Source organism: Equus asinus, chromosome 11 (genome assembly GCF_041296235.1).
Source record: "Equus asinus isolate D_3611 breed Donkey chromosome 11, EquAss-T2T_v2, whole genome shotgun sequence".
NCBI classification, from domain to species: domain Eukaryota; kingdom Metazoa; phylum Chordata; class Mammalia; order Perissodactyla; family Equidae; genus Equus; species Equus asinus.
The window spans coordinates 31,673,742-31,745,830 of record NC_091800.1 but is presented as its reverse complement, the minus strand read 5'-3'; the positions used below and the strand labels follow the sequence as shown (position 1 = coordinate 31,745,830).

The following is a 72,089-nucleotide window of genomic DNA, read 5'->3' as shown; positions in this document are numbered from 1 at the left end:
TACCTCTGTAAAGACCCTATCTCCATAGTCCTACTCTGAGGCACCAGGGTTAGGACTTCAAAAAATATGAATTTTGGGGGGGGTACACAATTCAACCCATAACAAAGCCCATTCATTTCTGACTATGGTAAACTCTGGCATAGAAGTATTCTCCAATCTTTAGTGTCTGTAGATCTGGGGTCCTCAACTTTTTACACCCGTGAGAGCGGGGTAGAGAAAATCAACCAGGACATTGCATCCAAGACTCCACTCTTACAGCGGGTGTGGAACAAACCACCTACTCAATCCCAGCCTAGATTGGATGTACTCTTCTTCTAAATGTAGCAGTTGCAGAAAAAGCAAAGTTTTATGGTGAATCCAAAATAGTCTGAAACTATGAAGCTGGGCAGTTTGGCTGTGTGGTAGAGCCCATTAATTATAGTGTTTCCTGATCATGTTTATTTGTCTAAACTCTTCTGGGTATTACAGAACTGCCCCCTTGGACATTAAATAACAAAAAAGTGAGAGCCCATGCAGCAGTAGTCATCTACCCTGTGGCTCAGGTGTATGGTGGGGACGTGCAGGGAGACACACTGCGTCTCCCTGGGATGGGGCCCTGCATGATGTGGGTTCACCGGCTCCCACGGAGAGAGACCTTCCTGAGCACAATTGTGGGACAACTGGATTAGTCCCCAGGACCAGCTGCCATCTCACTTGTCATCAGCCAAATGCTTCGCAAATTAAACTGATGGGTTTGGAGTGAGGGGGATGGGTGATGAGGTGAGAGAAACACTAGCAAGTCCTTTCCTAAGTGTCATTTGTCCCTGCCTCAGACTGTGGTAAAATAGAGCAGGGACCAGCTGGCCAGCCTTGTTTGTTTAAGATGTTGACTAATCTCTGAGTTCATGTGCTGAGCTGGTTCAAGAAGTTCTTGAGCTTTTATTATCCTTGGACTTTTGGCACAGTGGAAATGAAATAAGAAACTGGTACTATCTTTAAAAGAAACCTATGGGATTGAGTGAATTAAATGTTTGACTTCAGATTAAGAGATTCAAGGAATCCCAAGAAATTTGCATAATATTTGTTGACAGTTACTCTGTGCCAGGCACTGGGCTAGTCTCTGGGACTGGAGTGATATTGAATTTTCTTCACAGCTCTATCAAGAATTTTACTCACTCGGGCTGCCTCTAGTGTCATTGGGCCATGCCAATCCTCGGTTTCCGTGAAACATAATGTTCTAAATGCAAAACACTAATAAGCAGATATAAATCAGAGATAGAGAAGAGTGAATACAGATCTATACTTTCCAATATGGTAACCACTAGCCTCAGTGACTGGTGAGGAACTGAATTCCAACAGAATGTTCTATTGGACAGCACTGATGTAGATAATGAACAAATAAATTCAGGTTCATATGGAATATTTTTCATTTCAAAATATTTTGCCAACTGCAGCCTATGACACCTGGAAGGGCCAGTTATGACTTTTAATTTGTATCTCAGGACTGGAAGCAACCAGATTTACTACCAGCCTGATGATTCATCCACTCTACATCATCCCCACCAAACCTCTTTGATGTGCTTGAAAATTCCAACAATAAACTTTTGCCTTTAAGACAGTGAATTTTATCAGTGAAACCCCCCAGTCCAAAATGGTTGGTATAATTTAGTACAAGGCTCTTAGAAATGCTAATTTTTCTTTGAAAATATTAAGGAATTCCATATTCTTACCAATGTCTTTACAGATGAGTCATATAATTTCCATTATGATTGTGTATAAAAAGAGTAAATGTCAAATGTAAAAGCAAATGTCAAAAATAAAAGGAGGTTACGCAGTCGCCTGCCCACTTGTCTTGCAGTATGCTACTAATACTAAAAAAAGTCAAGGTTGGACGTATTAACACACCCAAATAGGTGACTTATTACTAATAGTGACCTTACACGTTTCTTAATGATTTTCTTTCTCAAACGTATTTCAGCATTGAAAAACAAGCAAATTTTACAGATCAAAAATTAAGCTTACCTTTTATAATACCCACATCTTGAGAATTATAATCAATCATAATAGAAATATTTCCATAGAATATCTCTGCTTGAGTGAGCAGAGCAAACTGATGTACTCCAACTGTTTCCCAAAGTCTTGCCGTTGTCAGAATTATGGGACTGAGCCGGGCCATCCCACCACTGGGGCACCGCTGTGTGACCCTGTAGCCACCCAACTGTGTTCCTTACTTGTTTGGTAATTGTTTTGACGCCTGCACTGCTCTCACTGATCATTTCCAACTGTGGTTGGCTATCTATCATTAGAGGGGAGTTTTTATTGCTTTAATAAAATACTTCTGTCTCTTTTCATGCACACTAAATTTATGTTTAAAGATAAGGAACTGAAATGACTGTTCGTCTAAGATTCCTAATTATTGATGCTAAGTGAAGTGCATAGACTTGGGGACAGCTCTTTTCCTCAGAGTCCTTCACTTACTTCCAGTATGGACTGATGTTGACAGAAATCTGACTGGCTGACAAATGATGGTGTGTAGTTGTCACAGTAACAACAACAACAACAATAATACTAAGAAGAGGAAGAATGATAAGAACAGTAACATGCATCTAGTAAGCACCGTCCAAAGGGTTTTGAGTACATTGACTCATTTTGTATTCACAACACCACCATAAAGTAAATACCGCTCCCTCTCTTTTTCAAATGAGTTAACTAAGGCCTAGAAACATAGGTTACTCAGCCAGAAAGTCAGCCAGAAAGTGGCAGAGCCTGGATTTAATCACAGGACTTATGGCCCGAGATTTTTTAACTTTTAACCATTATAACTATTTTTTACCATTTTGTTTTAGGATGGATTTCTCAAGTTTTCACTCCGTAGTAGAGCATGGATATATGCATAGTAAGCAATTGTTTCTTTCTATCCTCCATTTTGCTTGGGAACTGTTGGTCAAACCCATGTGCTGTTTTACGAGAGGCAGTTTGGTATAACAGAAAGAACATAAGATCTACAGTCAGACGGAACCGATGTGACATTTGTTCAGGCATTCAATACATATTAGTTTGAACAAAGAACCATTTGAGTATCTTCAGTCTTTAGACTTTTCCCTCCATCTTTCCTAGAAGGCTAAAGTGCCTTGTTTGCATATGACTATGTGATATACATTTGTTGTGCTGGTGGTGATGAGGATGTCTGCCATACTGGTTATTTCTGAAATGTATTTGCTCAGAAATATCTTATGATGCATAATTTTGCATCTCTACTGCTGCTTCAATATTTCAAGATTCAGGAGGACCCAATTTATTCAACAACACAAAGTAAGTGCCCACTGCATGCCAGGCATTTTGCTAGGTGATAAGGTTACAATAATGAATGATATGGATTCCATGTGCTCAAGGCTCTTATAGTCCACTGTGTAAGATACTCATATAAATAGAAAAAGTCATTGTAATGAAGAAAGTGATAGCATACAGGTGAGTGAGGGATAAGAGAGGAAGGGCTCTTAGAAAAATCTAGGGATTTGGGAAACCCAGAAGGCGATATCACACGGGTTGAGACTTGAAGGTTGAAGAAGAGTCAACCAAGTAAACAGAAGTGGCAGAGAAGACTTCAGAGGTGCAGCTCAGACCTACAAGTGTGAAGTGGAGCTTGTCCAACGTGCTCTTCCTTCAGGGTTTCTCATTCCAGTGAATGGCACCCTTCAGTTGCAGAAGACAGAAACCTGTGGGATATCTTCAACTCCTTCTTCTTCCTCACCCTCCACAGCCAGTCAGTCACCAAACCCAATGCATTACACTTCCTAAATGGCTCTGAGTCCCATAGCTTCTGCCACCATCATGGTCGTTTCTTGCCTGTGTTTGGCAATGGACAAGTAACCAGCTCTCAACCTCCAGGCTTGATCTGCCCATCTCTTTCCACCCTCCTCCAAACTCATTCTCCACCTATAGCCAAGGCATATTCTAAATTGCAACCAGAACATGCATTTCCCTGAGGAAAAAAACCTTCCAATGACTTTCCATTGCTCTTAGAATCAAATTCAAATTTTTATCATGATTGACAAAGGCTTGGTGATTTAATCCCTGCTTATTTTTCTAGTCTCAACCTTTGCTAATTCCTTCCTCACACTCGGATCAAGCTATACTGAATTTCTTTTAGTTCCTTGAATACATCCTGTTTTGCTTGTAGGCCTTTTATGTGGTTTTCCCAATAGTTTTGGATAACTATTACTCATTCCTCAAGTCTCATTTTAAATATGGCTTCCTCTGAAAAGTCTTTTCCGAACTCCCAAATCTAAGTTAAGAACTTCTCTTATGTGCTCCCAGAACACATTTTACTAATTTCCCTATATGGTAAGTGGCCATTTCCTTGTGTAAGAAAATGTTAAAGTGGGAACAAGATATTAGGTGGCAAAAACTCTCATATTTCAAAGAAGGATACTTGTAGAGAAGGAATCTGGGAACCAGATTAAGGATATAAATGACTGAAAATGGAGTAAACAAGGAATAGTTTGTTTAGAGAATCTATGAGAGGGGTTTTGAGAGGACCAGTTGGGGAGCTTGACATTTGTTCTGAAGTTTGAGATGACAAAGAGACTGGGATTTGTCTCATGTCTAAGAAGACTAAAAGTAAATGATTGTGGCTGAAGCTGTCTGTCTGGTGGCGGAGCTAAGATGAAGCTATCCTGGGAGCAAAATGTTTTCACTGACAACAGGGCAGAAGTGTGTACCAGGGACAAAATGTGGGCAACCAGGGAGGAGACAGTCTGAGGATAATATTTAAAGGGACTCTATCCAAGTGGGCTTCCAGCCAGCAACAGTCTGTGGCCAGAAGAAAGAGAATAAGATGGATTATTAGTTACAGAAATGGAAGAGGAAATTATAAGTAGTTAGCCAGAGGAGAGGGGAATTCACTCAGATGTTTTTGGTGGGAGAATCTTCAAGGAAACGTGAAAGTGCCCCAAGAAATAATTAGCTCTGAAAATTCATTCACCAAGATCAAAGAGCACCAATCCAGGTTATAACTATACCAGTCAAATAAGACCTTTGCTATCCTTTGCCGCTCCTTACCCCACCCCACCCACAGCACCCCCTTTTGCCCATGGTAAATTTTCCAGACTTATAGTTCTAAACTGGGAGAGAAGAAGATTTAACTTTAAATGGAATCAAAGTTTTTATTATTAAACAGATCCCTTCTTTTAATTACCAAACTGAGTGTATTCTCAGGACTAAAAATGACCAGAGAACTTTTTATTATATAAGTGTGGACAAAGAAATTACCAAGCTTGCCTGAGATTTCCACCTAAAAGGAAAAGAGAAACATGGATTACTGAGTGGTTTTAAAGTTTGTTCTTTATCTTTAGTTTTCAGCAGCTTGATTATGGTATGCTTAGGTGTGGATTTCTTTATATACATCCTGTTTGGAATTTTATGACTTTTGAAACCATCGGTTGATGTCTTTATTCAGTTTGAAAAATTCTCCCCATAGTCTCCTCATACATTTCTTCTTCCTCATTCTTCCCCTTCCTTCTGGAACTCCAATTACACATATGTTAGACCATTTGATTATGTTCCACATATTTCTAATGATATATTGTTTTATTTTATAATTATTTTTCATCTATGTGCCTCAGTTTGGAAATCTTCTCTTGAGAACTGTCTATGAATTCGTTCCTTTTTTGTATTCAGTCTGCTATTAAGCTATTCCAATGAATTCTTGATTTCAGATATCTTATTTTTATTTTATTTTCTAGAATATACACTTGGTTACTTTTAAACTATTCCATTTCTCTTGTGAAATTCTCTTTTAATTTATTTTCTTTATCTTTTCCTCTATTTCCTTTATTGTGCTAGTAATAGTTATTTTAAAATTCTTGCCTACCATCTCCAATATTTGGGTCATCTGTTGGTCTGCTTCTATTGGATGTTTCTTCCTCTTGATTATGAACCACACATTTTGGCTTCCTATCATGTCATGTAATTTTTTAAATTGCATGCCCAATGTTGTACATGAAAGAATTTACATAGATGTTATTTTGCAGTTAATGTAAGGAGGACTTCAATCCAATCAGGAATCAAGCTAGGTTGTACCTTTAATCAGCTTTAGTGCAACTTTTGTTTCAAGTATCTTGAAGGCTATACTTGCTTAGCGCTTATTCTAAATCTTTCTCTTCAGCAATATTCTCTGACATACACTGTGAGACTTTTGGGACCTCTCCCTCTGCCTTCCCAACCCAGTCCCCCAGGCTCGAGGGCTGCCCAGTACTCAGGAAAAGTCATGTGGAGGAGGAAACAAGTAGTTTGAGAAAAGTAGCTGGGCATTTGGAGCTCCTCCAGATTTCAATGTGTCATGTCTTTTCTCACAATATCTCTCTGCCTGTAGCAAGCTTGATCTTATTCCTGCCTGGGTTTGCTTGGCAAAAGCTCCCAGGGAAGAAAGTGGCTATTGATACTTCCTCACCTAGGAAAGATTTTTTCATATAGAATTTAGTCCCTTTGGATTTCTTTGCATCATTTTCATCTTTGCAGCTTGTTGATGTCTTTAAAAAGCTATAATTTTTTTTCAGTTTGTCTGGCTTTGCCTAGTTGTTATGGTTATGGTGCTAGCAATGGTCTGTTGAGATCTACTAGCTAGTAAATAAATAAAAGCAGAGTTTACTGAATGGTTTTAAGGTCTCATTTCAGGGGGAAAATAATATACATCCTTTTCTTTTATTAAGTTTTGTTCTTTTAATGTAAGTGCAACATTTATCTTAGAATGTAAGCTTTGTAGGGACAACAATTATGTATCTTATTCAGCATTGTACCTTCTATGCCTACCACAGTGCCAGACTCATAGCTGGTGTTCAGTAAATGTATGTTGAATGAATAAATTATCAGTATGAACTTTGAAATAAATAAGAGTTTGAAATAAATAGCATACTGTATAGGGAAATTATGATATTCTTTGTGTTCTAAAACTAGAACTTTAAATACAAAGCAGAGAATAACAGAAGATGAGGTTAAAGATACAGATGGGGAAAAATTAAGGAAGGGTCTGTAAAGAGCTTGAACTTTATCTGAAGTAATCATGGCCACTGACCAGTTTCAAATGGGGAAATTGTGCAGCTAGTTGCACATGAAAATTAGGTCATTCTGGAAATGGGTTTAAGTGGAAGAAGGTTGGTGGAAAGGAGGACGATAGGGAAGACACTTTAATTTTAGTACTATAGGCAGGAAATGATGAAAGGCTGACTTAGATAGAGACAGAGAGGAGGGAACAAGCATTCCGGGAAGATGGCAGCACAAGCAAATACTTCTGACATCCTCCTACTCCCACGTCAAACAATAAAGCAGAAGTATGTGGGGAGAGAAAGCTTACCCGAGCTGAAATAAAATTTAACTCTGAATTTCAAAATCCAACAGATGACTTGAATAATAGAATAGAAAGTGCCGAAAAATGAAATAAAGATCTAGAAGATCAAATAAAGAAAGATATTCATGAAGAAAAGCAAAAATATAATGAATGGAAATTACAAGTTAAACAATAGAGATTATGAGAGACACAGACCTAATCTGGTGAAAATAAGAGTTTCAATGAGAAAGAAAGAAGAGAAAAGAAAAAAGAAACAATGATTTCCTGAACAAAAGTGAAGAGGACAAAGATTCAGGAAACATTTAGAAGATAAATACAATAAGACTCTTTGATATCATTAACACCATTTGAGTATGTTTTCAGAAACAACTATAATCTCTCTGATTAACTTCTGTATTTCCCAAAAGTTTATTTAAAAGGTCTAATACATTTTAAGAACAAGTTTGAGATAATGCTAATTAATTAAAAACCTATCAAACACAGTTGTTTCCCAGAAAGCTAGAGGTAAAATTACTTTAAATATTTCCAACATTTGCACAGGAGAGATATGGGGTTGTGGACAGGCACCCTTCCTTCATCCATGATCAAGATAGGTTGTCCACCTCCATTCAAATTCCCCAGTGTCTCAGTATTTACCATTAGAAATGCACACTCACCACAAACAAAGCTTTAATCAACAGTCCATTGACACAAGTCAATGTTAATTTGTTGTAGTTATTAGTTAATTTGTTAGCCCAAGAGAATATGATGAGAGCAGGTTGCTTGTAAAGGGTAATGGAAATGCTGGGTTAGATTTTTAGGGAGGCAAGACCTGGGTGAGAGATTTCATTCGTCTCCAAGGAGCAGAAACAGACTGGACCTGAGATCAGAAGAGCAGGGACACTCAGGGCATGAAGAAGAGCGCTAAAAGGACAAAAGACAAACTACACCAGCTTCATATATTTGCTTGGGCTGATCCCGTTTCCAGAGTAAGATATTCTCATGTATTTTTTGGGTTCTGAAAGGCAATTTCAAATTCGGGGGAGGCATCCCCCAGACCACCGATTCTCAAGCAATTCTCAGACAGCAGCTGGGTGTCCTACATTTCAATTCAATTCTGACACTATCTACCTGGAGACAGCATCAGATTCCACAAATTAAGGGTTCAGTCTTACAAAACTGTCCTCTCCATCACCACTTCAGACACCAGTTGCAAGTTGAGGTTGTTACCTGTACTTCTGACTGACTAGCTATAAATCAGAGGATCCCATGGTCCTCACCTTCCTTGGGTTCGATTAATTTGCTAGAGTGGCTCACAGAACTCGTGAAACATTTTACTTACTAGATTACCAGTTTGTCATAAAAGAATATAACTCAGTAACAGCCAGATGGAAGAGATGCACAGGGCAAGGTATGGGGAAAAGGCACGGAGCTTCCATGCCCTCTCCAGACACTCCACTATCCCTGAATCTCCATGTGTTCACCAACACCAAAGTTCTCCAAAGTCTGTCCTTTTGGGTTTTATGGAGCCTTCATTACGTAGGCATGATTGATTAGATCATTGACCATTGGCAATTGATTCAACCTCCAGCCCCTCTTCCCTCCCTGGAGGTCAGGAGGTAGAAATGAAAGTTTCAACTCTCTAATCTCTTAGTTGGTTCTCCTGCCAACCAGCCCTCATCCTTAGGTGGTTTCCAAAAGTCATCTCATTAACATAACAAAAGACACCTTCCTGGCTCCCATTACTTAGGATATTCCAAGGTTTTTAGGAGCTCAATGCCAGGAGCTGGGACAAAGACTAAACACGTATTTCTTATTGTAAACCACAATATCACAATCTACTTATTACTTATCACAGTAACACACATTTTAAAAATGTTATTAACATGAAGGGATACATATATATTTTATAATTTCCATGCTTACAAGTTAGTTGTAATTCTTTTCAGACTTAGAAAGTATATCACGCAGGGTCTTGACAGGAAATAGGTGGCAAACTCAAGGGATTTAACTGGAGAGACTTAAATTTGAAGAGGTGTGGTCAGTGTTAAGCAAATTACCAAGAGATGGTGAGAAACCCAGGGACTAGCAAAAGTAGGCTGCCTTTCCCATACTGTAGGAGGCTGAATAATGGTTCCCCAAAGATGTCCACATCCTAATCCCTGAAATATTTGAATATATTACCTTAAATGGCAAAGGGGATTTTGAAGGTGTGATTAAATTAAGGATCTTGAGATAGGGAGATTATCCTGGATTACGCAGGTGGGCCCAATGTAATCACAAGGGTCCTCGTAAGAGGGAGGCAATAGAGTTAGAGCCAGAGAGGAGACATAAGGGCAGAAACAGAGGTCAGAGATTGGGATGATGGGCTTTAAAGACGGAGGAAGGGGCTGCAACCCAAGGAATTCAGGCAACCTCTAGAAGCTGGAAAACACACAGAAACTGATTCTCCCTAGAGACTCCAAAAGAATGCAGCCTTGCAGACACACTCTAGACTTCTGACCTCCAGAACTATAAGATAATAAATGTGTGATGTTTTAAGCCACTAAGTTCGTGGCAGCTTGTTACAGCAGCAATAGGAAGCTAATACACACCTGTTGGCTTGAGGGGACAAGGAGAGAGAAGGTATTACCAGAGCTTAGAGAGAGCTGTGACTGTGCAGGAGGGGAGGCCACATGGGAGCAACGGCCAGAGAGGCATGCAGTGAGGCTGGGGTGGGGGTGGGGAAGAGAATCAAGACTCTGCTTTCTCTCTCCTCTGCCAGTGCCTCCCATTGGTTGAACTGAAAGTCAACCATGGGCCAAAAGATCCCAGGTGAAGTAGGCCATGGAGGTCGGAGGTCGGCCTCCTGGCTACAGAACAGGACAGAGAATGAGTCTTGTGAAGAGAGGGGAGTTGGGCAAACGAAGAATACTGAAAAGAGCAAGATTATTATAATTATGCCATCCTTGTAATTGTAATAATCTGCATTTAAACACTATTTTATACAGAAAAGAGTTGTATCATGATATATCTTAGCCTATTTACTAGAGATTGGAAAATTGCTTTTTCCCCTCTCCTTTTTTCAACCAGAAATTACTGTTGTAGCCTTGACAAACTAAATAAATAAACAGATAAATAAATAAACATAGAGCTCATTATTGTGTAATTTTAACCGTGTGGTCACATTATTGGAGGCAGAATACCAAACACATCCCACAGTCTCTGAGAGTGGGGGACTTCTAACAGGCTTTTAGTTTTCACAGAATTCTAAGGCCTGGGCATCACACTTTCAAGAATGTTGTAACTGCCCAAAAAGTTGGATGTGGTGATTAAAATTCCATGTTGAACATGTTAAACATGGAGATAATAGATCCTCACTGGAAGTCTCTTTCAGAAACCTTCTTCATGGAGACATGAACCATAAGGGCAAATGTATAATGGAAATACTGACAAGCGATGTGAATTCTCATCCTCAGAAGCTGGAAGAGAGGGAGGTCTGGGAATATTGTCATTTCAGTGAAGATTAGATCTAAAATATCTGAGTTTTTCCTGTATATGCTCAGAAGAAAATAAAGTGCCAAGACGTGGGAAGCTACTTTTAGGATTTCTAGTAAAATGTGATTGACAGAATAATCCTAGTAGTCCAGCCCAAATACTTAATCTCTGAAGGATAAAAGAGTGCTTGTGAAATCAACTGCATTTGGCAGCAGCAAGCACTTCAAATTCAGCATGTCCAGGATAAAACTCATTGTTCTTTGCACCAATCTACCTACACCTGATTTTTCTCCAGTGCTCTCTCTCTTTAAGACAGTGTCGTGGGGCCGCCCTGTGGCATAGTGGTTAGGTTTGTGTGCTCTGCTTCAGAGGCCTGGGTTCAGGGGTTTGGATCCCTGGTGCAGACCTATGCACAGCTCATCAGGCCATGCTGTGGTGGCATCCCATATACAAAATAGAGTAAGATGGGCACAGATGTTGGCTCAGGGCTAATCTTCCTCAGGAAGAAGAGGAACATTGGCAACTGATGTTAGCTCAGGGCCAATCTTCTTCACACACACACACACACACACACACACACAAAAGATGTGTATTGTAAGACAGTATCACTATTCAATCATCCAGGAAGAAACCTTAGTCACCCTTGACTCTTCTTCCTTTCTCATCTCCAGTGAAGTTGCCTCTTCCTTCTAAATATCCCTGTGATCAGTTATCCCTTCTCCATTTGACCCTTTCTGCCTTAAGTCATGCATCCATCATTTCAGCTTGGACAATGGCAGCTGCCACCTAACTGGCCTTCCTGTTTCTCCTTTCTTCCTCCTATAGTCCACCATCCTCAATCACGTCAAGATAAACTTTCTAAAGACAGTGTCATCTGGTTATGTTGCTCTGGTGCTTAAATATTGTCAATGGACACCTGATGTTCACAAGATAAAATCCAGCTCTCTCGATGTGGTTCAGAAGGCTGTCCATGATTTGGCCCCAACCTACCGTCTCAGTTTACTCAGCTCGTGGGGGCTCCTTGTGCTTTAGCTGCGTTCAGTGCACTGTCTTCCCCAAATATACCACACTCCCCGGGCCTCCACACCTTTGTCCACACTCCCAGAAATGCCCACTTCGCTTTGTTGACCATGCACACTCCCAAGCTCTCTGAAGACCCAGACCAAATGCTACTTCTGTGAAAACCTACTGGACCAGCCCGCCCCTGCAGAGTTGGTTGGACCTTCTCTGATTACTTGCAGCGTTTGGTTCAGACTTCTAAGACAGCACATAGAGAACCATATTTTAATTTGGCTTAAATATCTCTCTTATCTACTAAATTATGAGTCTAAAGGGTAGGAACTGGGTCTTTCTCAGGTTATTAAAAAATGCTTATTTAATGAACGAATGAGAGAGATTCAATATCTTTGGCAGTGGGTTTCAATGCAATTTTATAGAAAGGGAAAATTTATAAATTCAATGACCAAGTAGTTAGGCAGTGGATTGTTTTAAATTGTCTAGTCGGAGGATAACAAGGGTGATAGACTTTTTTTATATCACTAAATCAAGACTACAAAACATTTGTCTACTCTTCACTACTAAGGGTGTGTGTGTATATATATATAATATAAAGTATTTGTTTACTCTTTACTGCAAAGATAGCAGATATATATATATTATATACTCAAGTAATGCAATAGAAAGAAAGAAGATCAAAAACTTTGTAAAATGAGGAAACTCAAGGAGGTAGTGAGACAAATGGATTAAATAAAATAGTACAAGTAAGATGACATTTGAAAAGGCAAGTTAACTGTGATCTTTGATTCACAACGACTTCACCCTCTATAGCGTCACCAAAACCATCCATGTTCTTTATCTGGACTCATGGCATCACCATCCGTGCAGTCACCCAAGCCAAAGGTCAGAGAATTAATCCTCCCACCAGCTACCTCTTACATCCAGTCCTCGAGTTCTGTCTACTTTCTCTCTTAAATATTTAAAAAATAATACCCACTAATATAGTGCCCACTCTCTGTTGGGCACTTTATCCAGATTAACTTATTTAGTCCTACCCATAACCTTATGGTGCGGGTACTCCTATTACCATCCTTATTTTATAATGAGGGCTCAGGGAGTTTAAGTAAATTGCCCGTGGCTGCATAGATGGGAAGTAGTGGAGCTACACTGTGGACCCAGACACACTGCCTCTAGTTTGCTTACCTCTGCACTTGACTGCCTCTCCTCAGGTCTCCTGCCCCGAGTCAGTCAAGATTTGACCTTCCCTCCCTGCCCCCACTAAGACTCACCATCTCTTACCTGGATTCCTACACCTCTTTGTAACTGCTTTGAGCGAGTCACAGATCAAATCCAATCTCATCTGAACTCCCAGAGTCACATATTTAAAATGCCCATCCAATACCACTTCCATCCTTAACATCCAACAGTGGCTTCCTATTTTAAACTTGTTTTTACTTTTGTCTTTGCTGGAAATAGTATGCTTGTTTAAGGGCTTGTTGATTTTGGACCCAGAACTTCTTCTTCAATTCAAAGTTTAACAGAAAACTTGATAAATAAAGGATTTAACTTGAGTAGCTCAGGGTGAAGCTCTATCCTTGTGATGGTCCCATGGTTCAAAAAGGGGTTCTAAGGAATCCTTAAGGGGAGATGTGAAAGCAGCATGAGAGATACTTGAGAAAGCCAGGCCACTAGTCCCTGTATCAGCTGGCCAGGTGAGAAGCAATCCTGGGGGCCTAAAGAGGAGAACAGACATAACTGGTTGCTAATGAATGCGGAGTAGGCATAGAGAAGAAGCCCCAGCAGTGGCCCAACGTCCAGTGTTTTTCCACTCCAGGATCCCTCCTTTCCTCTTGGCCTGTTTCTTTTCTCTGGACCATGGGACTTTCTTCTTGGTTCATGATCCCCAGATCTTAATGTCCCCAAGACCTTCTTTTGAATGAATATTTGGCAAATCTAATAGAACTAGGTAGCACTGGGTAGAGCCTCACCAGGAGATGCCTCCATCCAATAGAAGAATTGTTCTCAAAATGTGATCCTCAGACCCTAGGGTCCCTGAGACCCGTTCAGAGGATCCTTAAGATCAAAGCTATCTTTATAGTAATACTAAGATCATTTTTCTTTTTTACAGTGTAGACATTTGCACTAATGGGTAAAATTCTGGAGCCATAGCTCTAATCAAATACAGTTGACATGAAAACTGTGTTAGTAGTCACTGTATTCTTCACTGCCACACACCTCATAATCAAAAAAAACAAGCCAGTTTCACTTAAGAATGTCCTTGATGAAACAGCAAAAATTATTATTTTTATTAAATCTTAACACTTGAAAATACATCTTTTTAATGTTATATGGGACAAAATGGGAAGTCTGCACTTCTGCCACATAACTAAGCATGATGGTCACAAGGAAAAGCACTTGCGTGATTATTTGAGTTTCAAGATGAAGGACTAACAGGCAGACTATGCTTTTCAGACTTGGGTACTTGGCAGATATTGTCTGGAAAATGAACCAAGAGCACCTGTCAATTTAAGAAAACGATTGGTAGTATTTTTGCCTATGATACAATGCAAGCTTTCAAAAACAAATTAGAATTTTGAAAAATTCCTATCTGCCACTGTGAACTTAATAGCTTCCCAATATTAAAGACTTTCCTGATGAAATCAGTGGTGATATTAGTGAATGCAGGTTTTTGATATCATATAATGAAAGACATCAACCTTTGGAAGATCTGTGGAACTCAGTAAACGGATACTTTCCAAACAACCAATGCCTGAAGTTACAAAATCGTGGCTGGGTTAGAGATGTATTCAAAGAGAAGGACAGACCAATGGATATTTTTGTAATAGAGGAGGAAAACTTCACTGAAGGTTTTAGATTCCTCAGTGCAAATAATGGCTAAGAGATGACCACTTGTCAAGCGTTGGTGTAGTAGAAAAGAAGTCCGTAATTATCAGGAAAGGCAATTAAAATATCCCTCCATTTTCCAACTATATGTTTGTCTGAGGCTGTATTTTCTTCATACACTTCAAGAAAAAACAATATATCACATCAGACTACAGAAGCAGATAGGAGAACACAGTTGTCTTCTAGGAAAGAGATTTGCAAACATAAAGGATGCAACTCTATTCACTAATGTTTTTATTTTTAAAGTGGTAGTTAGTTTTCATAAAATATGTTGTGTTACTGAAAATGTGTAAAAAATTTCTCTGTTGAATTTCTAATACGGTAAATATTGATAGATATAACCCACATTAAAAAAGTTTTGGGGGTCTCTGATTTTTAAGAGTTAAAAGATCCTGAAATTAAAAAGTTTGAGAACTGCTACTATATACATAATTACATAAAATCTGAAAGTCAGTCAAGCTCAAGTTTTAAGTTCTATAAGCTTGAAATTAAAATTCTACAAAATTAGCATTAAAAAATGCATGCATTTAGGGGCTGGCCTGGTGGTGTAGTAGTTAAGTATGGCATGCTCCACTTTGGCAGGACCATGGGTTCAGATCCTACACACTGCTTGTCAAGTCATTCTGTGGCAGCATCCCACATACAAAATAAAGGAAGATTGGTGCAGATGTTAGTTCGGCGCCAATCTTCCTCACCAAAAAAACCCATGTATTTATTCCTCCTTGTTGTCCAGACTTTAAGTTTGCTGCATGTTTTCCTAGTCAAATTAGGCGATCAGTATTTTTAGAAAGTGACATGATTTGGGGCACTTTCCTCGTTAACACTTAGTCTTCCCCAGAGTCTAGCCCTCTGCTACCAAGATGCCAGGAACATTTGTACGTCTTTTCTTTTACTGGTTCATTCATTTTACAAACATTCATTAAGCACTGTGTAAGGCAGGAGGGGTACAAAGATAATGACTTCTCTCAGGGAACTTACAGTTTAGTAGGTGAGACATGGAAGCAAACTAAAGATTATGAAAAGATGTTTCACAGCTACAATAAACGTATGCACATTGACCAATGAAGAATCATAGAGAAGGGGTACCCAACTAGGGAAGGGTATCAAGAAAAGCTTCAAAAGGACAAGGGGCCTTAACTGAATGTTTGAAGATAAGCCAGTAATCAGGTGAGAAAGTCAGGGGAGATCAATCCTGGCAGGAGAGACCGAATGACCAATGGTAGGAAATGGGAGGGTACCAGTAGTTCTGTGTTGCTGGGGTGTAAAGTGTGAGGCTGGAGGGGAAAAAAATGAGGCCGCAAATGAAGTAGACGCCAGAAGATGATATAAGCCATGGTAAGGAGCTTGAGAGTGATCTGATGGGCAATGGTGTTTAAGGGGCTCCACAAAGCTCTAGCAAGGACTGACAACTCCAAGTGTGTGGATATGTTTTGTGTGGCCAGCACGATGCTTTAAAGTGGATTGGAATGTTTTTCTCCAATTTTCCATTGTCTTGAAAATTCCCAATGTCTTGTCTCTTGTCTCTCCTCTTCCTGTTCCTTCAGTCTCTGTATGTTCCCCTGGCTACTGACCGTCTTACTGACACTTAGGCCATTTGTGGTATACTGTCCATTCATGTCCTACAGGGGTCTCTCATTTAGTTTTTACAAAATCCTGTTCCTTAAATCCTTGATATGTGAAGTCCCCTCCAACCCCCAAAAGATTTAAAATGTTTGGAAATCAGTGAATACCGAATTCCTTTTCCGGAGATTTACAATATACTTATGTACGTTAATGCCACTGTCAAGATGTGCATTAAACAAAAAACAACTGACTTTGTTTAGCACAGTATTTTCCAAGTTAATCTGATGTAGGACAACCTCTTTTATTATCACCTAAAACAGCCATTTTCAAAGTGTGTTCTGAGAACGCCTGAGTCTCTGAGATCCTCTCAGGGGTTCTGTGAAATCAAAAGTATTTCATACTAATACTAAGCATTATTTTTCTTTTCCACCCTTATTTTCTCAAGAGTGTTTGGTGCAGTTTTCTAGAGGCTGCATGATATATAATACTGTAACAGATTACACACAGAAGAGGATAAGAGGATCTATTAAGCCAGATAGTAAAGAGACTTGAAAAAATGTAAAACAGTGTCACTTTTCTCCATATCTTTTTTAAAAAAAATCTGGTTATTTTCCATAAAACTATATTATGTTAAAATGCTAATACATTAAAAAAATCTCCATTTGGATTTCTAATATGCCAAATATTTACAGATACAACTCATATAAACATAAGCCATTGGGGGTCTTTTTTAACTTTTAAGAATGTAAAGTCCTGAGACAAGAGTTGAAAATTATTAGCAGAATTGCTGGTGGTGGATAACTATTATTTTTGCCCATCCAGCAGCACAGCATCAATTCTTTATCTTTTTGATATCTGTGCCTTAATTTTCATTGGGAATTATCTCTCTCCTCCTCTCAGCCCGTGAAGATCAGATTGGGTTAAGTCAATGCCCCGGCCCAAGGGAAAGGCATTTGATTCAGGCCTGTATCCAGCCATACCTGACTCTAGACCTAACACTACATTTTTAAACTACATGAACCAATAAATTGTCACGTGGGTGCAAAAGAATCCAGCTTTATACACCAGGGTACAGTACCAGGAAACACAGTGTGAGAAATGTTGATTTAATCATTGTGTTGTTTGTAGCTGAGTGTTGACATAAACTTGAATCTTTAATTGCGGTGTTGGTCTTGGCATCTCTTAATACATATTAGCTTACTAGGGCTTTGACTTTATTATTTTGTGATTTTGTTAATGAATTAACTGGTTAACTGAAGATTTAGATAATAATAAATATATTAATGAATTCACAGTAAATAAGACAGACATCCCCAATCAGGAAGATATACTAAACAAATAATTACAACATAATCGTCCTCTACTTAAGATAGCCCCCTGGTCACTTTCTCCCTGGTTAGCTATTACTTGGGTTAGTTTTAATCATATCTTTGCCCAAGAAGCCTTCTCTGACTCCCTAGAATGGGAAGAGAATAGGGCCTGACTATTATTTTAATGATCTTATTGTGCATGCACTTTGCCTTCATCACGATTCACATAGCACGCATCACAGTTTTAATTAATTATCTGTGTGATTATTTTGTCAATGTTTTGTTCCCACTAGAGTGTAAGCCCCAAGTTTATCTTGATCACCACTCCATCGCTAGGATCCAGCTCAGTGCTTGGTTGATAGTGGGTGCCACTAGTATATCTGTAGGGTGAATGAATGGATGCAAGAGTGTCACCATAGGAGAAGACAAGGGTGCTATCAGAGCATAAAACAAAGGGAGCCACCTTGGGTTTGGGGAACAGAGAAGGACTTCTGGAGAAGCGACATTTGAGCTGAGAGGGGAAGGAGGAGTAAGGAAGGCATCCAGGTGTGTGGAGATGGGAGAGAAGCATACGACAGCTAGGGGTAGTATTTGAAGCTGATATAGAAAAGGAGTCTTGAGCCAGATTGTGAAGGACCATTTGAAGTTTTTGTCTTAAGAGTTTGGACTTTATACCAACAATACGTAGAAGCCATTGAAAGCTTGGAAGTGATATGTCTTTTTGCTTTAAAAGGAAATCCTGATCCGTGTACAGAACTGTTCAGGGGCAAGCAAGACTGGAAGTAGTGGGGCCAGTTGGGGGCGTGACTAATTCAGACCAGAAACAGTGTAGCGTGGACTGTGATAGAGGCAGGGCCTCTGTGGATTCCTTCAATCATTTTTTTTGTTTTAAAGATTTTATTTTTTTCCTTTTTCTCCCCAAAGCCCCCTGGTACATAGTTGTATATTCATCGTTATGGGTCCTTCTAGTTGTGGCATGTGGGACGCTGCCTCAGCGTGGTTTGATGAGCAGTGCCATGTCCGCGCCCAGGATTCGAACCAACGAAACACTGGGCAGCCTGCAGTGGAGAGCGTGAACTTAACCACTTAGCCATGGGGCCAGTACCCTTCAAACATTTTTTATTCAACACATATTTACCATGCACTTGCTGGGAAATGGGGATATAGAGGTGAATAGTACAATAAAGTCCTTGAACATATGGGGTTTATGCGTTAGCAGTGGAATGTAGACAGATGAATAAGGAAATAAATAGGCCAGAAAGGTGACCTTGGAAGGGCCAACAAGCAGACAGACAGTGGAGTTTCCACTCTAGCCTATGGTTGCCGGAATACAATGGGATGACATCTTTAGGGCTCTAAAGGAAAGTAACTGCCAAGCAGTAGGAATGTCAGATGAGGAACTCTGTAGGAATGTCATATACAGTCCTATATATGAAGCTACTGGGTCAAACATACCTTAACATGATCCAGAGATTTAAGTAACCTTCTTGTAATCTGAAGATCGAGAAGTCAAGGCATAAAAAACATATATAAAATATTGAAAAAGAATGGAAAGAACTACAAGAAGGTCATTGTGGGTTCTCTTGCTATAATACATTCTAAAAATCTTTCATCCTAATAAAGATTTATAAAAAGGATGCAATATAGAATTGTTTCCCAAAAGAAGAAGGAGGAAGAAAAGGAAGAAGAGGAAAATAACATCTACTTCCCAAAGTTAACAAACAAAAAGCAGGAAGAGACCCAGGACTGCATGAAGCAGATTAACCTTAATTGTTTCCACCTTGGAGTTTGAAATTGCTTTTTTCCCTATCAAACTTGATATACATACGCATAGACATGCTAAAAGCCTTTTTGAATTTGAACAAGTCATTCATTTGTTCAGGTGCTTTAAAATCCAACCTGGTTGATCCTTTTCAACATGTGCTGATTTCTAAGTTTTCATTTGGAACACAAGCTTTAACAATTCTAAGATGTGTCATTTGTGAGAAATCTTGCGTGTGGAAGTGCCTATTACAGAACTATGCAGAAAGAGGATGCAAAATTAAAAAGTATTAATAAAGAGTGGAACTATCTTAAGTTTTTATAGGTGTTTAAATTGGCCAGCACCTGCCTTTCTTCCAGCTGAAAATGTATCAGAATCTGTGAGCAAAGTCCACATTTTCCTCTTCTCACTAAGGGGCACAATTCTGAGCAGAGGCTTCCTAAAAGCCATGGAAAGTTTTCCTTAGTAACGAAACTAGCATTTACCTACACCTCAACTTCGTTTAACATCCCTCTTACCTGATCGACAGTTGGATGAGGTCTCCTGGGTCGCCTGCATCTGGGCGTACACCCCTCTCACGTTTGGGGTACTGAAGGAAAACCGCCCAGCAGTAGGAATGTCCTATGGCGAACTCTGTAGGAATGTAATATACGGTCCTCTATGTGAAGCTGCTGGGTCCTACCCTTCTCTCTGTACCGTTTTTTTAGAAAGCCAGAAGTGGTGCCTATTGGCCCTCCGCTGCCACATTCAAAACCTGCCTCACTCAAAGCGACTTTGAGGGTGTAGAACCAGGGATTTGGGAAAGCGGTTCTGGAATTTTCTAAGACTGCCCAAATACTTAATTCGGAACCTAAAATTGGAACCGTGATAGAGGCTGCACCTTCAGGATCCCGGAGGATGCTGAATTTTTTGGAGGGGAGGGTGTATGGGGGAAGAGGCAGATAGGAAGGGCCTTCAGAGATCACCAAGTCCAACTTTCTAAACCCTATAAGGGAAACTGAGGCTCAGGGATGCGAGCTGCCCGCCCGAGGGATGTATGTGAGGTCACCTTTCTCCTTTACCAAGGCACTCATCTGCAGCTCCCCCAGCCCATCTCTTTGACCTCCACAAAGGCAGCTGAGGATGGCCCAGCGGCGTCTGGAACCACTGGAACAACCCACAGCCTCCTCCTCTGAGGGCCCCGATGGGGAGGAGACCGTTGAGCGAGACAGTAAGAAAGAGAGGGAGGGCGAAAGGAAGGAAGGGGAGCCAGAGGTGGGAGTGGAAGAGGCAGCCTCGCCCCGGGCTGATTGGCTCCGGAGGCCAGCCCTCTCGAAGAGGTTTATAAGAGTTGGGGCGGCCGGGCGCCCTGCCCGCTCGCCCGCGCCCGGGAGCCCTGCCCGCTCGGAGCGCCCCACGTCGAGGCCCTCCTGGCCCCGCGCCGCTCCTGCCTTTGGAGTTGGCGGCGGGCAGACGAGCAAGGGACGGAGCGAGGGACGGAGGCGAGCGGCCGAGCCAGCGGGCCGAGCGCCATGCGCCGCGCCAGCCGCGACTACAGCAAGTACCTGCGCGGCACCGAGGAGATGGGCGGCGGGGGCGCCCCGCACGAGGGTCCCCTGCCCCCGCCGCCGCCCGCGCCGCCCTCGGCCCCCCAGCCCGCCGCCGCCTCGCGCTCCATGTTCGTGGCCCTCCTGGGGCTGGGGCTGGGCCAGGTCGTCTGCAGCGTCGCCCTGTTCCTCTACTTCAGAGCGCAGGTGAGTGCCCGCCTCCCCGGGGCGCGCGGGCGCGGCGCCCCCACCGCCGGCCTCCCGCGCTCGTGGGAAACTGAGGCTGGCCGCTCGGATTCGCTCCCCAGACCTTGCATCTTCAGGAAGGGAAAGTGACCCTAAAGAGGGAGCGTCCGGCTCGGGGACAGCCCGGCCCGGGTCCGCGCGCTCGCCTCTGGGCTCCGCGCACGCCCCCTTCCCGCAGCGCGCTGAGCCGGGCTCGCCCCGCCTGGTGCGTTTGAATTTCCCCCGGTGAGACAGCATTGGCCGCTCACCTCTTCTGGAACTGATTGCCCACTTTCCCTCCCCTTCCAGTTCTCACTTGAAGCTAAGAATTAACTGACGTCCAGTTAGGAAAAAGATTCAAGCGCCTTCATTTAGGCATCCACCCTTTCCCTCCCGTCCACCCCTTGGAGGATTTTGGTGTCTGGGGCTGGCTGTTTGCAGGGATGCTCCGGGCCACAGGGTTTGAGGGGCGCGCCTAGGGGAAGGTGCCTGCGCTGTCGGAGCACCAGTGGTGATGCTCAAGTTGCCAGATGGCCAAAGGACAGAGCGCGACCAGAGAAGCCTGGTCTTAGGACAGGGGCTCCGCTTGCGTGGGGTGAAAGAAGGAAGAAGGGCCCACGTGCCTTCTCACAGAGGTGGGCGGAGGAAGGAAGCAAGGTGTGTGTGTGCCGGGGCTGAAGTTCTCTCCCGGCACAGCCTCGCTACAAACTAGCGAGTAAGGAAGGCGGCTCAGAACTGCAGAGAGATAGTAGAAAGGAAGGGGTAAATTTGTAATATTATGCTTTCTGGTGGTTTATGCTCTTGTGTTTTCTTGGAAATTGCAGTGCAGTTGGTTGGATTCATTCAAATATTCTTGTCTGGTGCCTTGAACTCTTTCTCAGAGGAAGTGGGGGGCTGACTGTGCATTTTTTTTTTTTATGGGAAAAGAGAGTTGGGTTTGGACTTCATTGGTTTTCAGATTCAAAGGTGATTACTAAACCAAACTGGATGCATCAAAACGTGGCATTGCTTGGGTTGTATGGGTTTTCGGCATGCACCACTCTTGAACTTCATTACTTGTAATCATAGACTCGTTGTTAAATATTCATTATCCACTAATTTGCTTTTTATAGAACTAGTTCGATTATCTACTAAAACAAAGCTAGAAATACAATGAACAATACTTTGGAAAATTTGTATTTGTATATTAATATACATAATCTTTACCTATTGAGAGATTTTTTTTTCTAAAAAGACAATTTTTGAGTGGTTTACTTGCAACATAGATCACACAAATCTATATGAAAGGGAGGAAGGTTTTTCTCTCACTGGAGTCTGGTGCAGTCAAGAACGAGTGGTTTATCCATTTTCCCATCCAGCATGTTGTTTTTCCCTCCATTTAATGCTTGTGCATTCAGTGCCTGCATTGCTCATGACCCTATTAAATGCTGTGGAATGTGAGTTAAAAATGATTTATTCAACATACAATGTCCACCTACTGTGTGCATGGCATGGTACCAGGTAACAGAGGGGCCTACAACAAGAGAATTAAAATTCCTAGTCAAAGAAGAGAGCAGCATTCAGAAAAGAGACAGAAGATGTAGTACTTCTCTACTATCTTTTCTACCACCTTCGGGATATGGCATTTTCATAGCAGTAATGGTGAAGTGAATGTTCAGTATTAAAAGAATAGTAAGGAATCAATGAGTTCTAGGGGCCTGGAGCAGCTTGCTTGGCAGGAACAATGGAAATCCGTGTGGCCTTGGAGGAAAGAGTGACCTGCTGAGCTCTTATTACAGTTGTTCAGCTTCTCCTTAGGAGTTCTTGATATCAATGGTCTGGCTGGCTGAGAGGTCTAGCCTTCGGATGGTCACTTAGCATAACTTAGTGGTTGATGTCACATGGATGATCATGAAACTCTCAAAATCTTTTTCTGAAGTAAACATGCAAGTTAGTAAGCCTAGCTAGAAAATTTTCATTTGGAGAATTTAATGTCATCGGATTTCTGGATACAACTTTCCCAAATGCATGAAAATTGGGTTTCTCTAAGACTTATGCAAAATATACTAGCCATTACTCTGAACCCAGTTTTGCACTGCACTTTTAAAAGGTCATCTCCTTCAGTAAGGAAATAGTATTAGGAGCAATGTGTTCATAGGAACACACCACTAGATCTGGTTGCATTTTACTGAGTAGGGTGTCTATATTTGATGCCTGAAGGAGTCCTAATCATTTAGTTACATTCTGAAGTAGTTACAAATGAAATGCTGTGATGTCTGGAATTTGTTTCAAAATAATAGGTGGGGAGGGTTGGGGGTAGGGAGGCGGTTGCCTATACATGAAACAAGATTGGCCCTGTGTGGTAATTGTTGAAGCTCCATGATGGATACTTAGGGGTTTGCTCTACAGTTCTTTCCACTTTTACATATGTGGAGGCCTTCTTTCACAGTTCTAGCTAAGAGAATAGACTCAATTTGACCTGTCACTGATTTGATATTTTCATATCAGCTCCTTTGGCTTAGAACTTGGTACCAAATAAGAGAGAACTTTTTGATTTCCACTAAAGTTGTGGATCAACTACTTGGGGTTTCTGAATGCATTTGAATTAGAATGAAATTGTCTAGTATCAGGTAACATATTTGCAGTTTACTGTAAAAAAATGAGAAAAGGAGACAGTTTTATTGTTTTTGTTTAAAGGGGGTGGGGGGAAGACGGGGGAAGCTATGCAAATCCTCAAGAAAAAGCAGTTTAATTTAGTTTTAAGTGCATTTAAAAGAATGCCCAGAATAGTGTAAAAATTACAGTGACTTTTAAGAAATTTTTTTCCTCCTTAACTCATGTCTGAATAGTTAAAAATGAATCAGCCTCCTGAATGTTTGCAGATGGCCTGTGCCTAGGTTTAAAAAAGAAAAATAGTAGATCCAGTGCAGATCCCCCCCAACCTTGCCGAAGAAAAAACAGCGTGTGGCTTGTGCTATATATTTACCACATAGTATGCATACTTCGGTTTACAGAGGAAAAAAAAAAACCTTCCAAAAAGTTCTTGTAAAATTTATGTGCATGTTTTTTTTTTTTTTAACATCCACATAACCATATTCAAAGTTTAGAGCTTAGCTACAAGATAAGCTTTTCAGAAAACTCGAGCTCTATTTCCCTTTTAACTCCTGCCCCTCCAGCTCCCCAATATGCACCCCAACCTCCCTGGCTGTTTGTTACCCAAACAGGAGAGCAGTCACTACTGAAAATCTGATGTAGGTGTGTGCAGGTTGCCTGTTTGAAAAAACAGATAACAAAGTAGACAAATGTCAAGCATCCTGCCTCATTTAACCCTGCAAATGATAGTTTCAAGGAAGTTTCAAAAAAAAATGTCCGAGTTCATTTCATACGAACTACGTCATCTGACAAATGCATTTTAAAAGTCAGTTTTAAACCAGATATTCAAGATTTATTTAATGTTTTCAGATATTTCTAGATACAATGAATTCATTTGTAACTCAGCTTGTGATTTTTTGATGCGTTTCTGTGTTCCTCTGTCGAGTGTAAGTTCCGTGAAGCTAAGAACTGCCTGTTTTGCTCACTATCTTATTCGCAGCATCTAGCCCAGTGCCTGGCATGTTTAATTTACTGCAAAAGCTTTTCAGGTAATTTGCAATGCTAGAAATATATCTATTTCTAGTTAACACGTAAATTATTATTAACATGTAGGTTATCTAATCAGCAGGGAAAATAGACTAGGGAGTATAATTTTCCAGTCATGCAAATTCTGTCTCCAGACTGTGTGTCAGGAGATAGGTTTTGGGGTAGGAGATACATTCAATCAGTCACTCGATGAGCATTTGTGGAGTGTGCAGCACCAATCCCAGTCCCTGCCCTGCAGCTCCTCCAGTGCAGAGACCACAGGAGCACTGGCTCTGTGTGTGTGGTTGGTGGGGGGGGGGGGGGGGGGGGTTGGCCCCACATCGCCACACCTCTGCTCCTCCCTTTTCTCCTGGTGTCCCTTTTTCAGGAAAGGAGAGCTACAAGAGCATTGGAACCAGAAAGACGTTTGGTTGTAGATTAAAAAGAAATTTCTAACATATGATCCTTAAGGAAACAAAATAAATGAGTATATCAAAATTAATTATGCCGGGCATTCATGATTTCTTTTGGGAAGACAATTGGTGACATTTTATGGATGTTTTAGCTCGAATATTACCTTCTGAAACAGTGATTCTTAGCTGCACATTCGAGGCACTCGGGAGATTTCAGTTGGCCCCCACCCTTAGGGGTGTTTATTAAATTGGCCAGAGGTGGGATCTGGGCATGGACATCTTTTCCAAGAGAGCGGGCGAAATCTTTGCATTATATTTCTTTGCATCAGATCATTAACCGTTATTAACTGTTGCAGTATTTTTCTACTAATTGGTGTTTCTTGTGAACACATTTTTAAAATTGGCCTCGAAGGAAATTTGGAGTCCTTTTAAGAGCAGAAAATCTATATTTGTATACTGGATAGTTGAAAGCATTACTTCTCAAACTTTGATGTGCCTCAGAATCACCTGGGTCTAGTTAGAATGCAGATTCCCAGGCACTGTGCCTGGGCGGGACCGGAGATGCTGCATTTCTAACAAGCTCCTGGTGAGCCCCTGAGGCTGCAGGCGTTTGGACTACACATTCACGAGTGAGAGTATTCAGGACTGCTGTTGCTGTTAGATGATGCTTAGCTTGTCAGCAGAACGTGAGCTTAACCAAGTTTAGGGTCCCCAGGCATTTCCCCACTGACACCACATTGTTCCTTCAGCTCAGCAGTTTTCGGGTGGTGAGCCAGCGGAGGAGGCCTGTGCTTGATTCTTCTTTCTTGAGGTCTGAACCCAAGGACCCTTCATATCAGTTGCCCAGGCTTCTCTGGTTTTGTGGGAAACCTTGGCATAAGTTTGCTTATTTTTTAAAGTATGTGATTGAAAGCTTTCCTTATGTAAAAACTCACAAATTCTGATTTGTACTAATTATTTTAAAGAAAATATGAAAAATAAATATGGATTGCAAATAGTTTTGCTTCATGAGTGATCTCTCTCCCAGGATTATAGATCATCCTTACGTTTGCAAGACTAGAATAATAAAATTCATATTTGTGGGTGCACATTTGTTGAAGGGCTATCATTTGTTTTTGAGAATTTCAGATATGGACAGAGTACTTTCCAGTTTATTTCTGGGGGTTGGTTAATAAACCTGCACATCTTTCTGATTTCTTTTAAAAAGATAATTAAACCAGGGAATGAAAGACTTGGTATTAAATGACTGAGCTTTGGCTGTTGTAAACTTATGTATTTTTTTCCTTTTTCACCTAGCTTTTACCTACTAATAAGTAAATGCCCATGAAGTACCTTGAATTTTTGAAAGAAAAGGACAATAAATTAAACTGTTATTATTAAAACCAGTGATGGCTAATTATCTCTACCCTTTTCTTGGCAGTTGAAAGCACTCCAAAGGCTTAACAGAGCCCCAGGAGAAGCAGGCAATTTAAAGAAAAGAGTGGTATTTAAGGAAATGCTTATGCTGGCACCTGTTTCAACCAGATGATCAGCTAATAACTTGATGGGGATATTTTGGGTGGGAGAATTCATATATTACAAGAATTTTAGCATTCCCCCCTCCAGCACTTATCCATACAGCCTGCTCACCCCATGTGACATCGAATATCCCCCAATTCTCAGGCCCCCCAACAGTCGTCCCACTCCAGGTTGAGAACCACTGATGAAAGATTCAATAAAAAGGAAAATTATGCTTCCGGCTTCAGGATTTTTTGGGGACTAGGAAATGGATTTCTCTCTCCCTTCTCTGGCTGATTAAAATATACATTGATTAAGGAAAATGGGCAGGCAAACATGGTGGCTAAAGATGATGTTAATTTCACCTGACTTATGAAGGCTTCTTGCTTTGAATATCCAAGTGGGCTTCATCTCCCATCTAGCATGCTGCATTCAACTTAAAGACAAAAAGTTTCCTCTCCCTGCGCTGACCACACGTGATTTCCTTGAAGCCCCTCCCCTCTATGAGGACTTTCACGTTGTCAGATAACTTCAATCATTTCCCCGTGAATCACGTGTGTGCACTTGTGCTGTGGATGATAGTTACAACTCATGAAAATAAATTAGAAGTCAATGTTTTCACCAACTTGAGGGTAATTTTATTAACTGTTAACTGTTGGGAACATAAGGACTCTTGCAGGAATGAGTTCTTTTGTCCTTAGGTCACACTTTCTGAAAGAGCAGAATGATCCATGATAACCATTCTGACGTACTTACAACTTTTTTTCTCAGATGGATCCTAATAGAATATCAGAAGATGACACTCACTGCATTAATAGAATTTTCAAGCTCCATGAAAACGCAGATTTGCAAGACACAACTCTGGAGAGTCAAGACACAAAATTAATACCCGACTCGTGTAAGAGAATTAAACAGGCCTTTCAAGCAGCTGTGCAAAAGGTGCGTCCACGTTGAAGTTATAAGTCAAGGGCCCTTGTGACTCTAGTAATACTGAAAATTAAAACTGGCTAAGTGCTGTTGACTTTGTTCTTTTCTATTGTAATAATTTATAAAAGAGCTAAAGAGAATTTTAAAAGGGATTAGCAGAATCCTATTGAAGTTGGTAGTGGTTGATTATGGTGACTGGAGAGTTTCATACAAATATTCTTTTCTTTCCTTTCTTTCTTTTTTTTTTCTTTTAAGAGGAGGGATTTAAATTTACTCTTGGAAGGAGGACAAAGATGGTTTGTGGTAGTCAGTGGGTCAGTTTGCTGGTTTGAATTCCCTGCCCTAGAAACCATTCCCTCAGTTCACAGGACTCTCTGGTAGCTGTTTTCTTTATATTTAGCTTTGTAATGGCAGGAGCCCCTATTTCACATCTGTTGATCCAGGGCTCTGTTGAGAATAATTGTAACTGGTCCGATTGTCATCTGTGGTGAGGAGGTAAGCGAGCAGAGCAGGAAATGATGCGGTGGGTGAGATGGAAATCCTACATCTATTTTCTCATTTTTGGGGGAGCTGGGTGAGAAGGGAGGAGATGGGGACAGAAGAACAATGACTGCTCTTACATCTCCAGTTGAGAAACACTGTAATAACTGTTTTACTTTCCTGGATGTAGTCACTTGAGAATTCTGCAGCCTTTGAATTATTTTACTTACTAACTCCACCAACAACTGGGTAGAACCCAGAGACTCTAGTGCATGCACACCTTCATGCATGCACATGTGCGTGGGATTCTTGCATCCACTCATACATACATCCCAGCCTCTATTTTGCAACTCCCTGGCCTACCTCTGATCACCTTAGAGTAGATTCTAAAGCTCTCAAAGTCCTTAAATCTAAATTGAATTTAATTTAGATTATTTTTTGAAGATCCACATACAGTAATAACATTTTTTATAAAGAGGATGTGTATTGGAAGTAGAGATAAGGAGGTGAAGCTGTTTTGTAAAATCAGCTAATAAAGGTTAATATCTGTGACACCCATAAAGTTAATATTTGCTATGTTTTATGAAATCTAAGATACCACCAATTTTCAACTTACGCGTTATTTCATGCATCACTAAGAAAGAAAAAAAAGTGGACTAAAAAATTAAACATGACCATCATAGATTCTGGTTGCATTTTCATTTCAGCCATATTAAAATGTAAAACAAAATGTACATCATAGAATCAATGTACATATTGTTCTAATATCTATAAGAAAGCATATTGCTTATTAAAATCCCAATTTCATTATAATTACTGTCGAGGTGCTTAGTTTATGTGGTAGATGTATATTTTAAAATGTGGGTTTAAATCTGGTGGTCTTTTTATTTACATTGTAACTTTTGAGGTATAGTAACAGCAATTCTGCTAGTCTATTCATATTTGTTGTTTTGTTTTATATTTCATTTTCATTAGTCTGCTTTTTATCTCATTTGAGAGGCTTATCTCTCGAATTTTGAGTAATCTATCTCTAAACAACTATTTACATGTAGTAGAGGTATTCTATTAGTTCAAAACTGACTCCCTTATTAAGGTAATTCTGGTTAGGTAAATAATTGTCTCCTCATTTTCTGTTTAGATCCACTCATATTGGACGGATATCCTTAAAATGAAGAGATAAACTTTTAATTTTATCAGCGTCCAGTCTTAGAAACTGTCCCTTGGGTTTCTTTTGGAAGCATAAGTATGCAAAATCAGCCAAGATAATTTTCAAAATAAGTAATACTACAAAGGGCAGATACTATTAACATTTATTTCTGAGAATGCAGGAATGGTTCATCTTAACAGGTCAAAGGAGAAAAGTTTTACTATCTCATAGAAACAGAGAGGTGATCGACAAAATTTTAAATTTATTTCTCATGTTAAAAATCCATCAGAAAATAGAACAAGAGGAATTCTTACTGTTATCCTAAATAGCTCAAACTAAAAGTTAGCTAGTGATGAAAAACAGGGGCATTTCTCTAGAAGTCAGGAATATACAAAAGATGCCCACTGTCCGCATGCTATTTAACATTGTTCAGAATGTGCTAACTAATATAATTACATAAGGGTATGAAATAAGAAAAAATATATATATAAGAGGAGAAGGCAGAATTTGCATGTGATATTATTGTATTCTTGGGAAAATTCAAAAGAAACTAAAAGACTACAAGCAAAATAAAAAAAAGAAATCAGTTTTTAAAACTTAAGTAATAAACACTAGTCGTTCCCATTTCAATCAATCATTAGAACATGAATGAAAGATTCCTTGCATAATTTTTTAAAAAGCCCTAAAAATAAACTTAACAAGGAACATACAAAGCTTATGGGAATAAAACTAGAAAACTCTACAGAGGCACTTAAAATAGGATTGGATAATGTAAATACATAACTATACAAAGTCATAATCCATGAAAGAGAGCAGACACCTTAGAGTAGAATTTTTTATATGCATGTGAATATATGCGTGTATGTAATTTAATGTAATTCAGAATTATTTTAAATAAGTGGGCATAGTTTGAAATATTCAAAAATGGTACAGTGGGACAATTTGTTTACTATTTTCTAAAAAGTGATAACCTTATTTCATATGCTAAGTGAAAATAAAGGCCGGTTAGAGAGAGTACTTGGTGGCCAGGCTCTGCTCCCAGGCCGTCCCACAACACCTCTGTTGCTTCAGCAAACTTTTCTGCCCCTAGCTGACCCATAAGAACTTCCCCACCCATTGTCCCATTTCCTTTGAGCTTTCTAAGTGACTGCCTAGATAGTATGATAAACCAATTTGTGCTTAAAGATGTTGATGAGTAATAATGGAAGAATTTCCACTATTTTAGGAGCCTTTTGGAGACAAGTTCCAAATGAGTGACACTAATTATGAGAGATTGAGTACCTGGCAAGCCAGAAGGATTTGCGGGCAGACAAGAAGCGTCAACTGGTCTTGTCAAAGGCACACAGTTTTAATTACACTCATAGATTAGTATGACTCACAGGATGAGCAGAACTTTATTTCATTAATTTCACGTTTGTTTTTGTTGTGCTGTAGGATTTTACTTCTTATGCATGGGTGATAATATTACACACAGGTAATCCTTGTTAAAGAATGAGGAGCTGTCATGATATACCAGTGTGGGTGTGGGGGCAGAAGATGCCATTTCTTTCCCCAGACAAGAGGATCTTTAGGAAGGAGACAAGCATTATCCATACCTTATTGTTCGAATCTACCAATGTTTATTAACTGCACCTACCATGCCAGGCACTTTGCATAACTTCTCCTCTACCCAAAGACTTACTCTTCTCTTACCCTCACCAAATAATGATTTGCCAAATGTGTTATCCTTTGATGAGGATTATTGGTTAATGTGATGTTTTACACATCTTGCCAAAACAATCAGATTTCTCATTTCTCTTTCCAGTGCTGAAAATAGGATGGATAAGTAAGTCTGTATCTTAGTTTTAGTTCTGATATAGATACTGAGTGAACCCATAAAACAAAATTACATGTGTGGCTGCAATCATTATTGAGAGATCTGACCCATCTAGTGGTAGCAAATGCTAGACATAAGCACAATATCACATTATATGTGTGCAAAAGTGATGTTTACCCAGTCCGTCTTTGGTCAGACAAGTAATGCTGTTTTTTCCCCCTTTTTTGTTTGTGGCTGGGTTTTCTTGGCTTTTCTTCCCCTTTAACACAGAACTCTGAAAGCCTCTTAGTGATCCAACCCTACCAACCACAATTTACAAAGTCTATCATAACAGTCTATGACAATAAAGAAAACACTAGTACAAATACGGAGTCCAATTTATAAAGCAAATCTTGTTTCCAGCTTTGGCAGCCTGTCCGGCCCCTGCCAGCCTCAGGACTGGAGTGGTGAGCTCAGGCCTGAGCGGGGGCCTGCCCTCCACGCTAGAGAGGGCACTTGGCCCGCAGACCTCCCGGCCAGTCTCGGTGGAAAGCCATCTATTTATGCACTAAATATATGTTCTGAGCACTCAGGGCTGTGCCTCTACGACTTTAGTATGCCAGGTTGTGGATTTCACGTTGGGTACCTGCTTGTGAAAAGCCTCCTGAAACTTACTTTCAAAAGTATTTGAAAGAGTATCATGGAGGAGAGAGATCAATATACAAATTACGCAATCACCTTACTCTCCAAAGTCCGATATTCCCTGTGTTCAAGATGAGCCCCTAGGAGGTAGGACGGAAGCATGGGGACTCACATGGAAATCTATTTTTTAATATTAGCTTTTTAAACACTAGGTTTTTATTAATATTTTGTAATGTACCTCATATACTGGAATGTTTTAATTTAATATTTAAATAAATAAATATGCACCTTTGGGAGCATTAAAATTCTTTTCCCTAAAGGAGCTGTACAATCAGAAATGTTTAGAGATCGTGGAACAAAGCTACAAGCTCTGTCGGGATAAGAACTACAGCCGTTTTGCTCATATTTGAATATATCACACCTAATTGAGTCTCAAGAATGAAAGAAAGGAGCAAATAAATGCTTGGTGACTTGCTGAGCTCTGTAAACTAATATTGCTAAATAAAAATGGGACACCAGCCAACTCATAAAACCATTCAGAATGTTATAAGCCTGGTTCTCATTTAGCTGATGTCTCTTCAATGTTACAATCAATAATTATTGATATTATAACCTGAGGCAATGAGGCAGGTTAATTTTTGTTGAAGGTTATCTTCGTCTGGACTTCTCCCTTTAGTCACGTTTTCCTCGGGTCTCTTTACCTCCCCATGGCCTGTAAACTGTATAGTGACAGGCCTATAATATGAACTGAAAGCATGGTTCTGGCTTCTCATAAAAGTATGATTTTATACAACTCTCTGATTTCACTTCAGAATATGAAAAGCCAATGACAATAATGACTACCAATAAGTTATCTTGTTGGTGTATTCTTGACTAACCATTGCCTGGATTCAACAAGCTTCTGAGCCTCCAAAGACTTACTGGAAAATGAGGGGTAGGACCAGAGAGCCATCATTATTGAACAATTAACTCTTATCTGGAATTCTTTTTTTTTTTATTCCCTGGGGATCAGTACATATTTGGCCTCATCTCCTGCAAGATTCACAATGTAAATGCAAAGCATCCCCTGATATTAAGAATGGTGTACCCAAGGATTCACAATGCTTTGATCCTCAATGAAATAGTCACTGTTATTTGGTGTAGTTTAAGCTGCTGTAACAAAGAGACCCATCATTCAGTGAACTAAATGAGATAGAAGTTTTTTCTCTCACATGCAATAATCCGGAGGTGAGCAGTCTGTGGCTAGCAGGGAGGCTCCTCCCTCCTCACCAAGTACCTTCCATCTCTGGCTCCAAGTTGGCTTCTCCATTTGTTGTCATTTCCAGACAGAGGAAAGGAAGAAAGGAAAAGCAAGGGCAGTAGCTGGGAGTTGAGATATCATCACTTCTAGTAGCATCCTATGGATTGGAACTTACTCATAAGACCACACCTTGCTGCAAGGGAGGCTGGACAATGTAGTCCCTAGCTGAGCCGCCATTTGCCTACCAAAGCTTGAGGAAGGGGGTCTCCTGTAACTAGAAATTAGAAAAATTAGAAAAAGGAGAGGATGGATTCTAGGGGCAATAAGTGGTCTCTGATATTCACTAAATGCTATTTAGGCAGGAAAGTGGGCTCACAGTATGAGCAAGAATTTTAACTGTGTGGATACACAAGTCCGTGAAAAAATTTCATGGTCAAGATTTTATTTTCTGAAGGCTAAAATGCTTTAGGATTATTTAGATTGCAGGAGAGAGAGAAATGTAAAAGTAGATTTAGAGCCAGACCTGATGGCCTAGTGGTTAAAGTTGAGCACGCACCACTTCGGCAGCCCATGTTTGTCTCCTGGTTGTGGAACCACACTACCCGTCTATCAGTGGCCATGCTGTGGCAGCAGCGCACATAGAAGAACTGGAACGACTTACAACTAAGATATACAACCATGCCCTGGGGGCTTTGGGGAGGAAAAAAAAGTAGATTTAACAGCAGGCATCTTTTTGAGGACTTTTCAAAGGTCTGATTAGGCATAGGCATCTGTGATCTTTGAATAAAACCTCGTTGTCGCTTGCATAGTTTTTAGTAGGTCTTGTGGATTTAAGAACATTAACTTAAAGCCAGAAAGTTCATCAGATTAAGTGGTTGTTTTCTCCACATGCAAAGCTGATCCCTTAGAATTCCAATGTCAATTATTACAAGAAAGCTATTCCTATTTTTAAAACTAAAGCACATGAGAAATCAATTAAAATTTGAGTAGATCTTAACTGCTTATGAAATTGTAATCATTGGAGTTGTTATATAGCCATTATTTCTCCTTTGCTTTCTAGTTAAACATACACACATACACACCAAAACAAGGGGGAAAAAATTAAACCCCATTCATTATCTCTTTGCCTTTGTATACATGAGTATATGTCCCAAGAAAGTTTCTTGTAAACCCACAAGGAAACTTGGGGTTTGGGGGCACTGATGTTCCCAAATCAAGATGTTAGTCATGTAGTGGTTTTCCAATGGGATTTCATCTCTGTTTGCCATAACAGTTTTGGGAACTGCAATTCAATCAACCCCAATCATATCTAGCATTTATAAAAGCTGTCTTTATGGGAAAGCTGAAGTATGACCCACAGAATTTTCCTACAAAACCAAGGCCATCTATTGCCTTTTGTCCAACAATAGGCAATTGGCTGTGATATGCTCAATCTCAGGAGAGGCCCCAGGCAAAAGGTAGGAGGGTTTGCAAGAGGGAAATAAGCAGTCATCAGAGGTGGGCTTATCTTAGTGCTGGAAGTACTCCAGGATGGAAGAAAGGATATTCTGGGTTGACATTTTTAAAGAAACAGAGAACAGGAAGCACATGCCTGAAAGAGGAGCATCTCATTATGTGGCATGGGATCTTGGGCTAAGATTCTAGAAGTGAGTAAAACTGAGGGCCTGGGTTGCAGAAGGGAATAAAGGAATGGATTGGATTCCGCCACCGGGAGTGGCTTATCCTAGGAGAAGTACAGCCTGTGGAATTGAGAGAAGGGTGGACCCAGAGCAGTGTTTCCCAAACCTACTTGATCTTAATCACTTGGGGACCTTGTTTAAAAAAATAAGTAAAAGCCTCTCGGATCTGTCATAGGGATTCTGATTTGGTAGTTCAGAGTAGACTGTGATTTCAGAAATCCTCTGGTAGAAGGGCTGGTCTGTCTTTGAAGGAAGGCTTCAAGGTTGCCACTGATATAGCACCTGGGACTAAGGAGGTGTTCTAAGCATCCTAAGAAGAGATGAAAGTCACTGGAGGATAGGAAGCCATTAGCGAATGAAGTGACTATATATGAGAAGTAGGATCAAGCCTGTCTGGTGTGGAAAAGGCGGGTCTTGGGAGTTGCAGAGAGCAGTCTGTATCTGAGGTGCCAGACACCAAATGTTTGCTTGAACTTTTTGAAGTTCACAGTCTAAGGAAGTTCCATTCTCATGAGGCTTCCTCACCGGGGATGCTACCCCAGTCCTCAGTCCCTGCCCTTTGATAACACTAGGTGGTGGTGGTAGTAGCAGTAGGATTAAAAATAGTAGTGATAATTGTAAACCGTTAAGCTCATATTCATCAGAAAGCTCTGGTGAACTCAGAATCTCTTCTTCTTGGTGCCTATACCTGCTTCTCATCTGCTCCCCCCTTTCATGGTGGATGACAGCACCGTCATCTCCCTCACCCCAAACCAGAAGCCAGAAGATGGTCTTGTCCTTCTACTCACTAACTCTCCCTCTCACTTCCATCCTGTGTATTCTATCACTTTGCAAAAGCTTCAACTACTTCTCTCTACTCAGTGTTGCTACTGTTGTCACCTTCATACAGGTGTAACCATCATTTCTTGCCTGGATCACTGAAAGACCATCCACAGTCTCACTGTCTCTAGTCCATCCTTTCCACAGCTCAGCGACTTCTAAAATGCAATCTGAATATGTCGCTTCCTTTACTGCTTAAAAAACCTTCTTCAGTGGACCCCTGGAGTCATGAGGATAAGTCTGAGCTGCTGAACATGTAACACCAAGTGCTCTGTGTTCTGGAAACCCTCATGGCAATCTCAGCTCTCCAGGCTCATCACCTTGGGCGCCATCTTGTCACCCAACCTCAGCTTGTGCTCAGTGATGGCACCAGAGTGAAGTGCCAGAAGTTCCCTAACCTGGCTGTGCCCTTCCCCCTCTGCCTTCCTGCTGTGACCATAAGCACAGTGAGGACAAAGAGGATATCTATCCTGAAAACACAGCATCCTTAGCACCCACGGGACACCTGGCCCCTAGCAACTGACAAATAAAGATGGCAAGTAATAGGATATATTGGAGAATATGAGGAAGCCATTTTGTGTAAACCTAATTTGGCCTGACCTTGTCTTTCCAAAGGGGCCTGACCGAGGCCATTGAGCATGCATTGTGTATCTGCTTTAGAGATTCCCTATGGCAAGAGCAAAAGGCCCTTGAGATAAAGGTGCAACTTCTCTCCCCCTCCCAATGTTGGCATCTCCTTAAAGATTAAGCATCTTTCTTTAGGCTGGGAACCGAATGCAGCGCTCATCTGTGACCCCCCAGCCCGAGGCAACACACCTGCCACCCCGCAGTGTTCACTAAGACAGCAGATCTATCTGCCGTTTCCATCAATCGCTGTGCTGACAGAGCAGCCTCGTGACTATTATAAAAGGGACATTTCAATCATATGTGAAACATACTCTTTGAGAGTATATAACCACCCTATGCATCCCTACTTCTTTGGAGTGCTCTGTTCCTTTGTGGAAAGACTCTCCCGGGTTATAATCCTAAGATTTAAGCTCAGAATAAACTCACCCAAATTTTCATTTATAGATTGGTTATGGATTATTTTTGTCAACACAGCCCTCAGTAAACTTTGTGGAATGGATGTATGAGTGAATTAGGGATCTTTGTGCGTGGACCTTTATATAGTCAGTTTAATAATTGTCTTTCAAAGTTCAGGTCAGGCATTACTTCCTGAAGGAGGCCCCCACTGATGCCCACCTGCCCTCCTTTGGGGTTAGGAGCCCCTCTCATGCATGCCCAGGGCTTCCTGTAGGTGCCCTTGTCATAGATCACATGAGCCCAGCATTGGTCTGGCTCACTTGAATGTGAGCTTTCCGAGGACAGAGACTGTGTGATCTTCACTTTCTCTCCCTAGTGGCAGACACACAGTAGGTGCTCAACAAAAGTTTAAAGAACCAGTTTAATGAAGGAGTGATCTGTGCCCATTGCTGCTCTTGGTGTCATCGGGTGGCTGGTTGTATAATATTGCCAGAAGCTAGCCACATTATGAATGCCCAGAAAGATTCCTGAAGGGCTGGAGGCCACTCCCAAGCCTGATGTTTTTCCTGCTTCTTCCAGATGGGTGCGTCTTTCCTCTTTGGGACATGAACCCATCAGGGACCTTGAGGCTGGAGGACCTTCAGTGGTCACCCTGCCCCTTCCCTCCCTGGCCTTATTTGTCCACAGTGGCTGGCCTCGTTCCTCTGTTCCCCTTTGAGTCTCTCTCCTCACAGTCAGAAATTCTTCGGGAGGGCCTGTGAGAGTAAGCCTTCTTCAGAGATGAGGCTTTGTGAATGTGACGGCTCTGCCAGTGCAAGGTGGCATTATTGTGCTTCAAGTGGCAGAAGGAAGCAGAGACCCGGTAAATAGCACAGCCAGCCCAAGAGGCCGCACCTCAGGTCTTCTGCCAAGCCCTTAGATGAAACTTTTTTAACGAGTACCACAGGGCAAGACATTTTAAAATTGGGCTCTTTATGAAGACTAATATTGCTGTCATAAGGCTACTTTATGAAACCCTGAGGGGACCTTTAACTGGAGCAGAAGCTTCCTCATTTAAACCATGAAGGTTAAACAATAAAAACTAATTTTCTATTCCCAGTCTAGCCATCGCACGGCTGGGAAAGCATCGCTCTGCTTTAGGAAAACAAGGGCACACTATTCTTCAGCCCTTTGTGGGTAGAGTTCATTATTTGTTTGCAAAGACGTGTCTTTTCCAATCAGCAGCCTCCCGTTGGAAGAAATGAGACCCTGGTGGCTATACTCGGAGGGGAGGAGGAGGCCACTCTACGTCTTGGTGAAGTTCTCCACTGAGAATTTTCAGAGATGGTCATGGGCTAATGGCGGCCGATTCACTTAGGAGGCAAGGAGATTAGGGGTTTAAGAGCAGGATGCTCAAGTCAGGGGAGAGGTAGAATCTGTGTTGAGAAGACTTTGGCTGTGGGAGAATTCTTAAAATCAGTAGTATATATTACAAAATAAAGAATTTTAGGTGTCAAAATGTAAAGTCACAAAGTCAGGATGAGTGGTGCCCAGGCCCTATCTACCATCTACTCTCTCCTGCTACTTTCTGGGCCGCTGGACCCCACCCTGTCCCGCCAGTGGGGATGATGAGGAGCTGCCTTCTCCCCTTCTCTGATGCTCCCATCCTCTCCCCTCCTGTACCCTGTGGGGCTCTGCCCCAAGGGACCTGGGCTGAGAAACGTAAGCTCCACTACACCTTTCATAAAGTGTATTTAGGCGACAGACCACTCAGTGGATCCTGCTCTTAAAGTTCTTTACTTTGAGGTGCTTTTGAACTGTCACCATTGGCTCTTCTTAAGGAACTAGAAGGTCACCAGCTCCATCCGGGTGCACGTAAAGTGTCTCCCCACACCCTGTGGGTTAGGTCTGTGTGAGCTTCAGGGGAGGAGCAAAGTGAGAGGCTGAGACATCTATTTTAGTCCTGTCCCTTTAGTTGCTGCAATACCCCATGGGCATTCTTTCTGTACCTGGTAAACCAAGAATACCATAGAGGTGAAAGCTTTGCAGTTAAAGATGTGCTATGAAGACGGTAAGACATCTCTCCAGGGAGCAGTGTATGCAAAGCTGCATGAACAACAGGAGAGCAGGATGCTGGCAGGGAGACCCAACCATATGTAGTTATGTGTGGCTGGAACCCGTGGCCTTCTGAGGGTCCTTAGGGGTGGTGGGGTTTGGGAACGCTGGGGAGGACTAGCAAGAGAGCCTGGAGCCGTCACCAGGCCCCATTGTGCAAGGTCTCCTAAGCCCGGATAAGGATTTGTTCCTAAAGTCTGTGGGCAGGCCCTGGAGGATTTTAAGAAGAGAGGAGACATGCCCCCATGTGTCCTTTAGGATGCTCAGTCTGGCAGCGATGGCTGGGTTTGAGGAGAGCAGGAGCCAGGGAGAGGAGATAGGAGCCTATTGTAATCCCAGTGAGAAATGATGAAAGCTTGAAGGAAGGCAGTGGTACTCTGGCTGGAGAGGAGGGGATGGATTTCCGAGCTATTAACAAGGTGGAAGACTGCAAGACTTCTCTGCAGGAACGGGAAACCCGCTATTCATTTTCAGAAACAACCCATGTGTGGCATTCATGTGCTAACTCAGCTGATGAATACACTATTCTTGTAACTAGGTTGGAGAAGAATTACGAGAAGGGTATCATTAAGATGTTAAAATGAATGCATTACATATGTTAACAAGTGTATGAACCCTGTATTATATCTGGCAAACGGGGTGTTAAATCCTTGTTCAACCAGCCAGATGTCCCTGCAGCTGCCGCTGGTGTTGCAGAGGGAGGCAGCCACCTGAGACCCCAGCTATGAGCTGGTGCCAGTGGTTCCTGAAGCATCTGGCTGTACAAATTGCTGCTTCTGTGCTCTGATTGACAGGTACCACATGGGTCACACAATTCGCATCACTGTGCACAGGTGGGATTTTCGGTCTGATAAGCCCAGACTCCAGCAACTTGACCTTTTCAGGGAATCTTTATAGCTGGGAATGTCCTCCGTGGGAGCTTAAATCTATTTATATTATTTCGTAAGGCAAAAAAAAAAAAAAAAAACCAAACAAACTGTAGTCAATCAAACTTAAGATCAATTGAAAAACATTGGCTCTTGAATTGGGATGTTATCAAAGTCTTGTTTGGGGAAGTTATCCAGCTGAATTTGCAAAGGCAGGCTTAGCATTTGCTGTAAATTTTTAAATTACCTGGAGCAAAATTCCCATAACTACTCAAAGGAGTTGAAAGTACTCGTAGATGCTTATATTTGTTCTTGTACAGGACAATCCCTCCTAAGTGGCCCTGACTTATCAAGATTGTGCCAGTTCTGGGATGTCTCGCATTTCCCTATGTTTGGCAAAAGATCATAAAACATCTTAAAAGATGTTAAAAAGGGAGCCTGCTCCCCAAAGCCTGAAGACACAGTCCGCCCTTTTCATTTTCCCTATCACACTCCTGGGAACTGCGCTTCTTGGATATAGAGTTCAGGAAAGTTGAAGAGAAGCAGTCCTAGAGACCACAGTTACACAATCACATTGATCTTATGTGTACTTTCTTTCCTGGAGGAGAAATTGTGAAATCCCAACATTTTTCTATGAGTGAAATAAAAGTCGAGATTGAAAAAAAAAAATCCTATCGGTTGTTTTCTTGTCTGTTCAAATGGTACTCTGACAGCAAAGATGAAAAGTTAGTGCAGTCTAAATAGGAAAATACCACAATGAGAAGATTAAAAGAATGTTGTGAAACTTCCTCATCTCTATTGTTTTTAGACTTCTGAATGGGGGCAGACGACAGTTTTAAATCTGCAAAGCCCCACTGCGGCGTCCCAGGCTCGGCAATGTCGGGCAGCGTCCACTAGGTGGCAGTATGTCAGAGGATTTCTTTTATCCTTGACTTGGCTGCGATTTCTTTGGCTGCCTACCAATAGTTCGGTTTTCCTTTTTGTCCTGTTTTGAAGGGTTAAATGAATATATCATTAGTCTAGACCCAAATTATGCTTATCTAAAAACGCATAAATTCTCTGGAAAGCCTACTTGTTACAGTGTGACCGTAAATAAAGTCATTCATTCATTCATGTGAATTTTCTTAGTGACATGTAGGTAATGATCCTAGTTGTCATGGGTAGTTTATAGAAACCAGCGGGCAATTCTTTTTGTCCCTTCATGTAACAGATGCTAAATATGCTTTATTCTGAGAAGGCAGATCACCCATCTTCCTGGGAAGCAGAACACTGGGTTCTCTTTAGTGGCTCTCGGCCAAGAGAAGATTGCAAGGAGGGCCGCCTGCCCAGCTTCCTCACCCTGGAAACTGTTTCTGGCTTCTGCTGGAGGCTGTTTGCTGGGATGTGTGTCAAAGCTACCTACGCTTCTTTATACAAATCTGTGGGCATTCTGATAGTGTAGACAACATATAATTGCATTGGATGTTTATCCAGAGAGTTAATTTAAAATAAGACAAAACACATATAACATTTTTTTAAAAAAGATCTCTTTCATCTCAATAACTTGTTCAGAGGACAAGAGTTAGGAAGTTCTTTGTTGTGTTTTCCTCAAATTAGATGATCAGAATTTTCTGAATTCAAAGAAACCAGAAGCAATGTCTGAATGATAAGACTTGAGAATAAAGAACTCTGAAAATTTGAAAACACTAATTAATGTGACAGAAGTAGAGGACTAATGTGAATGGACATAAATGTAAATGCAAAGCTTAGAAGGTAAATGGAATTGTCAGTTGGGGTGAAGTTTGGATACTCCTTCAGAAAGGTTTCCTATAATCTTGAAAATGAAAAATATTAGGGCGGCATTTGATACGGATCTGTACTTGGGATGTACGCAGCAAAGTGTCTGATCTTTTAAAAAATGACAAAACAAAGTGGCATCTGCTCTGTGGAGTGGACATGAGAGAGTCACATTTGGAGACGTGATGCTCCTTATGCCGAGGGCCTGCGGGGCTTGGCTTAGGGGTTTCATCAGCCACGCCCTGAATGTGGCTCAGACAGTTCTGAGCCAATTGTTTTCTGAAGCCCCTGGGAATTCTGAGACCATATTTCCTGAGGTCCAGGCTCCTTTTTGTCACAGCCCCAGTCAAAGTGTGCCTCCTTTCAGAGTTACTACTTCAGGGAGGGCGCCACCCTCTAAGGGTTTCCTGACAGGTGTAGGGAAGGAAATAAAGATCTTCTCCCCTCTACCGACCAGGTCCTCCAGCTGGGGCCTCTGTAAATTTGACTGACAAAAGACAGAGGAACAAGAGAAAAACACGCAAATTTATTTGTCTTTTATGTGACGTGGGAGCCTTCATAAGGAAATGAAGGCCTGAAGAAATGGTTAACCTGAGTGGTTATACTAGGTTTGGTGATGAACGGAAAGATGTAGAAAAATGTGATAGGACAGAAAGGCCTAAGTTAAGGGCAGTAAACTGGGGGAAACTTAGAAGGCCTGTTCACTCAGATTTTTCCTGGTGTCCTTTTGTCTGTGGAGATAAAGATGCTCCTTTCCTCCAGGTAAGGGGAGAGCATCTCTCATGTGAGGGTCTTATGACCTGCTGTAGGGGAGAAGGAGGAGGTCAAAGAGTCGTTGCTTCACCTGCCATTTCTCAAATTCCTTCAGCTTAAAATATTCAATATGCAGGGTGCCATATTTTGGGGTAGCATTGGTACTTTTATTCCAGTTTTCAGGAGTGTATTTGATAACTAGGTCTTGCAAAAGGATATGGGTTTGTAGCTCTAGAAGAGGGCATTGAAAGTCACAGCTTCAAGTCTCAGCTTTATTAGGGGAGTTCTTACTCTCTGCCTCCATTTCCCAGTCTGAAAAATGAGGTTAGTAATAGTTACCCAGACTTTCATTCTAGTAAGAATCAAACATGATAATACAAGTGGAAGTTCTTTGTTGGCTATGAATATAAGGGATTATTTAATTTTCAGTATGTGGAATATATGTGTGTGTGTGTGTGTGTGTGTGTGTTGTGAGAAAATGATAAATCTATGACCAAATAGAGATGTCACCAAACAGCCATTCATGGGAACACTCAATTAGCAATAATGTTTCTCAACGCCTGCTACATATTAGAACCACCTGGGAGCGTCTTTTAAAAACTAACCAGTATACATCTAATTGAGTTAGACTGGCTGGGGTTGGGGCTAGGGCACCCTAAAAGTGTAGTCTTAGAAGAATTTTACGTTAGTGGTTGTTATCTAAATAACAATGATCTTAGAACTCAAAAAATTGGGTGTGGGTGGAGATAAAAGAACAGATATTGAGAATACATTTTTTTGTACCCTGAGCTTGTAGATACATCATGTACTCCCTTTTTCACACAGAAACTACCTTATAGGATTTCTGAGAGTAATTGAAATTCTTGGATACCCAACAACATGTATTAACATAAAAGCATGATTACCTCATGGGTCTCTAGCTAGAGTTTAATTGATCCTGGGTCTTGATGCCTTTTCTTTTTTTTTTTTAGCAGACATTGATAGTGGTTGTGATTGGTGATGTCTATTGATTTTCCTGTGACGAAAATGTTCTATGACAGCTCTGACCTCAGGTGGGAGACAGCAAACTTTCCCTGCCCACGTAATCAATGACTTTAGTCTGCTGCTGCTTCGGCCTGGGTCTTCAAGAAAATCTCAGATTTGCCCATCTCTGAAATCTCTTGGGATGTGAGAGGATTGTTCTTCTCAAATTGAGGCCCCAGAACAGCAGCACCAGCTGGCCTGTTAGAAATTCAAATTCTCAGGCTCAACCCCAGAGCTGCTAGATCAGAAACTCTGCATTTCAACTTCCCCTCCAGCAGACTGTGACGCATGCTCAAGTTTGAGAACCACTGAGCTTGCACAGGCTCTTTCCTTGTTTTTTCAATTATTATTAGTGTGTTTTTCTCAATGGAAAGGCATGAAACAGGCATTTGTAGGCATATGCCATTCTTAGCTTTTCTTCCTTCTCCCCTCCGATGATGAGGCAGATCAGGGCTAGAGGGAAAATGAGGGGTAGCTTTAATCTCTGAATGACTCTTTCATCAAGGTTCCTCTTCCAATCTTTTAAAGTATAGTCATCAGATAAAGGTACATTTTCTATGTAAATGTATAAAGATATACACAATGTATAAAGTTATATTGTATTATAAATATATAAAGATACAAGTATATAAGTATACATTGTATATGTTTTTCTCCACTACAAATATATAAAGATATATAATGTATAAAGGTACATTGTATATATGAAGGTATAAAGATACACACGATGTATAAAGATATATTGTACATATTTAAATCTCTCTTGTAAATGCAGAGGAGAGCAAACCAGGAAATTCTGGGAATCAGGGCACCATTGGGAATTTGAGGTCATGAGAGGAAACTTTGGAGATTGGAGGTCAGCAGGGGACAGAAACAAGAGTGGGAAGAAGAACAAGGTGTGGTAAGGGCCACTGCATTGCACAAACTCAAAAGAGGTCAGCCCCTATTTGCCTAGAATTTCCTGCAGTTGGTGCTCCCAGAGCTGTGCAGGGCAGTGCCCTGGGTGAAGGCAAAGGCAGACGGCAGCCCTGGATGAGCCCCTAAGGTTTCTCTCTAAAAGTCAGTCACACTGTGACTTCTTTGGAGCTTTAGAATAGGTACTGAAGATAGCTGTGCTGTCTCCTCCAAGGGTCTTTTTAAAAATAGAATAAATTCTCGTCTCTCTTGGGGGTCTAAAGGCAGAGAGAAAAATCAATGTTATCTTATTTCTATAACCCTCCCAACTGTTAACAGTTGAAGTTGTGTTATTGCCCCACCTATCATCTCTATCTATCTATCTATCTATCTATCTATCTATCTATCTATCTATCTATCTATCTATCTACCTATCTATCTATCTATCTATCTATCTCAAAGCTCTTCTCTCCAGACACTCAAAGATACAGCCTATCTTTTAAACATCATGATGGTGGTTAGCATGGATGGTCATCTCAATAATTGAGAAATCAGAAATCTCTCCAGGGTGTTTCTAGGATCTAGATACATGAATTTACCAGATGCTCTGCTAAGTGCCTGCATGCATTGTCTCATTTAATCTTGACAACCAACTTATGATAGTGGTGCTGTTAATATCCTCAGTATGTGTCGGTGGCTGAGAAGGGGTTTGAACGGGGGTCAAAGCCTGAAGTTTCATCTCTTCCACCTTACTATTTAATATAGCGAAGGTCTTGATTCAGGTGGGATTGTGGTTACCTATTGGCTCCTTCATTCTCAGGGCTCAAATTGAGATATGCAATTACCTACGCTCTTTAGGTACTTGTGTTCTTTTTCTGGCTTGTGTGTCTAAACCTCTATTTGTGGCAATATTTTAAGTTAATTATTAGTACTGTAAAAGCTCTTAGACTTCCGTGTAATACTTTAAACACACTGTGACTTTTTAAAATAAAAAATTAACCACTGAGAGCTAGGCATCATTCTCTTTTCTATGGGCTGAGCTTCAATGTTATAACAGGAACTCACTAATGAAATAGACATTAGAAAAGCCTTCCTAAAGATTTAAGAGGGTCATTTATTCTGCGGTAATTGTTATTTTCCTAGTTAACTTCATCTCCACTTGTGTACCTGCTACAAATGTTTAATTATGTTCAATTATTCCATGTCTTATAATTTACATTGCCTTTTATTTCCTCTTATTGTCCAAAGTATCTTGTTAGGTGGCATGTGTGTGGTCTACTTTTTGAGCACATCAACACAATTCTTTGGGCTAAACTTTCCTTAATAGCTACTTAGAACATCAAGGAATTTCACTGCGTATGTACTTCTGGCATATTTTAAGGAAAGAGGATTAATTTATTGTATGTCCAACAGTCCTGAATTCTTACTGCTTTATCAAAAGAGTACATGTATAAGTAAGAGTCTTTATTCTTTTTATTTCAGGAATTACAACATATTGTTAGATCACAACACATCAGAGCAGAAAAAGGTAAGCATGGATGATCTGTATGAATGTTTAAAAACCCATAGGATCATTATTCTTTGGGCTAATGTGGCTTCTCTCATCTCCAGCTACGGTGGAAGGTTCTTGGTTAGATCTGGCCAGGAGGGGCAAGCCTGACACTCAACCTTTTGCTCATCTCACTATTAATGCCACCGACATCCCATCAGGTAAGTTCCATTTGCATCCGGCCTGAAAAGTATTTCAAGAGTCATTTTTCAGCCCATTTGAATACTCGAACCTATTATTAGCCTGTTACTAAAATTTTGAGAGCCCTTAACTTTTAGACCAAAATTTAGACTTTAGTTCATAATGCACATCATGGAAACAGTGATTCTCAATCATGCCAGAATGGACGTCATTACTATATTCAGATTCAGATCATCAGAGCGGGTTTATTTTAAGTGACTGCCAGTTGAGGTTGCATAACTGAGAAGGACAATCCCTTCTTATTCTCATCTATATTTACCTAAGCTTAAGTTGACAATTCCCTTTGCTGACCTGTGTGGTGCATGGATTCATGCAGGTAGTCATATACTCAGCCATCTCCTGCAGAGTTTCAGATAGGGGCTCAAAAGAGTGAAACTTAACAGGCAGTAGCCCTCTAGAAATTGAGACATACTCCTTCTCCAGGGAGTTATCATTTTGGGGGGTAAGAATTTAGCTCAATAGACTGGAGACCTGATTATCTTTTGGAAATGAGGAAACCCGGAGCTGTATGCCTACATCTATCTTAATTCACCAGCTGTTCCGTCATATAATTCCCGCTGGTTACTTCATGTTGGGATAGGTGGGCATCAAAAAGATTGCAGAGAACATCATCATAGAGTGACCATTGAACATCGTTGATATCATTGTTATGCCATTTAGTGGACACACACTATGTATCAGGCATTTTGCTCTGTATTCGTGATCTCTATTCCTTACTACAACCTTGCAAGGCAGTTGTCATCATTCAGATTTTGCAGACAGGGAAACCAAGGTCCAAGTTGATTCCCAGTCCATGGTTTTTGTACTATAGGTTATCATATAAGTGCCTGTGGCCAGTTGGCTTTGTCAGAGGGAAATAAAGTCAGAGCCCTATGTTCCTCTTTTCCCGAAGGAAATAGATTAACGTAGTTTTAGTAACAGGGGCTCTGAAGACTAACTTCCTGGGTTAGAGGCCCCACTGTGCTACTCTCTGGCTGAGTGATCTTGTGCAAATCCTTGAAATCACTTGGGCCTCAGCTTCTTCATGGGGATGGTAATAGCATCTACCTCATGGGGCAGCTGTGAAGATTCCCTGAGATAACAAACTATTAACACTTAAATGGAAGCTGGCAGTTGGTAAACACTCAGTGAATGTAATTTGTTATTATTATTCAAATTTAATTAAATAATTATACATATTCTAACTTTTTTCCAAAAACAATTCAAGGCAATGTTTTCTTAGAGTTAAAATATCCAAATTTTAGGGGCCGGCCCGGTGGTGCAGTGGTTAAGTGCACACATTCCGCTTTCGGTGGCATGGGGTTTGCCGGTTCGAATCTCAGGTGCAGACATGGCACCGCTCATCAAGCCATGCTGTGGCAGGTGTTCCACATAGAAAGTAGAGGAAGATGGGCACGGATGTGAGCTCAGGGCCAGTCTTCCTCATGTTAGCTCATGGCTGATCTTCCTCCAAAACAAAGAAAAAAATCCAAGTTTTAATAAATGATTCTGAAGCCACTATCATAGCATGGGCTGTGGAAGGATCTTTCCTGACTGCAGATGGAGAAAGTAAGAAACCAACTCTTTGATTTTTAGTAGATTTTCCTAAATTATCCATCCTGTCCCGGATACTTGCTTCATAAACAAAATGTGTGTGTGTGTGTGTGTGCACGCGCACCTTACAGTGGAGCGACACTGATTTTCTGAGTGGAAAACTACTTTGCATCTTAGCAAAGGCAATCAAATTAATACTGATGTGTCAGCTGGGTGTGCTGTGAACGTGCTCTGCATTTATCTTTTCAGTTCATTTTAAATGGCATGTGATAAATATTGCATTAGACTGTGTGCCAAAGTCTGTTTGGGAACAGCATGTTTAGCTATTAAGCTCTCTCTCCAGGCACCTAGCATCAAATCATTGCCCAGAAGTAAAGCAAATTCCTGGTTATTTTCTGATGGTTACTGAGTTGGAGACTGAGTGAAATGAGTTAGTCTATGCTTCTGTTTAAGAAAATAGAATTTGCTCCTCTGACTGAGCCAAAACCTCTTGAGTCCATTTCTCTCTCAGTTTGGGCCAGTACCGGCTACTTCAGAGGAAGATAGCTTTAGTTTTGCCAGTTCATTTTGGACCTCTGATTCATACCAATTTACACAAAAGAAATAAGTCAGAATCTGCCTTACACTGACTTGAATAAATGCATTGGGAAGTATTTCATGAGGTCAGAATATGTGGCTTTCTTTAGGGGATGCTCAGGCTAAGTATTTGGAGGCCTTTTCTCCAACACCTAACAGCAGTGACCATAGGGGCTCAGGAGCTCGGGTAAGAGGTCATCAGCATGCTTCATTAGTAATGGACACTCAGGTTTGCAAGTGAAGTCCTTCACCTTGATCGCTGCGTATTTTCCTCGTCTTTTCTCCCGATGTTGTCTATTCATGAGTCCTCTAGTTCACACTGACAGATTTTCTCCCCTTTCTCCTCTGCATTCTGTGTGCATTCCATCCTTTGCTTGGATAGTTTCTCTCACTGACAACACTCTGCCTTTTCTCAGCGCATCCACCTTTGGCTCAAGTCCTCCCTGTCCTCTGGCTCCTCCATCCCCTCACTGGGCTGAGCTCTCCTGATCGCCATTAAATTCTACAGCTTTCACTTGGCAGTGGCTTTAACTGAACTTCAACTGTGTGCTATGTGACATGCAGAAATGAAAATGTTATATTTTTCATTTTATATGCCCATTCTTATTTTCTCCACTACTAGTGATAAGTACCTTGAGGGTACATTGCTTGATAAAATTCTTAGTTATAGGCAGAGTGAATGTCCATAGAAAGCACCACTTAGATATTTGTTGAATGACTGATCAACTGAATTGAGCAGTGAATACGTTAAAAATAAAGATACATTTAGTAGGAAATAAGTACACTCCTTCCACTTGACTTTAGCTAACAATGGGAGTGGTATGTGGTCCTAGTTCCTGTCTTCTCCCCTCTCTATTTCATATTCCTTGCTTGCCTTCCCAGACCATATCTCCAAGCCCTTGATCTAACACTAGCTTACTTTATCTTAGTCATCCTACTGCTCTCTGTTAAGAGCCATCATAGGAGATAAACTATAAGACCCATAATTGATTGAATAAAGGATTGAATATAAGAGTTGGGTAAGAAGGAGAGAGACATGAGCTTTTTTGAGATAGGAAACATCTTGAATTTTATTACCTTTATCAATGGATTAGGTGGCTGTTTACCAGCCTGGAGGAATTACTTTACTAGTGTTTATGAGGATATGATGAATAAAGTCCTATAGTCTCATTTTGACTCATTTGGGACCATGGAATGATATTTACATTTGTGATGCTTTAAACTAGGATGACCTGAGGTAGGACCTCCAATGACAAAGGGCATGTGCTGTGGTGGGACCTGGAGGCAGCAGTGTCTGTGGTGGCTTCTCAGGCTCACTCTAGCACCTTCTTTTTGATAAGATGTGGAGTTCAGGAAATATAATGTCCCTGGACAGAGGGATTGGGACCACTGGATTCTTCACCTTCACAGGCCTATCTAATGATAGATTGTCTCCCTATAGCTGGGCCCTTGCTGCATTTTTTTCTCCCACTTGCCCCACGACCTGGTTGGTTCTTGGAACAGCCTGCTATTGAGGTCCCCAGACCATATTCTAGCTGTGCAGTGGCCCTCCAGAGACAATAGGACATTCTCCTTTTTTGGCTCTCTAGAGAAAGATGCAGGTGTTGAGTTTCCCCAGAATTCAGGCGAGTCTGGGAAGGCAGCAAGTGTGGGTTTCTGATTCTACAAGGATCTCCCAAGGACCCACTCTAACCAGAGGGTTGTCAGCTCTGATGGATCAGTGGAATCCACCTTAAGTCTGAGTCCCGTGGGTGGATTTCTCTTGGGTGGCAGGCAGCGAAGAACTTCTCCCTGACCACAGAAACTAATCCCACCCCAGTTCTGAGATTCTCATTTTGCCTTGTTGAAATCTTGACAGATGACAAAACTTAACTTAGCATAAGTATTCACAAAATCCTCTGGAAGAAAAATGTGTTTTTGGACTTTCCTCAGTATAACCACTTTCCCTCCACCAGTTGACACCTTTTCCAGCTGGATCATAGATGTCCACATAAATACAAACCTTTGATTAATTGGGTTTATCATGGAGATATTGCCAGTTCTCCAAGAACTAGTAAAATACACTAAAGACCTGAAATGTTGAAATTACTAGATACATTGCTGATTTAGAAGATATTTTAGAAATTTTCACTGCTCCAGAAACAGTAGCATGAGGATCAGTGGTCACATTTCAGGTGTGAGAAGTGGCTAAAGGAGAATTCTGGTCGATCAGGAGAGATTTTATGATCCTTTGGTCACAAAGGATTGTGTGAAGTTGTGAAGCTGGGGAGTGCAAAGCCAAGAATTTTTTTTGTGAACTTCTTTGGGGGCAGCTTTTCAGTTGTATGAACCTAGGAGGTATTAGGATTATTGGAGGAGGGCAAAATCGACAGTGATAAGAATTGAGTTAGGAGTTTGACTCTTTGGTCAGAGTTCTTGTGATCCAGATTTTCATCTCCTTCTACTTACCCCTCTCCATGAATTAAAAGAGAAGATGGAGTCATGTGAAGTGCGAAAGTTCTCTTCCTAGACTTGTTTCTTGCTTTCCTGTCTCAACTGCCCTTGGCCCATTCTCTTCCTTCAACCTTGAATAATCTTCCCGCTTCTGTTGGCTGCACCTTATTCCTCCTTGAGTTCTCAGGCTCAGTAGCACAATAGAGTCACTCCATCCCTCTGGGGGAAAATAATCTCTCTTTCCTTTGAATTTCCTTAGCAGTTATCTGCACCCTTCCTACTGGGGCTCACTCCTTGCTTCTTATCTGAACACACATCATACTTATTCCTCGTGCACTGTAGTTTCCTTGAAGTCAGGAGAAATGAGATTTTGTCTTTGTACCCTCTCGAAGGCTTAGTAGAGAGCACTAAGTGCATCTTAATGTGTTTCTCCCCGTTTAGAAAATAAATTCTGAGAAGTTAATCTCCCACTGGAACAATGACTATTATAATATGTTTTTCTCCAACCTCATAGAATTGGGAAGATGTCCTTCTCATTGAAGGGGTGGATTTTAAATCATGTACCTCTCCTCTCCTCAGGTTCCCACAAAGTGAGTCTGTCTTCCTGGTACCATGACCGAGGGTGGGCCAAGATCTCCAACATGACTTTCAGCAATGGGAAACTCAAAGTTAACCAAGATGGCTTTTATTACCTGTACGCCAACATTTGCTTTCGCCATCATGAAACTTCAGGAGACCTCGCTACGGAGTATCTTCAGCTGATGGTGTATGTCACTAAAACCAGCATCAAAATCCCAAGTTCTCATACCCTTATGAAAGGAGGAAGCACCAAATACTGGTCGGGGAATTCTGAATTCCATTTTTACTCTATAAACGTTGGAGGATTTTTTAAGCTACGGTCTGGTGAGGAAATAAGCATCGAGGTATCCAACCCTTCGCTACTGGATCCAGATCAAGACGCAACGTACTTTGGGGCTTTTAAAGTTCGAGATATAGATTGAGCCCCCTTTTGTGGAGTGTTATCATGTATTTCCTAGGATGTATGAAAAACTTTTTTTTTAACAAGCCAAAAAGATGTATATAGGTGTGTGAGACTACTAAGAGGTATAATCCACATGGTACAAGAAGACTCTATCCATGCTTTTGAGTCTGTAGAGAGCACATGTATTTACAGCCAAAGGGAGATGTTGGAGGCAAGGGATGTTACAGTCGAAAGGCGTTCTTACACAATGGTTTTTAAATTTTGTAATGAATTCCTAGAATTAAACCAAATTGGAGCAATTATGTTGCCTTTATGAAAAACTGCATTTGGGCTGTGAGAGGGGTTAATTCTCTGGATCTAGCCAGCAGTTATGTGCCACTAGGCAGCTGAAGTGGAGAGGATGACATCTAATTGTAAATGGATGGTCATCAGAAGGGTTAAGTTCTTTTGAATTGTTACATCATGCTGGAACCTGCAAATAAATACTTTTTCTAATGAGGAGAGAAAATATATGTATTTTTATATAATATCTAAAGTTATATTTCAGATGTAATGTTTTCTGTGCAAAGTATTGTAAATTATATTTGTGCTATAGTATTTGATTCAAAATATTTAAAAATGTCTTGCTGTTGACATATTTAATGTTTTAAATGTACAGACATATTTAACTGGTGCACTTTGTAAATCCCCTGGGGAAAACTTGCAGCTAAGGGAAAAAACGTTGTTTGCTAATATCAACTGTATTATATTTCTTCATTCTTTTTAACTTAACAGATTTTTCAGACTTGTCAAGTCTGTGCAGAAAAATTTAAATGGATGCCTTGAATAATAAGCAGGATGTTGGCCACCAGGTGCCTTTCAAATTTAGAAACTAATTGACTTTAGAAAGCTGACATTGCCAAAAAGGATACATAATGGGCTACTGGAATCTGTCAAGAGTATTTATATAATTATTAAACAGGTGTTTTTCTACAAATGCTGCAAATTGTAAATTTTTTTAATGGAAAATTTGTCAGTGGCTTATCGGCAAAAAAGATCCTGTTCTTAATTTAGTGGAAGTTATTTTATACTGTACAATAAAAACATTGCCTTTGAATGTTAAGTTTTTGGTATAAAAATAAATTTATAAGAAGACATACCTTGTGATTTTGTACTTCTCTTTCATGTCTGTCTTGTTCTGTGATCCTCTTCTTTTCAATATGGTGATGTGACTTCTATCTTTCCAAAAGTTACTGGGAGAAATGCAGATTTAATTAAAAATTAGGAACAGATTCAATTAAATTAATAAACCTTGGAATTTGAAAAATAATTTGCAAGAAATTTGTATGTAAGAATGTAGCTAGCTCGAAAACAGAGTCTTTTCACTCAAAAAAGAAAGGTTTATGGGGCTAGCCCAATGGCCTAGTGGTTAAGTTTGGTGGGTCCTGCTTTGGTGGTCCATGTTCAGTTCCTGGGTGTGGACCTACACCACTCATCAGTGGCCACACTGTGGTGGGGACCCACACACAAAAAAGAGGAAGATTGGCACAATGTTAGCTCAGGGCCAATCTTCTTCAGCAAAAAAACGGGGTTTATGTTATCTTATCATGAGAAAAATATGGTGTCTTTTACAAAATCATAATACCCCATGCAAAACCGTTTGACTTGGAGGAACCCATGAACATTTTATGCCTCACCCCAGTGAAGAAGGATTAACGGTAGACTGGGTACTTGTCCTCATGGAAAGGTACGTGGGGGAGCTGTCCAACCTGGGTTGGTTATTCACGTGAGAGATATAAGAGAACAAGCAGCTTGGAAGGCACAGGAAGCCATAATTTAAGGCTCTCGGCCATTTGTGGATAAATGTTTCTCAATGGTTGTAACAGGATAGAAGGAGAAAAGAAATAGTAGATGTTATAAAGAAGAAATCGTAAATTTTAAACAGCAGAGCTTTGATGATGGGACTCAATCATTGACCAAAATATGCCTATTGTTTTAAAACTATCAGCCAATTTGAGTTAGCTTGATACAAAATATGATTTTGTATCCCAATTGCATATCCCCATTGCTGAGCCTTGGGTTAAGGAAAAATTAATTCTGATAAGCAATCTGAAAATTACTCTCCGTTGACACGAAATCTTGTTACATAGAGAGCCTTATTAGGTGCCCTGGCCCCTATAATGTAATTCTGTCATTTCCAAAGGTGAATAGCATTCATTCATTTGTTTGTTTGTTCCACATTATTTATTGAGAACCAACTATGTGCTAGGCGTGGAACCAGGCACTGGTGTTGCTATGGCACTCTTCCTGCCCTCGAGAAGTTTACATTCTAGTGGGGAGCCAACCTCACAAGAGTTTGGTAAACTCCAGGGTATGAGCATGTAAAGCATGCTGTGGGAACAGAAAGGAGGCCATCAAACCCAATCTTGGGGATCACAGAAGGTCTAGAAATGAAACCAGGCTGGCTAGGAGGTGAGTCGAAAGGCTCCAAAAGTGAATACAGAATATCCATTGCTATTTTTAACTTAAAGGCCACTAACTCATGCCCTCTCAAAGATGAGCTAAAACCCAAAGTCGGGATGGCGAGAACCTGGGATCTAGTGAGACAATACATGGTGGCACCAGCCAGACTGGGGAACTAACATGGCGGATGGTCTGCAATGCTAGGGGAGATCCTTTATAGAGGACCTTGAAAATTCAGCCTGCCTATAATGCGAATTTTATGTCCATTAACAACCTGGTAGGCTAGGAATTTTTTGAGCTTTGCTGGAATGAATCTATGACTTAACGAAATGTTGGTGTGAACTGGCTGTGCCTCAAAGGAGGCAACTGTAGCAAGTGGCTGTGCCAGAAGGTATGGGAAAGCTTTTTCTCTTACCCAGTCATGCTCAAGGCTTTCCAGGATCTGATAGCCTACTTTTCCCACTCACATGCTACTTTTTTACTCCTGCTTTTTTTCCCTCACTTATTCCTTTTCCCATTTCCAGTCTTCCGTATGTGTTTTAAGCCTTGCCTTTTTTTCCTGAATCCCTGGCCCTGCCTCAGAGGACCATTTAATTTCTCTGGTGGCCCTGGGGGAATAAGGAGGCTGCTGCATCTGATTGAGATAGAACCAGATCATGTCAACAGTCAGCAACAGCTAAGTGAACATGTTAGGAGTGACAAAATCATGTCAGGAAACAAACATACTGGATGCTACGGCAAATTGAATTGTTTGCTCATTTTAACTACTCCATTTCAATCTTCTTCCCAACACACACCAAATCTGAAGGAAGAAAAGCCTGCCAAATTTGAAGTCGTCTGTCTTCTCCAGTCAACTTTCACAGCTATACCAGATTCAGGCACCCTTGCAGGTTTCCAAAACACTCCCTGGGCAGCAGTTCTTGTTCAGTGAAGTTTCTTCCCTCCCTTTCCTCCTTCTTCCTTTTGTCTCATCCATCTCCATGAGGCCGTCCTAGAAAAGATATATCCAGAGATGACCTATTTCCCTGGTGACTTTGGTGGGAACTTGAGCACGTCATGCCTCATCCTTTCTTTCTGTGTCCGATCATTGATTCGGTTTAAGATAGTGGCATGAGGTTATACTTGTCCATTTTGGGGACACAACTTTGACTCGACTTGCAGTTCCACGTTTAGCTGTAGAGTCATTCAGGGCACGCCAAGCACATGCTGGCTTCACTTTTGGCTGTTTATCGACTCTCTGTCTTTCTTACTACGAAATTGAATTATGTTTCCCGGTAGCTGCATTTATAAACGCTAATTAGTTAGTGATTCATACTATTATGGTTTAGCCTTGTGTAACTTTTTACAATAAAGAATTGTACACTGTGAGTGTTAGATTTTAGCTATAAAACAGAAATCTATCCTTTTGATTAATAACCCTTTTATGATACTTCTACTCTTCTATTCTTGTAATCTAAAAATTCTGTTTCCTAATCATCTACCTTCACGTTCTCTCTTTTCTGGGCTGATTTTCTTTACAGCAGTTTATTGTTACTGCATCTTGACCAGTACTCTGGCTATTTGTAGTGAAGACCTCTTAAATATTATCAGATGTGGACCAGTTATAATAACATTATTCATATGGCTATTGCCTTTCAGTGTCTGTAGAGAAATTCTGTAGAGTCTTCCATTTTGAAAATTCTGAGAAGCATCCCTTCCTGCTTGCAAAGGAATGAGATAGAACAGCACCTGGAGCTGAGAACCTGGGGATCAGGGCTGATTTCAGAGACAATAAGATTTCCCAAAAGAGATAGATATTTCAGTCTCCTTTATCAGGGTCTTAAAGTCATGAGCTGTTACTCTCTTGGGCAAAACCCCTTTTCTCCCTTTTCCGATGGATTCTGAAGCAGCTTCATTTCCTCAAAAGACTGATCTCAACAATCTCATGTGGGTAGAATGAAAGCTTCTCATGAGACATGAACATCTTTTGGAAGAAAGATTGCAGATTTGGGCATCAGCCAGAACCAGGGTTGTAATCTGAACTCTGCAGCCTGGTAACCTCGGGCAGGTGGCCATCATGTGCATTTCAGTTTCCTGCCTTGTAAAGCAGGAGTTGCCTGTCTCTGTTGAGGAGGTGTGAGGATGGGCACATGGGAGGGGCTCAAACAGGAGCCATCATTATCATGCTGCCAACCCGTTTGCTATATCCTTAGTCTCTATGTCAAGCACACAGTTTGTTCTCTTTTTCTGTGGCTGCTGTGCAGGGCCTGCATTGAGTAAAGCACTGTGCTCTGAGTTGTGGGAGATGCCAGGATAGATACTGTATTAATTTCCCAGGGCCGCCTAGGTAACAATTGACCACAAACGGGGTGGCTTAGAACAACAGAAATTTCTCCCACAATTTTAGAGGCTAAATGCCCACAATCAAAGTCTCAGCAGGGCCACTCTCCCTCTGAGGGCTCTAAGGAAGAATCCTTCCTTGCCTCTCCAGCTTCTGATGGTTGCCAGCAATCCTGAGTATTCCTTGGCTTGTAGCTTCATTGCTCCCATCTCTGCTCCCATTGTCACATGGCCATCTTCCCTGTGTGTCTGTGTTTCTCTGTGCCTCCAAATCTTCCCCTCTTCATAAGGACACCAGTCATTGGATTTAGAGCCCACTCTAATCCAGTATGATCTCGTCTTACCTTGATTACATTTGCAAAGACTCTATTTCCAAATAAGGTCACATTCACAGGTTCTGGGTGGACGTGAGTTTTTGGGCAACATTATTCAACCCATTACAGATATCAAGGCACTAAGAGCCCAGGAATGAAATAAATATCTAAAAACCCAAACCATAACTAACCTAGAATGAAATTAATGCCAAAGTAGAAGTACAAGCAATGTGCTGTTCAACTCACCTAATCCAATGAGGGCTAATTTTCATTGAAATATGAATAAAATAATATTTGGATTCAAATAACTGTGATGTGTTGGTGTTGGCTGTGTACTTTCATGAGGTTATGGACATGTGGATTAGGACAGGCTATTAGGCACCCTCCTATACCCTCCTTTCATGTGACATCTCCCCACCTCTTCTCCCAACTCAACCACCCTGCACCGGGGCATCCTAGCTCTGCTGATGACAGCTACCAGGATTTGTACTTGTGCCTTCCTTCTAATAGCAAGTGTAGTTTTGCTCAAGGATTAGGAGTTAAAAAGAACCGCTTTTAAAGAGTTGGTCTCTCCAATAAACATGGAACAAGATGGAGAAAATGTTACTCTCCTGAAGTTCCAGAGTACAGAGGAAGACAGACCAGCTTGATGGAGCTTTGCCCAGGGAGATGTGCAGGGCTGGTATTTAGCAACGAGCTTTTCCTTCATGCCAGGGGGCTGCAAGATGGCCTTGTGGGTGATGGCAGGCAGGGCAGAGGGGTGGAGAGATCAGAAGCATACCTGCGATCCTGAGTTCTTTGGTGAAGTTACCAGCCTCCTCATAAATTTCTTATTATTGCTCTTTTGGGAGCCAGTGGAAGGGCAGCATTTGCCCAAACACTGTGAGATGCAGAGCAGAGTAGTCTGCAGGAGCAGGAGCAGAGGGAAGCATGAGGCCACAGCCATGACCGTGGGATGGAGGTGCTGGTCCTGTGAGGTGGTGTCCTTGAACCCTCTCTGGGAGGGGAAGCCAGCCTGAGGATACTTTGTCAGGTTTAAAGTAATGTATTCAAGTTGAGAAGGAAAATGTCCTAGGCCCTAATAGGTAAAAGGAGGAAAGTTCACACACAGCTCTAGAGAAAGCACAAATAATAAATGAGACTTTCCAAAATGCCTAAATGAGGAAATAAGTCATGAAATAGGAGAGGAACAGCTAGAAGAGTTTACCCAAACCCCAAGGTTCAGAGAGACATTGTCTACACAGCAGGGGAAAAAGAGGCCCCCACAGAGCATCAGACATACACAAGGGACAGGAGCAGCACCTTTCACCACTTCCTCTTCTACAAAATCACCCACACAGGTGGCCCATAATCCAAAAGGCAAGTCCCATCCAAATTCAGGCCCAGGTCAATAGCGCGGGAGTGGTGAGGAGCGTCTGGCCCAAGAGAATGAAACAGCAATGCAACTTAGGGGTGCGTGTCTGCTCAGGGATGCGATGTTAGCATGTGGCCAGGGGTTCAAGCGGGGATTCAGCTCTGAAAGAAGACTGCAGGATCCCCAGAAGTGGATCAGACTCTGGCCACCTTGGGATATAGACGGTGCTTCCTGTTGAGACACTGCAGAGCCTGAGGATGGAAAGAGCCCCTGAGTGGCCGTGGTCCCCGGGGCAGAATGGGCCTGACAGGCAGATGACCTTTGGGGAAGAGTCAGGAAGCTGCCATGCAATCCTGTCCCTGAAACTATGAAAGGCTGTAACCCTCTGAATGAGTGTCCTGTAGCTGCTGCAACAAACGACCACAAATTTGGTAGCTTCAAAAGACAAAAATCTGGGCCAGGCCGGGTGGCCTAGTGGTCAAGTTCAGCATGCTCTGCTTCAGCGGCCCAGGTTCAGTTCATAGATGTGGACCTACACCGCTCTGCTAGTGGCCATGCTGTGCTGGCAGCCCACAAAATAAGAAACAGAGGAAGGCATGGAGGCATGGATGATAGCTCAGGGAAAACCTTCCTCAGCAAAAAAAAAAAAAAAAAATTTAAAAATTTATGCTGGCGCCAGAAACCTAGAATCCAGGCATCACAGGGCTGCACTCACTCTGAGGGCTGTGGGGAAGAATCCTTCCTCACCTCTTCCAGCTTCTGGCGGCTCCAGGCATTCCCTGTGGTTGCTTCACGGCAGTCTCTGCCTCTGTCTTCCGCGGCCCTCTCTTCTCCCTCTGTCTTGTTTCTAAGGACACCTGTCTTCGGATTTGGGCCCACCTGGATCATCCAGCAGGCTCTTCTCTCCAGATGCTTAGTTACATCTGCAGTGACCTGCTTCCTAAATAAGGTCGCAGACACAAGTTCCAGGGGTCAGGATGTGGACATTTCTTTTCGAGACCACCATTCGACCTACTAAACTTTCTGACTCCCAACCATCAATGGGGCCGGTCACCCTGGGATCCTCCTTTTTGGAGCTAGGGCTGCTAGGGGGAGAAGGGGAAGCCACTGGGAAGACGCTGAGACTGGGAAAACAATTAATAAGTAAGATACTGAATGATATAAAATCCCCAGATCTGCGACTTTCTTCAAAGGTGAATGCACGGAGATGGGTCCCAGAGGAGATAGAGAGATACGAGAGTGTTGCTGTGTTAGAGAGCTGGGGTTATGGATATTTCCTTCTTTTCAAAATTTCGCTGACTGTTGTTACACTGCCATTGAATTCAATGATACAGAGCATTAAAGCTGATCTTTTCAATAGAGAAATGACATTGCAGCTTTTGGCGATAAGTGAACCTAGGGCCCAAATGTAGGCCTGCTCACTTTTGAAACAGAATTCCCCCGAGGCTCGAGGCTCGGAGACCGTGCATCCGCTGGATGAGAAAGGAGCCAGCTTTGCAGAGCCGGAGGCAGCGCCTTCCCGTTTCCAGCCTTTCACTTGGATTGCATTCGGAATTAGGGGCTAGAATGCCCCACAGGCACCAGGTTTAGCATCGACCGTTCCCCTCTTCCCTCCTAACGCTTGTTTTTTCACCATTCTCCCTGATTTCAGAACACAAAATGAGGAAGCAGGACAGTTTCAAAGAAGAAGAATGTTTTCCTGAATGTGTTAAACAAACCCAAGAGGCTCAGAGTGAGGTTTTAAAAGATAACTTGACAACTTGTTCACCTTGTTTTCTGCCCTTGACAAGGGAGTGAGCTTGACAGAGACAAATTAATTGAAATGTCCCCTTAGCGTGCAAGCTGCTTGGGTAAAGCTGCTGTGTGGCTGTTTAATAAGGTGCTTTTCTTCCTCTCTCTCTTTTTTTTTTTTTTTTTTTTTACTGGATTGTTGAAAGGAACTCTAAGTTAGCTGGACATTTTTGTTTGTGATATAATAAGGGTTGGTGATAAAAGCTTTCTTTTAAAACAGAAATTTGGTGTTTAACACCCTAGGAGTTCTTCTTTAGACCTGAGATATTGGCCCACAGAAGTCCAACACTGTAAGCTACAATGGCTTTAGGGCATCTGCTGGCCTGAAAAGAGGGGTAAGCTTCTGACCCAACAACAGCACAAAAATTCTGATTTTCTATTAGTAAAAGCTGGCTAAAGGGAGGGAAACAAGCAAACGTGGTTAGAAAACTTTCTTTATCTGTGCTTTACAAAAAAATCCTTTGGAATTCATTGTACACTATTAATATTAATGTCTGCAGCTTTTAAATTATTTTTAAAAAGCTATACGTGACATAATCTTGTTTTTATAGGGGTGTAAGGGAGATTTCTGTAGTTGTTGGTATCCTTGGAAGGACGAAGTCCTTCAATGCCCTAGATGTACCAGAACACAGGTCCTGAACCACAAGGGGTTGACCAGTTTAGTCCACTTTCAATGAATATTTTAAAATACCTCTTCAGGATTTATTTATGAGAGAAGGAGAGTGATGTATACAAGAAAACAGAGAAAGGGGTTGCTGGTGGCAGCATAAGTCTCCTTGTGGCTGTGCTGAACAGTTCAGATCTGGCCCAAATTGGCACATACCACTCGGTAAAAGGGTTCCTGCAGTTTATCAGAATCCTCCTAAATTGTTGAGCAGCTCCCTTTCAATAAAGGAACATGTCCCTTAGGATCTTGACCACTGTGGATGGCCCTGGGGCCAAAAACAAATTCCTTCCTAGTACACAGAGGAGTACATCTATTCTCTCCATCTCTATCTCATTTCATTTCAAGTGCCCCAGGCACCAGCCCCTCCAGCCCACCAAATTTGGCTCTATAAAACACAGCACTGCTGTCATGAGTCTTTCCACAAAAAATGATTTCCTTTCTCATCACTGAAAAGGACTTACTGACTATATCACATGAAATTGTCAAAAATTATCAATAGTCTATTAATGCATTTCTACTCATTTTTCTTTGCCTGGATCAATGATTATGAAATATCTGTGGGCCAGCCCTGTGGCCCAGTGGTTAAGCTCAGCACTCTCTCCTTTGGTGGCCTGGGTTCAGTTCCCAGAGACGGACCTACACCATTTGTCAACAACCTTGCTGTGGGGGCAACCCACATACAAAATAGAGGAAGATTGGCACAGATGTTAGCTCAGGGAAAATCTTCCTCAGGAAAAAAACAAAGGAAAAGAAAAAGAAAAATATCTGGACTTGTTTCTTCTCTTTAGGGGATCCCCATCAGCATTCATCCTATGGTTAAAATTGTGCTTAGGACAGCAGCAAGACTTGCTTCTTTTCTCTTCAGTTTCACCCAAAAAGTGTTGAGATCCTCCTATGTATTGAGCACTATGCTCGGGCTGTTCTTACACACAATCTTTTTTAACCCTCACTACAGTTTTATGCAGTAAATATCACTGTCCCACTTTATAGTGACATCTGGAATGTGTGTGTGTGTCTGGGATTTGACTGTAACCCTATAGGACTTTCTTCCACACACCTGTTGTGACAGACAATGTGACTGATGTAGTTCCTTCTACCTGAAATGTCCTCCCCCTTCTCAGCTGGCCAGATTCTCATCATCCTTCAAGTTCTTGGGCAAACCCCACCTCCCCCGTGAATTCATCAGTCACCTTTTCCCTGTGAACTCCTATTATTCTTCATGTTTTAACTACAGAGTCTAAGGCACAGTTATCTCTTATCTTCTACAAGCTTCTAATTGTTTCCTAAGTCTTCGTCTTGCCTTCCAAGAGGTGAGCGAGCTACTTCAGTGCAGGGAGAATCTGTTCTCTGTGCTTTTCTTATATTCCCAAAGATGCTGAGCAGATAATTGGGACAGAGAAGAACTCAATACAGGCTTCTTGAATATGTGATTGATGAATTCACCTGTGTCCCCTGTCAATCATGAACAACCACAGCCCAGCTTTTGTTGTGTGGCTTTCAAGGATCTCTTGAATTTTCTCCCCAATTTCTTGCTTGGGCTATATAGAATTGGGTGGGTGGTGGGAGTGAGGATGGAGCCAAAGGGGCCATTTGGCATTATGAGCTTTTCCAGGTGTAAAGCCTCCACATAGAATCCTATGGCAGGGAAGTATGACAGAGTGGAAAGATAAGCAAATTTGATCTTGGGAGATCAGAGATCTAGTCCTGTCTCTTCAATAATTGTTTCATAGCTTTGGATAAGACATTTCACCTTTCTGTAACTCCACTTCTTTATTCATAAACTTGAAATAAGAATAGCCACATCAACTATCTTGTGTTGTCTATGGTTCAAGTAAAACAACAAATGTGCAAACAAGTCACAAAGATGTACTATGAATTGAGCAATGTCATTATTGCTGAAGTCAGTCACACTAGTTACACAATTTGACCTGATGGACATCTAGTTCCTTTCCTGAAGCTGCTTTCCCACTCCAGCTCATTCATACCCCTTTTGGTGCCATCCCCCAAACTCGCAATCATTTCTGGGGAAAGATCTTAGAGGTCTATGGGGTCAATTTGTGCCCTGGTGTCTATGGTGACTCAGATATACAAATTAATTCTACTTTGACTTCGTATTTCAAGTGGGTTTCTCCTGTTGAGCTCTGGTTTCACATTCTAGAGACTGAACTTCTCTCTTCCCCCTTTTCCCTTTTCTAAAGTAGAAGAGAAAGAGGAATGGTGGAAGGGAAATGCACTTCCATCACAGTTGCGATGGAGCACACTCTCTTTCCTGCAGGCAAAGTAAAAATGTCCTCCAAGTAGCAATGAATTTGAGCCTCAGAGCCAAATCCACCTTCTTCTCTCTTTTCACCGAGTACTGCTGTACTCCCCTCTCAGCCCGGTGGAGCCGGTCAGCCTGTGGCAAGTCCCGCAGTGAAAATGAGGGGAGTCCAAGAAGATGGCGGCCTAGACAATTCTTCTTAATTTTTTAAAAAACAAGTCTTTAAAGACCACCCCCATTTATTGGCCTTTTCCCTTAACCTAAAATCCTCACAGCTTGGAGTGTCCAGCACTTGGTAAGGACTCAATAAAATACTTAACAAAATTTAAACCAATTTTTTAGAAAAATGAAAAGACTTAGAGAATCTCCCAGAGATATGCATCTTATAGCAAGAAAATTCCTCAATGAAAAGAATGCCTCACTAAGGAGAAGCATTTTAGACAGCAAAGGTTGGATGGAGAAGAGATATTTTGGGGGGTGTTGTGTCCCTGTATATTTGGGAGGTATAACTTAGGATGTTTTTATCTGGAAGAGACAATCCTGACTCAAAGTGGCTTAAACAATGAAGAAATTAGGACATTTGTTTTCTTGCGTAATAGGAAGTCGAGCACTCGATTAGGCTGCAGGCGTCGTATGTCATGGCTCTTGCTTCCTACTGCTCTCTTTGATCTGTTCTCCTGCGTGTATCGGCTTCACCCTTTTGGTGTTAGCAAAATAGTCACAGCAGTTCTGGGCATTGAATCCAGATCCAACAGTGTTCAGAGGAAGAAAGGGGCTACCCTTTCATATCACTTTGTCAGTAGCAGGGAAAACTTTCCCACAGCAGCCCAGGCAATATCTCCTCACTTATGAGTGATCATAACTCCCTGCTTATGACCCAGGGATTGGGTCAAGGGTCCGTTCTGAAATCCTGTGTAGTTCTGGCTATCAAAGATGTAGGGGTTTAAAGTGTAGGACAAGTTGCCCCATCTTAAATTCTCTATTGCTAGCAGAGAGTCTCAGCACTTTGTGACTAATCCGGGTTTTGAAGACAGCATATCCCTTTGGGATGATCTTGAACTCTTCTGCCAAGTCACTTGAAAGGCTTAGAGCTTTGAATGATGACTGAATGCTAACGTTTCTCCAACTGACCCAGGCCGCAGGGACACCTAACCATTTACCAAAAGTGTGGACCTCTCTTTTCTGGGGTTGCTGCTGGGAAGTAGCTGTCCACCTAGTGACTATATTTCTTAATCTTTGTGTCATGGAGCCATATGACACATTCTCGCCAATGGCATGTGAGCAGAGTGAAATGTCACCTCCAAGCCAAGGTGGTTAAGAAGCACTCCTTCCTCTCTGTTGGCTGGAAGCAAGAAGACTCTAAGGGTCTAAGGAATAACAGATCCACAAGATGGAAGGAGTCTTGATCTCTAAATCTTCACGTGGAGGAAAGCCATCTCCTTGTTGGAACACCTGCTATGTGAGTGAGAAGTAAACTTCTATTGTGGTAAACCACTGATATTTTGGTGTTTATTTATTACTGTGGCTAGTATTACCCCAACCAATGTGCCATATTTCAAGGAAAAATGCAGGAGCTAAGCCCTTTTTAAAGTTCCAGTCATGAAGATCCCAATCTCCAAAGTTATTTCTCTGTCCTAGGTTTTGCATGTCTCAGCATCAGTCTCCTTATTCTCATCTCTCTATGTGAAACACCTGCTTATCAGGAAATGCCCACCTTTCATCCTAGTCTCATGCTCACAGTAGTACGTCTCCCCAACTTTGGCAGAGGCCAGCAGGACAATTCTTAGTTGGTCTCTGCCCTGCAAGTCCTTCAGAATAGACTGGGGTTGTTGGTGGGGAAAGGAGGGTGAGTAGGAAGCTCTTTGTATTCTGAGTCCACAGGGAGGTCCAGGGCGTGGGACTCCAAGGGCAGTCCCCCTCAAGATCTCCTCCCAGCGGGAGGTGCGGACAGCCCTCTTTAGTCAACCATTTGTTCAGCAAGTAATTGTTAAATAAGACACACACAAGCATGCACACACACACGTCTCCCAAAGACAAACATAAGTTATGAAGTTCATATAGTATAAATCCATTATGAAAAAGACAAACATATTACTAGCTGTCCAGACAATTTGCAAGACTGGCTTTCTCTCAATGGAGTACGAAAACTACCAGCTCTCAGAACAGTTGCATGAGTCCCGTTTTGCAGACCAGAATTAACCCCTTTTCTTCATGTTCCTCTTCTTTCAAAGAGGGTCACTTTGGGTCTGCTGGGGACAATAAACTGGGTACATATTTATATATAACTTAATGGTAGCTTCCCTAGCTAGTAAAGGAAGCTTTGACAAGTAGGAGACTGATTAAATCCTCAGTGGGGGACAGCTGTCACTCCAGTATGGCTGGGTGATGTGGGAATTGGGGCGGGTGGGGGCTCTGGTTGGTTTTGCTCTTCCAGCTGGAGCTGCATGCCTTAAATTAGGACAGATCAATTCTCCTGAGAGCTGGCCCTTTCTCAGTCTTTATCTGTATAGGCTGAACTCATGAGATCCCACTATGCTGCAAATTCCCTTGGATAGTCGTCACAGGCTCTCCACTCTCTTTCTCATTCCTCTTCCCTCCACTCTCCTTTCCATATGATGGGCTGATACCAGAACAAGGACTATGATGGAAGAATAAATGTCGGTAATGCTTGGAAAGCTTCCAACTCTCACAATGGAAACTGCCTTCCTGGTTCAGATACCCACTCACTGCCCAGTACTCGTTCTAGGTACTAGATGAACAGTCAGATATCAGGAATGCCACAGCCTCATCAGGGTTGCAACTCACAATTCTTGGAGTGTTTGGATTTTCCACCCAGAGGAAAGGAACCTCAGAGTTCTCTGCAGGACATTTGCGGGCACCATCCCAAGCTGAGAGGCTTCGTGGCAATTTAGCCCTCTATTTATTCAGCATTGACTGGTGGCAGACAGGCAGTGGGAACAAAAGGATGAATGACAGAGTTCCTGAATTCTAGGAACTTTGAAGAGGAGGCAGCTGTAAGTTTCCACGTTAGGTAAAGTGTTATAATAGGAATATGTCCCTGGGGCTTTGAGAACACAGAGGAGAGGCACAGTGTCCATCCCAGGAAGTTCAGAGAGGGCTTCCAGGAGGAGGTGACAGCTAAGACAAGTCTTAAGGTTTGGGTAGTTGTTAAGCAGATAAAGGAGTGGAGAGAGAAGGAGTGGAGAAAAGAGTTTAATTAGGAAAGTTGAGAAGAAATTTGAAAGAATATGAAGACCTTGTGCAGTTGAAGAGAGAAAAGGGACCCCAATAAAGGTAGAGTGGAGAAGAAGGAGTGGAGAATAGAGATATGAGAATGAGCAGCAATGGTGGATTTCACAGTGTTTCCTGGGTCTTCCTTGTCACACTGGGAGCAGTTGTCCATCCTACTTAAAATTCAAGTGTGGAGTCAACAAAAGTATTTCCTGCAGAAATGGGGTTTTCTGGACCTCTATAGAACGACGTGCCCTCAATTCTTGGGGGCAGATGAGTGCTCCTGTTGAAATTGGGAGTGAGGTCTGAAAAGGGCAGGTCCCCAAAAGGAGCTGTCACACCTTGAGCCCTTTGGGAACCAGCCCCTCCATGGTACATTTCTTTTCATGGAGATACAGTCAGAAGTTTTCTCCAGGGGCTCAGCTCAGGAGAGGCCTGCTTCTGCTTTGGAAGGTGAGGTAGCAACTACTAGTCTTCATTTACATTCAGTTCTCCTGTCCTTTCCCACACCCGGGCAGATTACACATCTCTACTTCCTTGTAACTGATGGGGGTCAAATAACTAGGTCTAGACCGTGGGTTCTAGACTAAATGACGTGTGTCACGTCTAGGTAGGAGCATTTAATTCCTGGTACAGAACCCTCTGACGGTCTCTTTACTTGGCTACCCAAATCAGTAGCCTTCCATGTCGCATAGCTTCCAACATCTTGGGTCCTGGAGTGAGTAGGATGTAGACACAGCCTCCCACCGATACACAGTAAACACACACTGTAAGCAAGATACAAACGCTAGTTTTTTGAATTCAGAGTTACTTATTGATGCAGCATAACCCTGACAGAGACAGAAGGGCTACCACCTCCCCTGGACTTGAAAAGTTGCCGTCCTTTATGGCTGTTCAGCAACAATAAGCACCACTGGTCCAGGCTCAGCCAGTGCCATGAGGGCTCTCAGTGGTGAAGAGAGTAAGTTTTGCAATTGCCACAAGCCAGCTTGTAGTCAGAAGTCAAACGAGAGCAGAGGGAGCTATATGCTTAGCTTATGGAAAACCATACTGATAAGGATTTTTATGCCACTTTTGCGTACAGAACACAAACTGGAAGATTTCTCTGCAGCAAAACCCCATTGAGCACTAATCCCCTCACAGCTGTGTGACCTTCACCTGACCCTTGCCCCCTGTGCTCCCTTGGCTCACAAGTAATGCTTTGGGGCTACACTTCCAGCATGCATGCTTTTTTCTGAAATCTGAAATTCCTCTTCTATTTCCTTCTCTAGCCAAGATGCTGAGGATCGGAGATAAAAATGTCCATTCCTTTAACTTGAGCCCTTTCTGGCCTGATGGAGCCTATTCAAGGCTTCTTCTTCCAAACTTGTTTGCCTGCTCAAAACATGAGATTGATAACCACTTGGGGTTCCCAGATGACTTAACAACTGCTTTGGATAAACTGCATAACTGGCCCAAATGACTGCAGAAATGGGTCATTAAGATGACTGAGAAACATGTCCTAAAGGAACCACAGTTGATTTCGTGTCAGCAAGTTGATGCGGCCAGGCCCTATTCTGCTCTCCCTACCCAACCCTGCCTCTGCACTGCTCCCAACCCTCCTTCACAGCTCTAGGCAGGACAATTTTCTAAAACACGGTTACAGCCATGTCACTCACTTGTCTCAAAGCCTTACATCATTTCTCACTGCCAACAGATGAAGTGCAAAATATCTGCTCGCATCAACCTCTTTCTAAAAAGTTTTCTCCTGAAATCTCTGTCGCCTGGCCTCTACACACCACGCCCCGGTCACACCGAGAACTACCTGTTGCCTCATTGACCCTGCACGCACTTTCACACCTACGTGATGGTGCATGCAGCCCTGGGTGGCCTTTCCTCCCTCTCTCTGTCTCATATCTGCTCCTCATCCTTGAAGATGCAGCTCAAACATCACTATCCGCATGAAGCTTTCTTTATTCTTATGGCCGTCAGTCAGTCAGTCCCTCCTCTAGGTCCCTGTGGTGCTTTGGTTCAGGGCTTAGAGATTGAACTGTAATTATTTATCCATCTGGTTTTCCCCTCACTAATGCAGGGACTGTGTCTTATTCATCTTGTGGGCATGGTACCTAGCACAGTGGCCAGCAACTAGGGGCTGTCCAAGGGATATTTAATGAGGAAAGGAAGGATGGAGGGAGGTAAGGAGGGAGTAAGTGGGAATGAAGAAAGCAGGTCGACAGGCTATCCTAAATCCTAGCACTCTTTGTCTCCCTCTTGAGTCTTGTCTCCGGGTGAGAGTATGAATTAAGCCTGAAGGTAAGGAAAGCATCCAAAAGGTCACCTCTAGAGAGTGTCTAGCTTCAGTAGCCAGCCTGAAGAGGGCAGGCAACAGCCTTCTTCTCTCCGTGGAGCAGATGCTCCTCACTCAGGAAATGTTTTACTGAGAACCTCTTCTATGCTAGGCATGTGCCAAGTGCCACTGATATTTAAAAAAAGAAAATGGGGCCAGGCTTTGTGGTCTAATGGTTAAGTCTGGCACTTTTGCTTTGGCGGCCTGATTTCAGTTCCTGGACATGGACCTACATCACTCATCAGCAGCCATGCTGTGGTGATGACCCACATACGAAATGAAGGAAGATTGGCACAGATGTTAGCTCAGGGCATATTTTCCTCCAGCAAAAATAAAAGAGGAAGATTGGCAACAGGTGGTTGCTGAGGGCAAATCTTCTTCTGGGGAGAAAAATGAGTTAGACACAGTTTTTGGTGGTCTGCAATTTGGTCATCTCAATCTTCTTTTCTGGATACCTCAGATTCTATACCCTTTTCTCATCTCATAAAACTTGCCCTTCTTTTTTGTTCTTTGTTGTTTCTGAACCCTGGACGTCACTGCTCAAAGTCCTGAGAAAGCCCCTATTTTCACACCACACTGAACCTGAATGCAGAAGTCAGATGATCAGACTCTTATTTCTTTTTAATTTGGTTTTTCTTCCCAAATATGCTTCTCAAAGCACTCTCTCTCTCCTCCTTTTCTAGGATTCCAATTACACATATATCAGACCTTTTTACTATTTTCATATGCATCTCACACTTTCTTCCTGTACTTTCCATCCTTTTTGGTCTGTCCCTCTGCTTCAGTCTGGGTATTTTCTACTGATCCGTCTTCCTGCTCCCCCATCCTAGCCTCTGCTGTTCTTATCTTCTGCTAACCCCATTTAGTGAGTAAATTTTAGTTATTGTATTTTTCAGTTCTAGAATTTCTATTTGATTCTTTTTCATAGCTTCTAGTTTTCTGCTGAACTTCTCCCTTTTGTCATCTATTTTTCTAGCTGATTAATCTGTGTTTGATGTTTGATTACTTCAATATCTGTGTCACTGTTCTGGTTATTATTGCTGTTTAACAAACTACCCCAAAACTTAGTTGCATAAAGCAACCATGTGGCTGGAATCATTTAGAGACATGTTCACTCATGACTGGCAGTTGATGCTGGCTGCTGGCCAGAGCACCTTCAAATGTCTTCTCAATACAGCCTCGGCTTCCTGACAGTATGGCTGCCTCAGAGTGATTGAATTTCCTACAGGGTGTCACTTCAGAGGCTAAGTGGAGACAATGGGGGTGGAAGGGGAGGAAAGCAAGAGTATGGGGAGAATAGTCAGAAGGTTATTGCAGCAAGGTCAGATTTCAGCATCTGAAATATTGATGTTAAAGTGTAGTAAGGACACATAGCATACACTTCAACCCTCCTACCCTCCAGCTGCAAAAATAGTGAAAGATTGTATTGCAACAACAATTATATATTATTATATAATGATAATTAACATTTATTGAGATGCCATCAAACCTAATATGGCCGTGAAATAATTACTATTATTATCCTCATGTTTAGAATAGAGAAACTGTGGCAAGAGAGGTTCAGCAACTCAGCCAAGGGCACACAGTAAGTGGCAGAGCCAGAGTTCAAACCTAGGCAGTCATACTCCAGAGGCCACTAATCAACACTGTATTATGTATATTACAATGGGCCTGGAATGCACTGACTTCCATTTTCCATCAGTTTCCTATCTAAATACCTGGCAACAGAAGTTAATGAGAGCTAACTGCAGTCTTTCGTTACATTTAGACAGGAGAGGTTGAGCAGGCTTCGGGCTTCAACATCGTGTATTAGGTCTCCTAATTAAGGGCCTCAGCAGTGTTGCAGTGGGAGGAAGTCTGGATCTGGAATTTGGATTCAGTCACAAGATCTGTCTCGGGTCTACGCTCTGCCATTTGTTAGCTCTGTGACTCTGAATAAGCCATTTAACCTCTCTCAGTGTAAAGTTTCTCATTACTAAAATGAAGATACACTATAAATGGCTGTTATCTTCATGACTGTGGAATTGGAGGGGACACAGAAAGAGGGAATAGATATGCCCTTCACTGTTGGGATAGGCAGGGAGAGGTGGCAGCAACCAGTCAGAGGAAGACAACATTTGGACAGAGACCCCTCTGACTGCTGACAATACTAAATTAGTGAATAATTTACTCGGGGCCGTGCCTTGCTCTGGGCAGTCACAGAATTGAGTGCTCTGCAGCAAGGCGGGGCGGGCTTGCGGGGGAGGTGGGGTTGATTCCACCCCTGCAGTCTCTAAAGGCAACGTTTCAAAACGCAGAGCCCCAGCGACAAAGGAATGTTTATTAGTTTCCCTGGCTCCGATCTACCGGTTCAGCCTCCTCCGCCCTCCCTTTGGGGAGACCAAGGACGGTCTTCCTCTGCATTGGTTTTTGCTGAGCGCCGCCCCCTGGGAGGAGGGCTTGGGCATTGAGGTTCAAGGGCTGAAGCAGTTGTGCTAAGTGAAAACAAACACTAATAAATCCTGCTTTACACACTGGGTCACATGCTGGCTTTAGGGAGCCGTTTACATCTATCTATATTTTTTACCGATGCTCACAGTGGTGAAGTTACATTATTCACATGTCACTGTTCGACACGCATTTTATTAGACGTGAGCCCTCTAAAAATCATCACCTCCAGCCAGCCTTAACTCCTCTGCTGCCACACAATCACTATTAACCTCACCTTCAAGGAGAGCCTCGTTCAGACGGGGCCACTTTTTGGGGCGATCTAATTCATTGTTAAAAAAGGCCCCTCAAAATAAATTGCTACAGAAGTGGCCCACACTTTTCCAGATGTAAAAATCAACTTATATCTGACTATAGGTGCAGCCAATGATATACAAGACAAAAGAACAAACACATTGCATCTTGTATAAAATCCCACGGCTGTCTGTAACAGAAGGGTTGCTCATGCGGTCTAAATTTTATGAGCATTGCCTAAGAATACATTTCTTATGCATTGTATATTTTATCTGAAATTATAATGTTGGCTATGGGATATATTAATTAAACTCTTAATTAATCGAATTTTGGTGGATTTTCATTTCATTTTTTCCAGCTTTATTGAGATATTATTGACATATAACCTACAGAAGCTTAAGGTGTACAAAGTGATGATTTGATACACATATATTGCAAAATGATTATAGCACTAGAATTTTTTTAATTAATAGAATTATTTGGATGATACTTTAAAAATTATGTGGTCAAATACATCAAGTTCCTTAAGAAGTCCACATTTTCTGACAGAGAAATTCTGTCCTAGAGAAATGAGAATGGGAGATAAACATATATGTAAAAAGATGTTTACCAAAGAAGCATTATTTGCAATTGCAAAATACAGAAAACAACTTAATTATCCACCAGGAGGATGATTACATAAATGATGGCATTAGAAAAACAATATAGTCTAAAGGTTAAAAATGGTCTATACTCTGTCAGCCAGGTCTCCGTTTTGAGATCTGCAGAAAATTAATTTTCTCATCTAACGTATTAATTAGCTATTGCTAAACAACAAACTGCCCCAAAACTCAGTGGCTTAGAACAGCAATCACTAATTATCCCAGCTTCCACTTGTGCAGGTCGGCTGGGGTTGGCCGGGCGCCTCTGCTTCTTACTGCAGGTCCGTGCATCCCCTGGGTGCCCTGCCACTGCACTGCCCTGCTCCACATGTTTCTCATCCTCCTCTCTTAACCTGGTGGGATAGACAAGCAAGCGTGTTCTTTGTATGGTGATAGAAAAGCCACAAGAAGGAAATGTGAAAACACATAAGACAACGTCACATTGTAATTTCCACCTCATTGTATCGGCTAGAGCAAGTTGCATTGACCAAACCTTAAGTCAAGGAGTGAAAAAAATCACACAGTAAAGGTTATGACTCCATAGCAGGAGTTCTTAACCTTGACACTACTGATCTTTTGGGCCACATAATTCTGTCTTGTGGGGGCTGTCCTATGAATCATTGGATGTTTTAGCAGCATCCCTGGCCTCCACATACTAGATGTCAGTAGCACCTCCATAATTGTGACAACCAAAAATGTCTCTAGATACTGCCAAATGTCTAGGGGACTGCCAAATGTCCCCTAGGGGACACAACTGGTCACTGGTTGAGAACCGCTATTCTGTAGGGAGGGATGAAGAATTAGGTACAATAATGAAATCTGCTACTGTGAAGGTTATGAAATTATTGACCTTATATTGTTTATCAAAGGATTAAATTCAATTGCTGATATTTTAGTATGTTTAATAAATGCTAGCTTCTATTGTGTTATAACCATATAATGTATTTATTAAAAATTAGATTTTTGAAAGATTTCTAATATCATGGGAAAATACATGAATATGTATTTAAGTGAAGAA

At 41.7% G+C, this 72,089-nt stretch overlaps 1 protein-coding gene across 1 annotated transcript; it reads left to right on the top strand.

Annotated features, from left to right (window-relative positions):
• Positions 1 to 20,643: 20,643 nt before the first annotated feature.
• On the top strand, positions 20,644 to 52,162 carry TNFSF11 (TNF superfamily member 11). Its single transcript, XM_014866867.3, has 5 exons — positions 20,644 to 21,048; positions 27,345 to 27,512; positions 45,214 to 45,259; positions 45,343 to 45,441; positions 50,603 to 52,162. Exons 1-5 carry the CDS (start codon positions 20,827 to 20,829, stop codon positions 51,022 to 51,024), a joined length of 957 nt encoding a protein of 318 aa, XP_014722353.1. The 5' UTR covers positions 20,644 to 20,826; the 3' UTR covers positions 51,025 to 52,162.
• The last annotated feature ends 19,927 nt before the right edge of the window (positions 52,163 to 72,089 follow it).

What these genes read in the sequence shown, in the direction of transcription:
- TNFSF11 (XM_014866867.3), top strand. Translation starts at nt 20,827, where the DNA reads ATGCGCCGCGCCAGCCGCGACTACAGCAAGTACCTGCGCGGCACCGAG. An exon ending in ACACATCAGAGCAGAAAAAG is followed by an intron (nt 45,260 to 45,342) that starts GTAAGCATGGAT and finishes TCTCATCTCCAG; the next exon opens with CTACGGTGGAAGGTTCTTGG. An exon ending in TGCCACCGACATCCCATCAG is followed by an intron (nt 45,442 to 50,602) that starts GTAAGTTCCATT and finishes TCCTCTCCTCAG; the next exon opens with GTTCCCACAAAGTGAGTCTG.